Source organism: Schistocerca piceifrons, chromosome 2, assembly GCF_021461385.2.
Source record: "Schistocerca piceifrons isolate TAMUIC-IGC-003096 chromosome 2, iqSchPice1.1, whole genome shotgun sequence".
Taxonomy (NCBI): Eukaryota; Metazoa; Arthropoda; class Insecta; order Orthoptera; family Acrididae; genus Schistocerca; species Schistocerca piceifrons.
Window position 1 is genome coordinate 1,055,876,142 of NC_060139.1, and position 72,089 is coordinate 1,055,948,230.

Below are 72,089 nucleotides of genomic sequence, written 5' to 3' on the forward strand. Positions count from 1 at the left end.
GGCCAAAACATGCAGATCCAGCCTGGTGAAGTGCTAGAAAGGCTCAGTGAAATTGACTTCAGGTAATGTGACATAATCCGGAAGTGATGGGTACGTACAGAAAGCATTTGAGTTGTTGTAAGGGACAGAACTTGCCTGATGGCGGAAGAACTTGTCTGATGACAGAACTGAGAGATAAATGTGTGTCAATATGGAAGACACAAGCGTCCAGTATTGAGTCTGAGTTTCATAGGACTTTGGAGAAATTACTATCAAGAAAGGCAGATGTAACTGATAAACTTCTTTCGGAATTTTTAACATTACTGGGGGAAGTGGCAACAAAGTGACTATTCCGTCTACAATAGTGCAGCAGATTTTCAGAAAAAAATATCGAATACACCAAGGGCAGGTAACTGCAAGAAGTATCGCACTGTCAACTGAACGGCTCAAGAATTCAATTTGCTGGCATGATTAATATACAGATGAAGGGAAAACAAAACTGAAGAACTGTTAGAAGGCGATCGCCATCGCTTTCGGAATGGTAAGGGGACCGGAGAGGCAGATGTGGCGTTGTGACTGGTAATGGAAGCAAGATTTTAGAAAAATCAAGACACAGCCATAGGATTTGCGTACCTATAAAAAGTGATCGACAACGTAAAATGACGCAAGACGTGCGAAATTCTGAAAAAAAATACGAGTAAGCTATTGGCAAAGACGGTCAATCAGCCCACGCACAACAGCGCGGAGAACCAGTATCTTACGAAAAGCTGTCCACGACAATGCAATTTTTCAGGGTATTGTGTCTCGGGTTCTATTCATCACAGACGTAGGGGGTCAATATTTGGATAGCCCTTGGTCTAGCGACCATTTCAGAAACTATCGGAAGAAGGGGTATACTGTAGTTATCCTACAGACAGGTTCAAAACGTAATCATTACACATTTCCTCCAGTCCATGCAAATTGAGAAAATCGGTTGATTATTTGCATTAGGTGTAGGCGATGGTTTACCTCAGGTAGCACATAAAAGCACCATTTGCTCATGGACGGTTCCAGAGAAAAGTATTAAAAACCATGATTTTTCAATATGAATCGTACCAGTTGCCATGATGGGAACTTCTATACCTACTGTTCATGGGAAATCGTCCAAACTCGTATCATATTTTCTTAAAATCATATTCTCGGGGATCTATGAAACTTTTTTCGATATCGTTAGTCCTTGCCGAGTTCCACACGTTCAAACTTACCGTAAATATAAGAAAAACTGCAAAAGCCCGTTGACAGCCGTTGCACTGTGGGCCTCAATTATCAAAATAACTAACCATATCAAATGGCTCAAATTTTAACTGTACTTGGCTCAAATTTTAACTGTCTTTAGGCATTCATCTAGAAACGCTACTTTCCGGTGTGGCCGAGCGGTTCTAGGCGCTTCAGTCTGGAACCGCGCGACCGCTACGGTCGCAGGTTGGAATCCTGCCTCGGGCATGAATGTGTGTGATGTCCTCAGGTTAGTTAGGTTTAAGTAGTTCTAAGTTCTAGGGGACTGATGACCTCAGATGTTAAGTCCCATAGTGCTCAGAGCCATTTGAACCATTTTTGAACCTTTTTCGAAAATCTGCATCCGTTATCAAAATAAACCCGGAAAACCATGATTTTGGAGCACCAAAAGTACCAGTTTCGGGATGACTACTTCTATCATTTCTATTTATGAGAAATCGTCGAAAGTATTACCACAATTTCTTAAAATGACGTTGTCGGGGAACCGCGAAACTTTTTTCGATATCATTATCCGTTGTCAAGTTCCAGGGGTTCGAAGTTACCCCTTTACAAATATCCCCAAAATGATACTGGAGTTACAGAAATTGGGCTAGAATGTATCTTCTGGTAAACCTTGCGGGATGTAAGGTCGTGGTCCATGAAACTCTTCAGCTCGTAACGTTTCGTCCAGAGCTGCGCTGGACACCTTCAGAGGGGTGTTTCTCCTCCGGTGAGTCTTGCCGACTGACGGGTCGGACGTCTGAGAGCGACTTATGTATCGTAGAAAGTGTGTATCTGAAGATGTCCAGCGCAGCTCTGGACGAAACGTTAGGAGCTGAAGAGTTTCATGGACCACGACCTTACATCCCGCAAGGTTTACCAGAAGATATGTCATCCGGTCGTGAAAGCATTCATACTATGGGCTAGAATGGTTCTTAGCGTACCTGAAAAAAACTTAAAATTATTGCCAAAACTAGTGTAAAATTGAAAAGAGCACAAATTTCGAAAAATATTTCCCATAACATTTTTTATTCTTTTAAGGCACAAATCATAAGCCTGGCTTTTTCGAAGAATTGTGATCGATGAGCAAAATATCCAGATAAAATGGGAAGCCAACGATTACGTGTTAAACTTATATTATGCGGACTTATTTGTTGTTTATGTATCTCAAAGTATATAAATGTGTCAAAACTTTCCTCACCTATGGAATCCACGTTATATAAGAAGCATTCCCTGCTATAGCAGGGAGAAGAAGGGAACCAACGGAAAGTGCTCCTGTCCGAGCACGAAAGAGGCTTGTATGTTCCCTTTTGAAAGACTCTGACAAAAAATGGGGAACCAGTTGCCTCGAACCTCATTCCGCCTTCCTCATACATTTTGGAATGCGAAGACACTCGCGATTTACTGGGCTGAAAGAGAGTAGAAAAGAGACAGTGAGGGTCGGAGAGAGAAAGTGCCAGTGATAGGACAGAGAGAGATGGATGAACCCAATAGCACTGGGAGAAAAAGAGAGAGGAGACAGTGGCAATGAAGAATACAAATGATTTGAGACCATATATAGGCTTGGGGTGTCTAGATCCTCCCAGACTGGCGAGCTTTAACGCTTAGTTATAGCGAAGGGCGTCCTTTGGGCCGAAATTTTAAACACGTGGATATAGGGCAAAAAATAAGTTGGACCGCCCAGAATTTTTGAGCTGCTGAGTTACGGCAGAGACGTTGGTAGCGGGAAAGAAAGACAACAGCAGACAGTTAAGAGGGAGATGAGAGAGTGACGGTGTTATACATGGTAACTCGATGTGCGGAAAATTAGAAAGTGGGAGAGAGACATATGTAGTCAAAAGCAGTGAGATGGAGACGCTGAGTAAAAAGGATTTATAACATTGTTGTTAAATAAGCGCGGATTAAGGACTGAGGCAGATTGTTCCCTATTTTTCCGTTAGAGCTTTTTGCGCTCCAACAAGAGCATTTTTATGCTGGTTGTACAAAATGTATAAGAACCAAGAGGGAATGATAAGAATCAAAGAGCAAGGACGAAGTGCTCTGATTAAAAAAGGTGTAAGATAGGGATGTAGACTCTAGCGCCTATTGTTCATCCTACACATCGAAGAAGCAATGACGTACACAAGTGAAAGGTTCAAGAGTGGGGTTACTATTCAAGGTACAAGTATATCAGTGATAAGATCAGCAGTGAAGAGAAATTACAAGACTTGTTGAATTAAATGAACATTCTAATGAGTAAAGAATATGCACTGAGAGGAAACCGAAGCAAGATGAGAGTAATGACTGCATGCCGTCCTTAACAGCACCCAGTGACGCCTAGGGGCTGACGGCGACACGGCAGAACTGAGATTACCGATAAGCTTAAAATCATAATTGCGGATCATGAAGTATAGGTTAATGAATTCTGCTACCTTGGAAGCAAAATAACTCATGACTAACGACGTGAGGACGACATAAAGAGCCGGTTATTACAGAGTACTGGTGGCCAAGAGAAGTTATAAAATGAGTTTTATCTTAATAATATGAATATTTATATATGTGTTTGGAGAGAGAGATTGATTTTTGATTGAGATTTTTACTTTAAGTCGTAACTGGTACCTGAATTTCGGTTGCTGCCTCCTTGAATGATCAGCTTCTGTACCAGTTGGTGACGTATTATAATTTGGAGGAAGTTATTGTTCTTTAAGGTTTAAAATACGATTCTGTTAGTTACTTGGCCGTATTGCGGATAGCTTCGAGCCCAAGTGTTCGTAGCTTTTCATACCTAAGGGACCACTGTTGTAAGTAAATAAGATCAAACAGCAATCTGCTTTTCGTGAGAAAATGAGGTTGCTTAGCACATAAACTTCCTTCAAACTACACGTCCTGCTGCATCAAAATTGGCCAGTGGCGTTCAGCACCATACTATTATGCAAGAATATAATGCTATTACTGCAATTAAGAAATTATTTGAACACTTACAGTTCTGTCGATTGATAGCCGGCGACGGCAATGAAGTTCACTTCCATTTTCCAAAAGCAAGATATTTCTATTCTTGACTTCCAGGAAATTTATATACATAAATGTTTGGCAACTATTACACATACTTTACTCGGTTTTATCAGTGAAACAGCAATTTTCATTAAATGTAACAATACGTTCTGAGCGACACCCTAGCAACACGTCCTCTTTCCACAAGATACAGATTAACAGTCCTCTTTTTTTTAATAAATCAATTGTCTTTTTTTTAGAGTCCGTACTCAAAGATTCACAACTACTGTTTTTGCGGGGATTGCGCGCTAAAGAGTTTGTTGCTGTCCAGCTGCGCTTCACTTCACTTCAAGTACTTTTTGAATAAAATTTACATTTACGGTATTTGCATACATAACTGAGCTTCTCAGAATAAAATCAGGCACAAATTAGGCTCACATATCATTACAAAATCTGCTAGCTCCACCATTGGTCTTGATCTGAGGAAAAAATTTCTGAGAATGTACGTTCGGAGCACAGCATTGTTTGGTAGTGAAGCATGGGCTGTGGGAAAACCGGAAAGGAAGAGAATCAAAGCGTCTGAAATATGGTGCCACAGACTCCGTCCGAACAGGCGTCGAAGACCCAACGGTACCGAGCGACCGCCGTGTCGTCGACGGCCAATAGGTATGACTGGGTGCTGTTAAGGAGGGGCATGTGGTCAGCACACCGCTCTTCCAGCCGTGTGTCAGTTTACGTAACTTGAGCCGCTGCTCTTCAGTCAAATAGCTCCTCAATTATCCTCACGAGCGCTTGCCAGCAGCGTTCGGCAGACCCAGACGTCCCCCATCCCAGTGCTAGCCAAGCTGGACAGCGCTTAAATTCGGTTGTCTGATGGAAACTGGTGTTCGCACTGCGGCAAGGTCGTTGACCTAGTGCTATAGAAGAACAGTGAAAAATAGGTGGACTGATAAGATAAGAAATGAGGAGGTTCTCCGACGAGTCGGCGAGGAGAGAAACAAATCGAAAACACTGACAGGAAGAAGGGACAGGACGACAGGACAAGCGTTTAGACGTCAAGGGATGATGTCCATGGTTCTACGAAGAGCTGTAGAGGGTAAATGAAGACATAGGGTGCAAGTGCTACGCTGAAATGAAAAGGCTCGCACAAAAGAGGAATTCGTTGTGGACATTATCGAACCACTCAAAAGACTGGTGGCCAAAAATAAAAAAAAACCTCACGCGGTCGAATACGGAGGTCGCATTTCGTATCATGCCATCACCCCTGCATTAGAATTTCTGCACCACCTGCTTGAACGTGACCAGTGAAATAAAGCTCTGAATGCTGCTTCTCCTCGTATGCTATTCCCGTGTGCGTTTCTCCATAATTCGTCTAGCATCCCAAACAATCTACTACTATAGACAAACTCTCAGTGAGCGGTAGCATCATTAATGTGGCAGATAGTTACGCTTTCGGCTGCCGCGTCTCCGCAGTTTGCAATACAGATGTCACATGGGGGAGGTAGTTAGCCCTCTACCGGAAATAAATAGCCAGCTTGTGTAAAATCATATACAGAGCTTTAAAATTCATAAAAATGGAATAGCAGTTTTATTCATTGGCAGCCAGGCCCTCTGATTTGGAATTGAGACAAGAATAAAGAAAAAAGTACCGGATCAAGAGTTATTACCTTTTTTAGAAGTATCCGCAAACAAAGCTATCACCTTGGTTTCTGGGCCTGGTCTTTGAATAGGAACTGAATGTGTGCTGCTGCTGAAGAGGGCATTGGTAGGTCACATGCAAAATAACGACACAGTAGGAGAGGGGATAGTGACAGTGCTGGGGCTCTGTTGTTAGCAATCATCGCGCAGTGGGGGAGGTGAGTTACACAGCTGAAGACTAGGCAAGAAAGTATACCTTGCGTTACTTGTAAGCTCTAGCTATCGAGACTGCAAACGACCGTATTGATACGTTAAGTGATTATGAGCAATAATTCGAGGAATATAGACGTTTAAAGTAAACAGTTTCTCACTGCAGTACCGAAAAAGAACTAGTCACATAAACAAAAGAGCAACCTAAGCAAAAAGAATTAGCCATGCACAGCCAGACGAATGTCACATATTTTGCATAGTAAACAAAGTTGCTTAACACAATACTGAAAATGTAAAGTATAGAATAGGGGTCTTGTGGAAATCCCCTGAAAACCTACTAGACAATATTATCTAAAACTAAAATGTTATTCTATCTCTTCTGCGTCTTTATGAAGTAGTAACAATACACCGTTCTTTATTCTCGTCATTGAGACTCTGTTTTCAGGGTTCCATACATCAATCAATAAAAAAGGGAATCCTTATACTATCACTTTGTTGTCTGGCAGGCTGTCTGTATGTCTATCTGTCCGACTGTTAAGACGGATAGATGTATCAAATTGAAATTTATGTCACATACTATAGGCTACAGATCCCTGTCGGTGAAAAAAATTTAAGCTCTAAGTGAACGCAGTCACATATTTTGATACTCGCAAACTCTCTCTTCAGAACTTGTAGGGTACTTCTCATTGTCCTAGAATGGTGAAATTTGGCAAGAAGCAAGGTTTCACAGTACAAGTAAAGGAAAAAATCGGAAAACTGTTTATTTTTTATTAATCACGTAAAAATACTTTTTCCATTACAAACTTCCATTGTATTCATCCTCTGTCCAAAATGTCAGGAACTACTGCAGGGATTTTGATGTGGTTTCAGTAATAGGAGGAAGGTTTGTGCATATGATTTACAAATATTTCTTGCTAACTGGCTGAGGTGCGATGAGCTGAAGTACTGTGCTGATGTGAAAACGGTGCATTTGCTGTCCAGTGCTGGTTGGAATATGCCACCCGACTACGATACCGACAGTCTATGCCTACGACACGTACAGCATCTGTATGGTTTCAAAGCAAATTAGTATTGGTAACTGATGCAGGATTGCACTTCCATTGTTTGGTATGAGGTTCAGATATCCTATAAATAGTCACTGAAATGTTCCACAGAACAGAACACGGCATCTGCATAACAAAATCGTAACAGGAATGAGAGTAAATAAAGTCAACGCATCTGCAATTGCCAGTTAATACAGCGTGTTAATATGAGTCCAGAATTGATAAAACAAATGAAGAATTACAGAGGCAAATGCAAAATTACACAAAAAATTACACTTAAAATTAAAACATTCACAAAGATCTTAGAATTCTTGGGACTGATGTCTTGCCAGTATCGACACTGATAATAGACAAAAATCTTCGAGATTCTTCATTCCCTGGACATATGAAATATCTATGTACATATTTATATTTGTGCAGAAACGGTGCGCGAGTCCTACACAGACTTATCTAGACTTTTTAATGTCTTCGCTTCCTCGTTTCAATCTTTTGGCAACAGTTTGGTGGCACTCCATATAATCACATGTGCCCGTTTATGAAGAACTTAATACAATCACATCTGCCTGATTATGAAGAACTTACCTGGTGTCTGCAGCGCACTGAGACTGCAGTGCTTCCTCTGTAGTAAATGGTTCAAATGGCTCTGAGCAGTACGGGATTTTACTGCTGAGGTCATCAGTCCCTTAGAACGTAGAACTACTTAAACCTAACTAATTTAAGGACATCACACACATCCATGCCCGAGGCAGGATTCGAACTTGCGACCGTAGCGGTCGTGCGGTTCCAGACTGTAGCGCCTGGAACCGCTCGGCCACCCCGGCCGGCTCCCTCTGTAGTAGAGAGGTAGCATCGAGAACACTCGAAATGCGCAGTTCGGCAGGTCACTGTCAACTGAGATGGCCCCCTCAAGATCAAAGGGATGGGCTCTCCCAGCGCTCAGGACGAAAATGCGTTTCTGCGCATGCTCCACTTTATTTTGTGCGATGTATGTTCACATTACTTGCAGTCGTCGAGGTTTCAGCTGTCGACTTACCGTCGATCTTGATTTCCACACACTTCGTGGCTCACCCGCAGTGCCCTGCATAGTTTATGTTATGGTGCTCTACTTTGATTGTCCAGTGATGGTGTCCCGGCGTATAGACAAATGAATTTCTGTTATCTGTGGTGCACCGTCAGCAGAGATGAACGTCTGGGGCGGCGATTCCGGCACCCCACAACGAAGAGGCGGTTCTGGAGCATATGGGCATCCACTGGTTGATAATAGCCTGTATCGTACTGACGAGTGTTTTCTTGCACTGTGGCATGCTTACTCAGTGATTCAGTCCGCGACAGCTGGGTTTTTCCAAATCTATACAGGATACTCGCTGTACGTCTTACAAGTGGACCATCAGACGTGTTAAGTAGCGATTTTGATGAGTCTTGGATATGTTGTAGGGGGACCTGTCCTGACTACGTGGCTAGTTGCTTTCTCCTTTAAGTTGGTGTGCTCGTTAACCAAAGACGACCACCCTTCTCTTGCTGTAACTGCAAGCTGTCAACAGTATTCACAGTGGACAATGGTTATTAAAGTGCATGCTAGTTGTTGCAATTTATTGGTAAACTGGTCTGCGCGTTCGTTGTCTCTTATACCGATTTATCTGCTGAAGACTGACCGATTTACGGTCCTACGATTCCGTAAGATATCCTTATCGCGGGTTGAACCGACTGCAGTTTTCTCCGAAGCTGCTCTTGAAGGGTGAACCCAACACTCAAGGAATCGGTACCGATCAGGACTCCGATAACTTGTAGCTCTGTTGCATATACGAGGGCTATTCGGAAAGTAAGGAACGATCTGTCGCGAAATGAAAATCACATTGAAAATTTTTTTCATTTTCGTTAGCTACACCTTCCAGTTACGCCTCTACGTAGTCGCCGCTCCGAGTTAGATACCTGTTGTAGCGTTGTACCAACTTTCCAATACCCTCGTCATTGAAGGCAGCCTCATGTGCTTTCCGACAATTTTCCACGCTGGACTGCAGCTCGTGTGGGACTCCCTGGAGCGAAGAAGACATTCATTTCGAAAAACGCTTCTGAGAAAGCTCAGAGAACCCGCATTTGAAGCTGACTCCAGAGCGATCCCAATGCCGCCAACATACATTCCGCATAGGGACCACGAAGATACGAGAAATCAGGGCTTATACGGAGGCATATACGAGGGTTGGAACTTAAATTGTGGCAACTATGTATTCACAACCGATACAAAAGAGTTACATGCTTGCGCCTTTTACTGTCCTTCAAAGTAGTCACCAGCGTTGTGTGGAACCCATTGCCAGCTATGTCGAAGGCGTAGTGTACCGTTACCAGAGCCTGTTCTGTTTATGGTGAGAATGGAGCGGTCTACTGTCTGTCGAATCTCTGGAACAGTTCTGAAGCGAATGCCACGAAGTGGTTCCTTCATCTTCGGAATCAAATCAAAGTCACAAGGACTTAAGTCTGGAGAGTATGGTGGATGGTACAGTACTTACCAGTGCCATCGACCGAACAGAGCAGCCACAGCTTGCGCTGTATGTGCCCGCGCATTTGTCGTGCAAAATGATGGGTGGGTTGGGCAGAAAGCGTCGCCGCTTCTTTCGCAAAGCTGGTCGCAGGTGATGCTCCAAAAACGAGCAGTAATACTGTGCAGTGACGGTCTGCTCTGGAGGAACGTAATGCGTTAGGATAACACCATCACAGTCGTACACGGGAACCCCCATAACTTTAGACCGCTCCGTTCGCACCATCAACAGAACAGGCTCTGCTAACGGTATACTACGCCTCCCACATTGCTGGCATCGGGTTCTACACAACGCTGATGACTGCTTTGAAGGACAGTAACAGGTGAAAACATGTAACTCTTTTGTATCAGTTGTGAATAAATAGTTGTCGCTATTTAAGTTCCAAACCTCGTAGATAGTCGTTTTTCCCTCGCTCTGTCTGCGAGTGGAACAGGAAAGGAAACGATTAGCTGTGGTACAGGGTACCCTCGCCACGGATCATACGGTGGCTTGCGGGATATGTATGTAGATGTAGATGTTGTAGGTGCCAAAATTTTTTCTTCTTAGTCAGCGATTCATTTGAGCACAGATTAAAATCAGAGGGAGCAAAGTCCAGGCTGTATAGTACGTGACCAAAACCTTCGTATCGAAAACGCTGCAGAAGTGTCCTCTTTGCTCCTACAGTGTGCGGCCGAGAACTGCCATGAAACATGAAATGCATGACCGTTACGTTATGTATGGTTGCATGAAATCAGGCGAAATCTACCGCAAACACTTATACTTGGTGGGACACACTATTTTCTAGGCACACTTACGCGCCCACTGTTCGCTCTGTTCTGAGAAGAGCGACGTGATACTATCTGCGGGTGCGGTAGCGTTCTCGCTGCCCACGCCCGGGTTCCCGGGTTTGATTCCCGGCGGGGTCAGGGATTTTCTCTGCCTCGTGATGACTGGGTGTTGTGTCATGTCCTTAGGTTAGTTAGGTTTAAGTAGTTCCAAGTTCTAGGGGACTGATGACCATAGATGTTAAGTCCCGTAGTGCTCACAGCCATTTGAACCATTTTGAAGTATCTACGGGTATACTAGAGACATTGCCCAACACATCTGTAAAAAGCTTTATTGTATTTTCAACGTGGTTTCTATTTTTCGACCGATCATTCATTACTTTCCGAATAGCCCTCCTATTACGGCCCGTAAGACAGCAAATAATTCAGTGTTACTATGGGTAAAAATATGGATGCTCCATGCCCGTCTATCTCAGCGTAAAGTTCAGTACCACATCCACTGTCCTTGCACTAGTGAAGGATATAATATTTCCCTAATTCAACCACCCTCAACCCCCCCTGTGGGTAAGTTCTTGGCGATTGAAGTTCCATTCAGCGGTGGTGTAGTAGCGAGGGGAGAGGGTATGGAAGAATATAAACCGGATACCAATAAATTACGATTCGTAGAGTTATAGCAGTTTAATCTTGCAGACTGCTGCACATTTATAATATAGTTTACAATTTCGTGTTAGACTTAATGTTTTTACAGCATTGTGAATATCGGTAACTTGTAGAAATGAGTTTCTTACCCGCACACATACAGCAATCCTGTTAGCATGCTACGCTGACTAGTGTTCTGTTGAAAGCTACCTCTTTTCTGATTACAGAGTAATGGACCGTCCATAAAAGCATAAAATTCCCTACGCGAGTAATTGACATAATGTTGCAGAAGTTGTGCAAATAGTCGCTGTTAATCACGCGGGCAACAACACAAGACTCCCGCTAATGCTAAAGGCTGGAGAGGCAGCCGAAAGAAGCGCCGCTAAACGCCGGTCGCCGGAGCGCTTCCCTGCCAGCAGCAGACAGTATTTTCCGCTTTACTGCGCGCCTTGTTCCCCGGGTGTTTTGCATCGGCCGAGCTTTTTCCCGACCCGAGATCCCCGGCGAGCGCTTCGGAAGGGCAGCTCATCCGCTCATTAAAAGTAGCTGCAGTGTGTCAGGCTGCTCAATTAGCCCGTCCGTAGGTACTGTAAATACTGGCGGGCCGTTAATATTTCATAGCTGCGACTTCGGTTGCAGAAGTAAAAACTCGCCCTAATTTTATTACTGCCCCGCCGCGCAGGTTTCCCGAACGGGTAACAAGCGTCTTTAGAGAAGTCCTGCCCCCCGCACCCCACTCCCGTGCAGTCGCTAATGAACGGATATGGCCCATAAAGCGGCCGCGCGTATTGCATTTGATTATACACGTCAGTTGCCGTAATGGCGGCGACTTCTCGGTACAACACTGTAAAACAGTCGACACGCGCTGCCCGCACAATGCTAATGAGGCGCCGGCCACCGCTCTAAGTTGATTTCAGAGGCCTCGACTCGGGCTGGCAAAGTGCTCGTTTTCGAGGATGTTTTTTTTTTCTTTTTTCTGGCTAAGGTTTCATAAAGCAATGGCTCACACAATTTTTTGTCAGTTGATCTCTTAGGTTTTCGCGGAGTAATAGTTAAAGAGAATAGCGGACGGATCCCTGGGTCACAGCGACGCCTGTCTCCTCAAGCTATCACCATCCGTAACAAAGAAGTTCTGGACCATACAGTCGAACACTTTCAGAAAAGAACAGCCTCACCGAAGAATTACAAGACCTATGATTAGTGTTCCGAAGGAATGGGTACTCAGATCGCCAAACTGAGTGGCCGTTGCACTCGAGATAAAATACGCCAGAGAAAGAGATTGAGACTGAAATACGAGGGTAATCCCAAAAGTAAGGTCTCTCTTTTTTTTTTATAATTACAGACCTCTGTTTCTGTGGCAGTCGGTCACACTGCTATGAAGAGTGCTTCACGCCCTGTGTGTAAACATGCGCACGCCGCTCTGAGGCGCTCAGTCTTGGCTTGGCAGCCGTTGAGAACGGAGCTCCCGTTGGGTGTTACCGCCAAGTGCGAATTGCGCCCTGTTATTCGGTTTTTGAATGCAAAGGGTGTTGCGCCGATTGAAATCCATCGCCAATTGACGGAAGTGTATGGAGAGTCGCGCATGGATGTCAAAAATTTTCGTAAGTTATGTAGAGAGTTTGCAGCTGGTCATGACAACCGTTTTTTGGTATCGGAAAGGGGTATTGTTGCTCGACTTTATGCCCACTGGGACCACAAGTAACGCTGACAGGTACTGTGAGACTCTGAAAAAACTCAAACGGGCAATTCAGAACCGGAGAAGAGGAACGTTGAGCAAGGGCGTACACATTCTCCATGACAACGCTCGCCCATACATCGCTCGGCAAACCTTTGCTCTCCTGCAAGAGTTTCAGTGGAACATAATCACCCACCCACCCTATAGTCCTGACTTGGCGCCCAGTGACTATCACCTGTTCCCTGGGTTAAAAGAACATTTGGCCGGAAAGCGATTCAGTTCCGACGACGAGGTGAAAGAAGAGGTTCATAACTTTCGGAACAGCATGGCGACGAGCTGGTATGACATGGGCATACAAAAACTGCCGCAGCGTCTACAAAACCGCATCGACAGAAGTGGTGATTATGTCGAAAAATAGCTAAATGTTGAAGCTGTAAACTGATGTAAACCACTGTAGAAAAAATAGGTCTATATACTTATAAAAAAATAGGAGACCTTATTTTTGGGATTACCCTCGTATAAAGAGAAGACAACAATCGCTTATCTACCTTATGCTGACCCAGTATCCGGAAAGATTGATAGACTCCCATGGAAATATGGCACCCAATGAATTTCGCTCCCATCAACAAAAATGAATAGTTTTATTTTCGGGTATGTACCGCATCGCATTCCATGCGAATGTGGCATGTTCCCTAATGTGTGTGTGTGGGGGTGGGGGGTGGGGGGGGAAGGAGGGTGGGGGGGTGGAGGGCAAGGCAGACTATTAGAACAGACGAGGACAGATGCAAGGAGCTTCAGCGACCTAGTGTTGCTGAACACTGCCTCATATCCACCAGAAATACGAAACACTGTGGGAATGTGTTATCAGGGAAAATCAGTGTGTGCTCTGAAAAAGCAAGAAGCATTAATATGTGTAGTGGGCGTCAAGAAATATCCACAGCTATAAATAGAAAATATGTAATATCACACATTCTTTCCTGTGCCAATTTCGATTGAAAACATACCAAATTTGTTGTGGGACAGTGTGCAATATTTTCGCTTCAGCCCCTGTAGTTTCATGAAGTTCCGACAGGTGACGCCGCTATACGTACCTTTCAAAATCGCCTCTGTAACGGAGGTGCGTGTCAAGCAAAGTGCTGTCACTGAGTGTCTTATGTCGGAAAACTGGGGCATCCCAGATATTCATAGCCGCTTGCAGAATGTCAACGGGGAGCTAGCAGTGAAGAAAAGCACGGTGCGTCTTCGGGCGAGGTGTCTGCCATCACTGCAACAAGTTCGTGCAAACTTGTCCGATTTCCCGCGTGCCGGCCGGCAGCGCACAACAGTGACTGCTGCAATGTTGGAACGTGCGGACACTCTCGTTCGAGGTGACTGGCGGATCACAAAGACCTCGCTGCTCAATTGGACGTCTCTGTTGGTAGTAGTGATACACTCGTCTACCAGGCGCGGCACTCAAAGTGTGTGCCCTCGGGGTGCCTCTCCGACTAACAGAAGACCATAAAGTGCGACAAAAGACCATCTCTGCGTAGTTGCTTGCACATTACGAAGTTGATTGTGACTATTTTTTTGTCGGATAGCGTCTCCTCAGAAGAAAAAGTTCAAAGCTGCATCTTCAGAGGATAAAGTCAGGGCGACGGATTTCTGGGACCCTGCGGGAGATATTCTGTTTGATGTCCTCCCTCAAGGTGCATCGATCAGTTCTGAAGTGTATTGTGCTATATTCAGGAAATTGAAGAAACGACTTCAGCGAGTTCATTTCTACAAAAATGCAAACGAGCTCCTTCTCCCACACAGGGCAATGCCTCAAACAAGTCTGCGCACCCGAGAGGAGCTCACAAAACTTCATTGGACTCCTCTTCGTAGTCCAGCCTACAGATCTCGCATCTTCCGACTTCCATCTGTTTGGCCCGGTTAAGGATGCACTCCGCTGGAAAACGTACGTGGATGATGGCTGGGTTACTGATGCAGCAAGGCGTTGGCTCCGAATCGACCGGTAGTGTTACCATGGAGGCCCTCCCACTGGGGTGGCATAAGGCCGGCGCATTGAATGGAGATTATGTTGTATAAGAGGCGGGATAATCCGGTGGAATACAGGGTGAGAAAGGCTGTCTGCAACTTATAAGTGGAGTACTGTTTTAAAGAGACTGGATTACTAGAGCAAGTATTGTCCCTAGACTCTGTTTTTCCTTTTTATAAATAAATCCGTCGCAATACTTGCAATAAGATCTTTTGCACTTTCTTATTTACTCTTCTGAGAGCTGCATCAAACCAGTCTCAGGACTGAAGACCACAACAACAACATATTTAGTCTTCTATTCCACGTGGTCTAAAGATTCTGCATCTGAAAAGAAACAGCGAGCAAATAAGAGTGACCTTAGGGTTTCTCTAAATGCTGAAAGTGATGAAATAATTTTATGCCATGTGGTAGACTATTGTTAAATTGTGTCACACTAGTTTAAATTGAATTTTTACAAGCTGATGTCCTTACTTATTCCATATGGAACGTTCCTTTTCGACTTACGACATTTTCACGAATACTGAAGTTACTATTTGTGTGCACTACAGACAGAACAACATGACTAGTTACGGAAGACCGTCTATTTCATAAATGAACTTGTGATTAGCGATACAGATACAGGTGACAGCTGCGACAGCGTGTATCGTTTGCACAAGCCGCATCGTTTCTGGGCGTTTAACAAAACGTTGAACTCAACACGCTCACAGTTCAAGTTCGAATGCACGGTCCGCGTGCCGATGGCTTTTGGTGGCTGAATCTGCCCTTCTGGGTCTGCCAGCCATTCATACCAAACGACTAAACTATTTTAGCCCGCCACCATTGCGGCTCCGCGCCTCTCCATATTGAACGCGGCCATCCGTAGTATATACATCGCAGGGGCACCTGCTACCGACTATGCGCTGCCAACCGACAATCTCGTGTCCGAGTACCGCTGACCGGCAGTCAACTCCTACAGCAACGACTCCTGGACGCACGCGGCCTGGCGTCGCACTCAGGTAGCTTGGCCACCACTGCTGTCTACGTTGCTGCGCTGGCTACACGTTGCTGAACACAGAATGTCAATACTGCAAGGCTTTGTTGATCTGCCGGCGCACGAGACGAGGTAGCTATCGCTGACGCGCACAAGACACAGCGCTGTCCTCTCACGGCATGAGCTGGTTAACGTGGTTTTGCGCTCTCAGCGCTGTACAGCGGCAGTTTTGGCTTTATTTGGCTCGAAAACAACACGAAAATGGACGTGCCTACAATTCCTACGTAGCTATATTAAAAAGCGTAATTCCTTTCTTGACTGCATGCTAGTCATCTTATTCTGTCTGTGGTATACATAAATAAAAACTTTCAACATCCATAAACATGTAATAAGACAAAAATGAAAGATGCATATCAACGCAGTAAAGACATTAGCTTATAAATGTTCACCAAATCGGATAAACTGACTCCTGGCAGAGGGCTCACTTATGTATACATAACATCAAATATTACAGAAATTATTTCTGTTAATTTCATGAGGAAGTACCACAGCCGGCCGGAGTGGCCGTGCGCTTCTAGGTGCTACAGTCGGGAGCCGAGCGACCGCTACGGTCGCAGGTTAGAATCCTGCCTCGGGCATGGATGTGTGTGATGTCCTTAGGTTAGTTAGGTTTAATTAGTTCTAAGTTCTAGGCGACTGATGACCTCAGAAGTTAAGTCGCACAGTGCTCAGAGCCATTTTAACCAGTTTTGAAGTACCACAACCTTTTAGAAAACTCGAAGGTGTAAATAAAAATTTTATGTATACCACGACGCGAACTCTGTACCGATCTACCCTCAGTACCATGTCAGGGCGCCTTAATCGACTACGTTACGCTGTAACTCTTTTTCTGTTATAGTCGTCAAAAGGCTTTAATCGCCGAAACGCTATTAAATGACATTTAACCCTTTGCATGATACCTGAGCCGAAATGGCCGTAGTATTACAGCAAAAACAAAGTTCTGACTCACTTTGAAGCAGCTGAGGCTGCAGCCGCTACACTACCCACTCAACAACTAACTGAAACGTATTTACATTGGGGCTCTGAGCTCTCATGAACTCCAGTGTTGACAAAATAACCCCTTTAACTTCCCAAATGGACCACAAGCCATATGTGTCATGCAGAGGGTTAATGATAACAAATCCTAACAAGAGCGAAACGTTTTCATGAATCTTCAGTGGATCGCTGCCTAAAACTGCTCACTCTAGTGATGCTCGAGTTATAACGCGAAAAAAATTACAGTCCTGGAAATTGAAATAAGAACACCGTGAATTCATTGTCCCAGGAAGGGGAAACTTTATTGACACATTCCTGGGGTCAGATACATCACATGATCACACTGACAGAACCACAGGCACATAGACACAGGCAACAGAGCATGCACAATGTCGGCACTAGTACAGTGTATATCCACCTTTCGCAGCAATGCAGGCTGCTATTCTCCCATGGAGACGATCGTAGAGATGCTGGATGTAATCCTGTGGAACGGCTTGCCGTGCCATTTCCACCTGGCGCCTCAGTTGGACCAGCGTTCGTGCTGGACGTGCAGACCGCGTGAGACGACGCTTCATCCAGTCCCAAACATGCTCAATGGGGGACAGATCCGGAGATCTTGCTAGCCAGGGTAGTTGACGTACACCTTCTAGAGCACGTTGGGTGGCACGGGATACATGCGGACGTGCATTGTCCTGTTGGAACAGCAAGTTCCCTTGCCGGTCTAGGAATGGTAGAACGATGGGTTCGATGACGGTTTGGATGTACCGTGCACTATTCAGTGCCCCCTCGACGATCACCAGTGGTGTACGGCCAGTGTAGGAGATCGCTCCCCACACCATGATGCCGGGTGTTGGCCCTGTGTGCCTCGGTCGTATGCAGTCCTGATTGTGGCGCTCACCTGCACGGCGCCAAACACGCATACGACCATCATTGGCACCAAGGCAGAAGCGACTCTCATCGCTGAAGACGACACGTCTCCATTCGTCCCTCCATTCACGCCTGTCGCGACACCACTGGAGGCGGGCTGCACGATGTTGGGGCGTGAGCGGAAGACGGCCTAACGGTGTGCGGGACCGTAGCCCAGCTTCATGGAGACGGTTGCGAATGGTCCTCGCCGATGCCCCAGGAGCAACAGTGTCCCTAATTTGCTGAGAAGTGGCGGTGTGGTCCCCTACGGCACTGCGTAGGATCCTACGGTCTTGGCGTGCATCCGTGCGTCGCTGCGGTCCGGTCCCAGGTCGACGGGCACGTGCACCTTCCGCCGACCACTGGCGACAACATCGATGTACTGTGGAGACCTCACGCCCCACGTGTTGAGCAATTCGGCGGTACGTCCACCCGGCCTCCCGCATGCCCACTATACGCCCTCGCTCAAAGTCCGTCAACTGCACATACGGTTCACGTCCACGCTGTCGCGGCATGCTACCAGTGTTAAAGACTGCGATGGAGCTCCGTATGCCACGGCAAACTGGCTGACACTGACGGCGGCGGTGCACAAATGCTGCGCAGCTAGCGCCATTCGACGGCCAACACCGCGGTTCCTGGTGTGTCCGCTGTGCCGTGCGTGTGATCATTGCTTGTACAGCGCTCTCGCAGTGTCCGGAGCAAGTATGGTGGGTCTGACACACCGGTGTCAATGTGTTCTTTTTTCCATTTCCAGGAGTGTAGATACTAAATTCTTCGACCACCGTTTCCTGTCATTTTATTACAAAAAATCGAACCAATAATGATTCGTTCTCGAGATATTCAATGTGTTGATTCTTAGAAACAGTTTATATTCACAGGGTGTAACGTATAACATAAAACCCGCCGAAAATGGGCTTTTACTGAACACGACAAATCCATTATATCGTCTTCCTTTCTACTTGTGACATAAGGAGCGTTCTTGGTTCCTATTGCTTCTACTTTACGTGGCACATTGCTGAAATATCGCAGAACCTTTTTCTGCGTTTCGCGTGACAAAATTTCTGAAAAACGTGAAATAGCAGGACGTGACATCACAAAACTAGTAGAGCGCCACCTCAACATTAGATAAGTCGTCCCGTGCTGCGACGAATTTTACGATACGGAAGCAGAGAACGACGGAAGTGCTCCTAGTGGCCTGCCAGTGAACTTAGAGCACCAGAAAATATGCCACGAAAATCCGTATTACTATTTCCCGAAATACGAGTGTTAAATGACGGTGCTATTCATTATGTACTTCATGGCTGTGCCTCATAACGTAGTGGTAATGTCTGTGCCTGGAAACGGATTTGTGAGCTTCCAAAGTAATCTGTTCGAGAAATCCTAATCAGAAATTAAAATAAACTTCTCATAGGTGGGGTTCAGTCATGTAAACTTTTGTAAATGACATCGTGGTCGCTTTTTGAATGTAAAATTATGTATTTGTAGAACCCGATGCTACAACTTCCATCGTATGGTCATTAACAAGGGAAAACAATTGCGCTTCAGAGCATGTCACAACAGAAAAATAATCAAACGTGATCTGTCACAGAAGCTGGTTTCTTCGGATTGTGTTCACGATTACGAATTCCTGTGCGTACTGCACTCTTTGAATTACATTGAAAGGCTGTTTCCCGTATTCTGCCTTATTTTTGCTCGCATCCGTAATATCGTGCAGTGTCAGTGATTCCATAGGTGTTTTTCTTCCACATAAAACAGACGCTGCTTTCACCACATGGTGTTCTGTGAACCTCATGTACTTTTGTTCCTGCCTACAAGTCAGTGTGTAAAATGCTCAATTTAAATGCATTGTAGATATAGTGCCAATATTCTGCTTCATTTTTGTTCGCATCCGTTTATCGTACTTTCTCACATTTAATGGAGGACTCCAAATATTCATTGGAGGGGGAAGATGATTCTAGTAAACTGATTTCTGCTAGATTGTATTGTTTGCAGTACCTGATAATATTGTGTGAACACATTTGACTAACTACTTGTGTATTTTTAGCATTTGCAAAGAAGAATTTTCTAGTCACTAAGACCGCAAAGCTAAGGGGGAAGAAGCAACACCATTCAAAGAAGACTTACATATTCATTCCGTGAAATGGTGTAATGAAGCTGAATACCAATTTTGTCAAAAGATGCTATCATAGAGTTCCTTATTAAATGCGAGAAAACATAGAAAACAGGTGCAAACAAAAATAAAATAGGTTGAGCACTTTACCTAGAATGTATTTAAATGGATCAGTTCACACATTAATTCGTAAGCAGGAACAAATAGACTTGAATCCGCAGAACACCATGCGACGATACCAGCTTCTGTTTTATATTAATCGGAAACAAACATGGTAAATTTACCCCACTCAAATTACGCATGCGAGCAAAACCGGACGCAGTATACGAGCAACATAATTACAACAAATTCAAACAATTGAATACACATCAAAAAGTCGTAACTAGGAAGACAATGTGATGAAACCAGTTTCTGTTTACTACGAAACGAAAACAAATATGGAAGACTTTAAATCACCCAACAAGAAAACTCTATGAAGGATTGATTGAAGCCCTGAGTAAAGAAAGTAGCGACAGCATGTTATGTCTGAATTGTCGACAGTTGAGTGCTGCCATCAATCAGTCGAAAGTCACATGGTAAAGGCACCCATTTTGGACCCAAGTAGTACACGAGAGTAAGTGGGAAACTGATCTAATTAGCAGTTATTGTAGTACATAGACATGTGTGATGCATACTGATTATCTTATATTAAATTAAGAGCCTAATAAAACTTGTCAAATTTTCTGTTGGGAAAAATGTCGCAATGTTGTGCCGAGGGCAGAGGGTGGTAGCAGGTTCTTCCGAATTCCAGAAGGCGAAACGAGTGCGGAAAGATACGAACACTTCCTGTATCGAATTGGAGGGAGAAATACATTTCCATACGATTCTGCTGACTATATAGAACGAATAAAAAATTCTCTCATTCTGGATTAATTAACAATGGACTTATATATCATATTATTTAGTTCTGTCAACGGGGAATTATTTGTAGCTTAATCGGTAAAGAGCTACACTTCAAATGCAATATTTCCAAGATCGGTCCTCCTTCAGTCCTTTTTTCCCTTCCTGATCTTTGCTTGATACTAACGCCTTCGTAAGTTTACGTTATTCGTAATATAGTAATGTAGGAGCCTTATATTCCACATCAAATTACATTTTGATATTTATTTTCATTCATTAGTTTAATTTTACACGTAATCAGTTTGTGTTGAATCGCAAGGACGGTGTTACATTATGTCTGATGTATCTCTTATTCTGAAGAATCTGGAAACCAATTAATAATTTGCAACCACGTTGTTCTTCTGAACAAGTCGTTGAAGCAGTTAAACAACAGATACCTTAGGGTTCTGTTTTGTCAACTGCATACTTTATAGACATCACTTTCGGGTAGTTTAAATCAATGACTTGTAGGAGCAGAAAAAATGCAGTGAGTAAAGCTGTTGAATGCAAACATAATGATGCTCTGCAGATCCACTGAGTGTTATTAAGCTGTTTGAAAGCTGAAAACTGAGAAAAGATGGTTCAAATGGCTCTGAGCACTATGGGGCTTCACATCTGAGGTCATCAGTCCCCTAGAACTTAGAACTACTTAAACCTAACTAACCTAAGGACATCACACACATCCATGCCCGAGGCAGGATTCGAACCTGCGACCGTAGCAGTCGCGTGGTTCCTGACTGAGCGCCTAGAATCGCTCGGCTACCGGGGCCGGCCTGAGAAAAGAGATATCTGGAAAACAGTTCTGTCAACAACCAAAGCAACTAACAATTTGAATTAACTTGTGAATGAAGAAAGGCAGTATTTTACTGTGGGTTGAGATTCACGTGGACGCCATTGAGACCTGTGGTAGTAATCGAAAGCGTATATACAGAATTGACGTCCCATACAAAGGTTTTATTTTACAGTTCATTGTGAACCGGGTTTGGGGTTTAAAAGCCACCCTCTCACAACTTAAAACCAAACAGCCAGGCCAGACAACATTAATAAACGTTTATAGCTGTACAAAGACTGTTTTCCCAAAGATATTTAAACGTTTACGAATAAACAGTATATCTATGAGAAAATCACAAGCGTATTGAAATACGCAAAGAAAATATAAACAAATTAACGTTAGATTACGTTTACGAAAAGATTAAAAGTATAAGGTCGTAAAGGTCAAAGCTGTACACAAGTGAGTAGAGTCACAAACTACTATGGTTTATGGGTAAGATAATTGGTGAATGTGAAAAACAGGTCACAAAAGGGGGGCGGGGCGGAGCGAAGGAAAAGTCAGTAGAATGTACGTGAGGAACAGTTGCACTACTTACAACAAGTATGTTACGGTGCCACTGCCACTTTAGTAAGGGTAAATAATGGAAATGTACTCAATCACTAACAATTAAGTCACTATTCTTTGGGTGATGTTTATTAATGGTCAGAATTTCAAGTAAACTTAGTTTTCTTCATTTATTTGATCCGTGAAAAACATGACATTCATTGTCATAAACAACATTCATTCAGAGCATATTCAGCAAAGATAGAATCTTTATTTTTGAGTCTCCAACTCCTTTCATGTTCAGTCAGTCTAATAGGTACAGTTTTTAATAGCTCTTGCATTGAAAGTCCATGTCTCACTGTCATAAATCAAAACTACTCATACATACTGGTTATGAAATTCCACTTCAGGCACTTCAACAGTTTGGTTCTGAAAATCTTATTTGGTTTACGAAACAGCGCTCCACGCCCATTTTATCGCGCTGTTACATTCATTGGCTCTCCTCCGAGTTAATTCTTCCACTAACTTAAACCTTCAACTAGTTCTATGAGCTTATTGTTAATACATACTGTTTTATCCTCGATATATTCGTTGATATATTTTTGGTCTTATTACAAATGAGTTTCAGGTTCAAGTAAACATATATTTGTGACTAATATTTTCCAATAGTTTAATCATCACGTGAAATTTCTCTGTAAATTGAGTTGATTTATTTGTTATGACATGCAGGAGCTGCTATGTACTACAAACGCGTATTTTTTCCATTTGTTACAGTATGCATATTCCTTTTCTTCTGTATTCACACACGGGCACTCACTAATTTTCCCCTGTCATCTTGGATCAGATCCTAGGCACAGCTGCAACTCTCGATTTCTGTACCGCTGATGTGTAGTAGAGATTTTAATACGTTCGCGAACGTTGTGAGGACTCTACAAGAAGCGTCTGTCACCCTAAAATAAAAGAATCCTTCTCCTGAATAAGTGTTGAAGGCACTGTATGTACACATAGCGTCTATATTTCGTTATACTAGTTCGTTACAGTATATTCGTTCACTTCGTCCAAAGCTTCGTTAAGCATTGTTCGAGTCAAAAAAGAATACAGATACCGTTGCATTTTTGAGCAGAGTTCTCAAAGAGTGTGGTCGCGACAGTAGTAGAAAGGGTGGGATCCAAGGCATGTGGGAGTACGATGTTTAAAAGATTAGTATTGAAAAACGGAACTTCTCTCTAGAGCAATCGTTAATTACTTACTGTGTGTTCATTTACACTGACGAGCCAAAACTTAATGATCATCATAAATAATTTACGGGGTTGTAGCCAGGTAACGTCGTCAGCAACCGCCGAATTTTCTACAGTTGACCAGCCTGTAATTTTCAAGGCAAAACTCAGGAAATAAGTTGTTGTGCAAGTGAATTTAAAACCCTGCTCTGTAGAAGGGGCTGAAGGGGTGAAGTAGCATTTGATTCGACGAGGGAGAGAGCAGGATTCCACGCAGAACTGAAGCGGAAACCTACATCTCTATTTACGTTACTTCCGAATTTAATCTCAACTGCTTGCTTAATGACACACTGCCAATAACTGCAAGTGCATGCCAGAATCATCCATAGGATGAGCGGTGCCAAGACAATGTTCTGCAATAGCCAATTTCCTTAGATGTTGTAAGCGCGTGTGAACGCTTATGCTCAGTACACCGGTTTTCCACCGAGCTGATAGTCTGCCCAATATATGACATGCCACAACTGCAAGGGAGGCGATAGACACCCGCACTATACAAACCAAACTCATCCTTAAGGAAACCCAATAGTGCCCTAATCTTAAGTGGAGGTCGGAAAAGACATTTCACAACATATCTCCGCAAAATACAACCAGTCTTGTTTGAGATGGCCCCTGCATAAGGAAGGTAGGTCGCAAATTCTGAGAGGGTTCCTGCAGCCTCCCTCGTCAAAAAACGAAGGGGCAGTGTTAATCTTACGTCACCCGTTGTTTTGTAATTTTCACTATCGATAACTTCTGGCGCCGGTCATGTTTGGTTGTGTGGTGGTGTTCGAGTTTACAGTGCGGGTGCGCGCCCGTTTGTGTGTGTGTGTGTGTGTGTGTGTGTGTGTGTGTGTGTGTGTGTGTGATCTTTCCGAAATTACTCTACAAACCGAGTTTCTAAATTCAGTCCCTGAGCGGAGAAAGTGTCCGACCCAGCCGGGAATCGAACCCGAGACGCTAGGATTGACATTCTGTTGCGCTGACCATTCAGCTACCGGTGGCGGACGTTATTTTAGGAGATCATTATGTTTCGGTTCATCAGTGTAAATCAAAACATAGCAAGTAATTAACGACTGTTCTAGAGAAAAGTTCCGTCTTTCAGTACGAATCTTTTAGAAAATGCCCGACTCCCTCATCCCCAGGCTTCTCACTTTCAAAAACCGTCGTAACCACACTCTTTGAGAACCTCTCATTTAGTGTAATATATAAATCCAACGGTAGCTATATCTGGCATTGGCTAGAACAGTGCTTAATGAAGCTTCGGACGCAGTAAACTAACGTACTGTAACGGACTGGTACAACGAAATATAGACGCTATATGGGCATACTCTGCTTTGCAGTCTTATTCAGAGGAAGGCTTCTTTTATTTTAGCGTGGGAAATGCTTGTTGTGCAGTTCTCAAGATGTTTGCAAACGTACTAAAATCTCTAGTGCCCCCCAACAGTAACAGAAATCTAGAGTTGCAGCTGTGCCTAGTTTCTGATCCAAGACGACAGGGGAAAATTACAGTGTACCCGTGGGTGGATACAGAAGAAAAGAAATAAGCATATTTTAAGAAATGGAAAAAATACGCGTTTGTAGTTCATAACAAATCAAATCAATTTTCAGCTAAATTTCACGTCATGCTTAAATTATTGAAAAAAAATTTGTCATAAATATATATTTACTTGAACCTGAACAAAACATATATCAACGACTACATTGAGAAGAAAACAGTTCGTATTAACAATAAGATTTAAGTTAGTGGAAGAATTAACTCGGAGGAGAGCCAATGAATTTAACAGTACGATAAATTGGGCGTGGAACGCTGTTTCGTAACCAAATAAGATTTTCAGAACTAAACCGTTTAAGTGTCTGAAGTGGAACTTTCATAACCAGTATGTATGAGCAGTTTTGATTTATGACAGTGAGACATGGATTTTCAATGCAAGAGCTATTAAAAAGCGCACCTATTAGATTGAATGAACATGAAAGGAGTTGGAGACTCAAAAATAAAGATTCTATCTTTGCTGAACACGCTCTGAATGAATGTTGTTTATGATAACGAATGTCATGTTTTTCATGGATCAAATAAAGAAAGAGAACTAAGCTTACTTGAAATTCTGGCCATTAATAAACACCATCCAAAGAATTGTGACTTAATTCTTAGTGGCTGAGTGCAGTTTCATTATTTACCCTTACTAAAGTGGCAACAGCCAGTATTTTTTTTTTCACCATAACATACTTGTTGTAAATAGTTCAACTGTTCCTCACGCACATTCTACTGACTTTTACTTCCCTCCGCCCCGCCCCCTTTTGTGACCTGTTTCACATTCACCAAATATCTTGCCCGTATACCATAGTAGTTTGTGTCAGTACTCATTTGTGTACAGTTTTGTCCTTTCCATACTTATACTTTTAATCTTTTCGTTTAACCTAATCTAAGGTTAATTTGTTCATACCTTCTTTACGTATTTCAATACGCTTGTGGTTTTCGCGTATATTCGTAAACGTTTAAATATCTATGGGAAAACAGTCTTTGCACAGCTACAAACGCTTACTAATGTCGCTTGGACTGTTTGTTTGGTTTTAAGCTGTGTGAGGGTGCATTATAAACCCCAAAGCCGGTTCACAACGAATTATAAAATAAAACCTTTGTGTGGGACGTCAATTTATGTATTTCAGAGTTGCTGTCAGCTGACACCAATCTCTTAGTAGCAAGAATGTTCCAAAAATTGCAGCTCTGAAAGATTTCGAAAAAGTGTTTTCTGAAGTAAAAGTATTTCGCAGTATTTGTAGTGCGTCGTGAAATATTGTCACGTACTAGATTCGTGTGAGTAATGAAAACAACACATTACTCAGCATTGCAGCTGCCAGAAACACCTAAAATGATAACAGTCTGTCATATCTCAGCAATACACTGCAACCCGCAAAACAAAAATAAAAAACTCGAATTTGTGAAACTTAATTCAAGAGTTTTTATACTTTATTTTGTCAACTCGTTTTCCTGCAATGAGATACACAATTTGCGTGTAATTCGTGAATCACAGTAGAGTGATAACAAAATTATAATAATTCTTGTTTGTTTATCTTAAGGTGTAAGTACAAATAGAGTATTTTCGGTGCCGTGATTTTTAGTGATGTTTTTCGCTCTTGTGTAATGATGTTCCATTGAGCTTCTGCTTGCTGCACTGCTAATGTTCTCTTTCAGAGCCAGTTACACTTATGAAATGATTATTAGGTAAGACTCGTAAGTTATTTCCGAATACAACAAACTTTCATTCCTCTTGTCCTGCACAAGATCTTCCAGAAACGACTGAAAAGTGCTCAGCTACACTTTCTGGCGGAAACGTCATGGAAGTTTTTCCACGTTCCTCCCAACCGATAACGGCTGGCAGAGATCTAAACCACCTGCTGTGCGTCGACGGATATTCACTCACTCGGTGCAGTTTTTTGTGGAGCAGTAAGTTCCAATTTACAGTATTTACTGCGGAACACACTATCATTAAGATGAAACTAGCGTTGTCTGTCAACACGAGCAAATTTCGATTTTCTTTCTACGTGTCAGTGACGATAAATTTCAAATTAATGATGCACTTTTTGGTTTCTATAATACTGTATCTATCACAGCTGAAGTACCGTTGGCAGTTTTAATGGATGTTCTCACTCGTGTGTCTCTAGACATCAAGTCATACAGAAATGGCTCTGAGCACTATGCGACTTAACATCTGAGGTCATCAATCCCCTAGACTTAGCACTATTTAAACCTAACTAATCTAAGGACATGGCACACATCCATGCCCGAGGCAGGATTCGAACCTGCGACCGTAGCAGTCGCGCGGTTCCAGACTGTAGCGCCTAGAACCGCTCGGCCAGCCCGGTCGGCTCAAGTCATGCAAAGCTATTGCTACTGACGGAGCGGCACACATGATCGGCGCTTTTTCTTGGTTGCAAGCAAAAATCAGAGAAACTGAGCTGTGTGTTCTGTATGTTCACGGTTTGGCCCATTTTGTGTACATTGTGACACAAGACGCAACGCAAGATGAGACCGTGGTGAGAGACTGTCTTTCAAATGTGAAAGAAATGACCAGTTTTGTACGCAGGTCCCCCAAGCTCTAGAAGCTGTCCAAGATTCTGGCTCTTCGGCCTTTCTGCCTTGTCAGGATGTGTTGTAGAATAAGTTCGTTGAGATCTAAATTCCAGGATTAGGTACAATTAATTTTGTTATTCGAGGAATTGCAACTTCAAAAATCCGATGCCAGTGCTACAACAAAGGTTTCTTAAATTTTCTGTGTTCTTTTGAATTTATCTTTGTCACTACACTAATTATTAAAATTTTAGAATTTGAAATTTTGAATACTTTACTGCGAAATTCCTCCTTACAGCTCCAAAGAGCCATGGACAATATTAGTAGTGTCCGAGATGTTGTGAAGTTGTCTCAAGCTGATGAAAGTTTCGATGAAGTATGGAACTCTTGCTTGGAACTGACCAACTAATTTGATGTTGAAGACCCGAAACTTCTAAACGTTAGAAAGATTTCTCGAAAAACTGATGAAACCGTTCCACCCCATGCTTTTACTAGCCCCCGTGATTATTACTGGAGATTTTATTTTATGATTTTAGATACTGTGATTTAGTGTTCCGAAGATCGATTTTTTAAAGCTTCTGTGACTCTTCTCAAAGAAAATGAAATATTTATTCCTTCGAAAATGTTGGACCTGGGGCTGTGATCTATATTTCACACGCTGGAACACGAATGGCGACTTGCAAATAACCATAAAAATGTTCCACTTCTGACCCTGTGGCTGGATGCTGGGGTCCGGAGCGAAGTCGGCTTCTTAATACACCCCAAAAGTATTCGGTTGGGTTTAGGTCCAAACTCTGTGCAGGCCAGCCCGGAGTCATTAACCTGTCTTGAACGCTCCATTTTGTTGTTACTGTTCCTCTTCTGACATCACAATACTCCCCACTTCCTCTTAGTTACACATTCTATAGATAATCTGAACGATTCTTTTGCCGAAATGATGCGGAACAAGTCAGTTTAGATTATACGTATTTGCCATTAGTGTTAACATTAACGAACACTTTATTTTTTAGCCCTACTCACGCTACTACACTTTAAAGGAAGTCTTTTTTACTAGCTATCAGTTTTTAAAAGAAATTCGTCCATGGAATAAAAGGAGTTGCCCAGGAGAAATGATTTTAAGTTAGATTTAAAACTTGCTTTGCTGCCTGTCAGACATTTTGTGTTACTGGGCAAATGATCAAAATTTTTTGTTGTTGCGTACTGTATTGCTTTCTGAGTCACTGGTAGCTCTAATAATTAGGAGTTTATACTAGAGGATCAGCGTCTCGTGACACCCAATGGTCAACGCCGTATTATATAGGGGCGTACGCACACTTTTAATCAGATGGTGTTGATGTCGAACTGCTGGTGTCTGAAGCGATCAGTAGAATATGTTGATTGTTGACTGCAGATAGTGAAGGGATATTGCGCAGTGTTAATGTCAAATCTCGAAGGTGCAAACATGGCATGGTCACCATTTGTTATTTGGCCCTAGGACTGACTTTGTTCTAGCGGAAAGAAAAAGAAGTGTACTGGATGAAGGAGTGGTATAAGAAGACATGAAGACTGATACACGAAAATTCATTAAGCGACCTCAGAATAAGCCAGAAATAATTAAGAGAAACTGATTTGCGGCACGCTATTCCTGTGAATCATCGTCTGTCAGTTACGCTACTTCATTTGGCAACTGGAAATTCATTTCAAGACACAAAATACATAACTGCAGTGCCACCACAGTTGAATCCTAATCGTGATGGAAAAGTTCGCAACCGTTACAGAAAGCTTGTAACATTACATATAGGCTAGAAAAGGCGTTTATATGTTTTTAACTCTGAAATAGTGATTGTAGTTGAATTAGAATAGATTTCTTAGCTGAGTTTTAGGGTCATGACATTGAGAGCACTGAATTGTTGGGTTCATGAGCTTCTCAGTTGTTGCCCCGTTTTTCATTTCACTGTCCATAATTCGTCTGCAACGAATTTAACTTCTTTAGTAATCCCTATACTTTGACAATAACTGATCCGATTGCGTGGTTTTCTTCTGACACTTGCTACACTCTTTACATTTTAGACAAAATAGGTCAGAAAACCTCGATACACTTCCAATATTTCTAAAATGAACTTTTGGTTCGCAGATTTCGAAGCCACAATTCGGTCTACAAAACACAACAAATTGCGCAAAATAAATAGTTTTGGTTTTGTATCTGAGCTGACAAAGATGTGCAATATTAACCAGAGACTATAAAGTGCAACTAGTTTACATAATATATAGTACAATATATTGCACAACTTTAGATCCTATTCACGGAAATTCACAAATTTTGGACAGTTTAAAATACTGCACACTATTACTGAAAGTCTACGGGTTCTGACAAAAGACCCTCCAACTTCGTTTCTTGCCGAACGACGTCATGGCAGCCAAAAGTGTCACTTGAACCTACAAGAAAATACTTTTCCAATACGCACCCATATGAGCCTATCACATCGAATGTTCCAAATATTTGGAGAATAATGGAATGAACTGGTTCAAAACTATACAAAACACCGTGGTACTTCCGCTGTTACCATTTCAAGTGTCCAGTGCGATACGGTCACTGCGATGCTGTTATCACTTATCCTATATTTTACACATGCTTCACACATTCATTGTAGTGAAAAACAACGGCATGAGACACAATAGAAGTCGAAAGGAAGTAAAGAGGATAAATGTTTAACGTCCCGTCCACAACGAGTTCATTAAAGACGGAGTACAAGCTCACATTGTGTCGTTAAGGTTCCTTTTCAAAGGAAGCATCCAGGTATCTGCCTCAAGCGATTTGGAGGAATCACTAAAAACCTAAATATGGGTGGTCGGATAGGGATTTGAACCAGCGTTCTCGAGAATGGGAATGTAGTGTGCTAGCCAATGCGCCACCTCACTCGGTAATATCAGTTGATAAACTGGGTACTATAAGAACCAGAGATTTAAGCACCAGTAATTTTTAACATCAAGTGTTTGAAGCAATGCATACACATCCGGAAAAAAATTCCATGGTCCGCTCAGACATGTCACCACTAATGATAAAAATTTTTCATGAACTAAACAAGTGCTTGCACATAAGTATGAACTGGTATTAAAATATGGTAGTGAACTACTTCTCAAACTAAAGCCAAATACATTTTTATACACTCTGTATCTGTCATGTTGCAAAGTCGACAACAGATTTATCTCAACAGAAAATTAAATAGCGAGTCTTCAGGAAGATTATCTACACATCTGGGCACTTCATGTGGTCTTTTTTGACAGCAGATGTGGGTGTACAAGGTGACACTTAATGTATTCATGGAATATTAAGGTAACGCATATGTATGTATTTCCATCAGTTTATACACAGTAAACGTACAATGCACACGAACTATTTGTGGAAAACTAAATTTTCTGTTACTCATTAGGAGCAACAACGTAATAGAAATTATAAAATTCATTGTTTATGTGACGGCAACATTTATTCTGGTAGTGTGGGATCTTCTAATGAAGTAAGAGAAGGTCTGGATGTCTCTGTCTGCTTGTTGTATCGGACAAGAGCTGTTTCTAAACTCTAACACTAGTGGCAGCACCTGTCGCGCCACTGCAGTGTGAACTCTGAAGGAACAATACCGCTCACGCGATTTTGAATCAAAAGAGCAGTGCGTTTTGGAGTGGCAACAAATTACCTGTTCCTAGCGAGTTTTTCGATGCACTAACATAAGTTCGCAGTGTTGTGTATGAAAGCGAGTAACGATGAATCTTATTGTAATCTTAGAAACAGCGGTTATTATTCAGTATGTTGTAGGCAGTGACAACTTTTAGCCTCAGCAATAACGATGTGTTTGTTGAACAACCGCAGCAATACTTTTGGGTTTGTATCGGACAAAATACATAGCATAAAACAATTTTGTACGGCATTTCCTATAGTAGGCGAAGATGTGAGTGAGAAATATTCAGTTCCACGCAGGCATTAAACGACAGACTTAAATGGGATAACAACGCTGCTGGAGGTTGAGGAATTCTGACTCCACATTTCCTGAACATATACTGAGTGAGGGTCACAACTACAAGCCTGTGTCCCATGTCCTCCACTTAGCAAATGAAGGCCAAAAACACAATCTGCTGGAAGCCCTGTAAATTAACAAACATCTAGCTCACAGTCCATATTTAATCTTAAATGACCAGACACAGCTCAATATTTCCCCTCACCTAAACTTCACATAATCCTCTCATCTTTTCATTGCTTCCCACACCGCCCCCGGTATCTGGCTGGTCAGCGCGACGGAATGTCAATACTAGGGGCCTGGGTTCGATTCCCGACTGGGTCGGAGATTTCCTCCGCTCAGGGACTGGGTGTTGTGTCGTACTAATCATCTTCATTTCATACCCATATCGACGCTTAAATCGCTGAAGTGGCGTCAAATCGAAAGACTTGCACCTGGCAAACGGTCTAACCGACGGGAGGCCCTAGTCACACCACATTTATTTATTACTTCCCACACTGTCTGTTCCTTGATATTACACCATTTTCCTATATTCATTGACTTCTTTTATATCACTGAGATAGTTCCATCTAGTCTCCAGTTCCAATTGTTAAATCTTTCTTTTAATTGGTACTTGTATTACGAGGGTGATTTGAAAAGTTCTCGGAACGGAATATAAAAAAAGTACTTACATCACTAAAACTTTTTTTTTTCCATGTAGCCTCCTTGTACATTAATGCACTTGATCCAATGATGTTCCAGTGCCTTGATCCCATCTCGAAAATAGTTGCCAACTCCAGCTATCGATTCTTTGTTTGAACTGATTCTTCGTCCGCTAAGAAAAAATTTCAGTTTTTGGAAAGATGGAAGTCTGACTGAGCGATATCGGGTGAATAAGGTAGGCGTGGCAACCTTAGTTCGTGTAATTTTGCCTTGGTGACGACACATGTTTTTGATCCAGTGTGAAGGGTAGCGCCACCCATGTTGCAGATAATTTTTTTTTTTAATTTCTAATTCTTGAGTTAAAATTTGATATACTCTTTCAGATGACATCTGGAAAGCTTGAGCAATGTCACGCTCTTTCAAATGGCGATCCTCCATGACGAATTTGTGCACTTTTGAAATGATTTCTGGAGTAGTGACACATCTTGGCCGACCACTGCTCGGATCATCATCTAAGCTCTCCCGCCAAAATTTAAATTCATTTGTCCACTTGGCAAAAGTGCAATATGAAGGAGCAGCGTCCCCCAGTGTATTCCGGAAATCAGCGTAAATGTCCTTTGCTTTCATATCTTTCTTTGCGAAGTACTTAATGATTGCTCGAATCTCGATTTTTTCCATCTCTGCAAATCACAGGCGGGAACAACAACAGAGCCACGTCACCGCCACAGCTCTCTTCCAAGAGCACTGACGTGGCACGTGTTTACAGGCAACAGTCCAATGAATATGAAGTGAACAACTCGTTGCGCTAGCGCTGACCTCTCGTGGTGATTCCGAGAACTTTTGAAACCACACTCGTAATTTCCACGTTTAATATCTGCTGAAGTTGTCCCACCAAGTACTGTTTTGATTTTACTTGGCTCATTTATTTAATGCAAACAGTTATATAAGTACAGTTTTTTAATATAGTGTCAGTGTTTTTCCTGTTTGCGTACTTTATAGTTGTATGTTGTTAAACTTTTTACTTTTTAGAATGCAGTACCACCACACGCTCAAAGATGGCATTTACTGTATGTTCCCTCACCTTCTTTCATTTTCCTGCATTTACTCATTTCTGTTTATCTTATTGATATCGCTTACGTTCTTCATATAATCAGTAGTTACAACAAATAATCCTTTCTATTAATTGGTTTGTGTATCACTCTCTGTGATTTATACCTCTCGAGGTAGCCTTTTCAAGTGCTAATTTTATTTTATTTTATTGGTTTTCCGTCATTAATATAAACTTTTATGCAGGCATTTTGTGTTAAAGTTTTTTATTTTTACTCCATTTATGTTTATTTATTGCTCAACTTTTTACTTTTTACATTTCATTACTATCACACTATCAAAGATGTCATTTACTGTGCGTTTGTACTTCAATCTAGATCTGTAACTTCTTTCCCAATGTCGTTTGCAAACATAACTTCTTTGGTGACAGCACTCAGTAAATGTCTGACGGTAACCTAGTAATCCGAGCACCGGTTAACACAATAAATTTATACTGTAGAACAAAAGCAGACTAGCACTTTTCATTTGTTTTAATGTTGTTCTACAAAGAACCGACGGAAGGTTCAGTTAACATGTAAAACAAAGAGGTGACCATGAAACCTGTTTTACGCAAGTTTTTTTCCGAGAATATTCAGTGATGAACAAGGAGCAGTATTGTACGGACTTGTAAAAATTTAAATATCTGCTTATGCCGCCGAGCAAAACTGTGTTCTTAAGTCTAGTACACAAATAGATCTTCAATTCAGTAAGATAAAAATGAAAGCGGATAAGGATTTTTACCATGATTTTATGAAAATACATGAAAACTTAAGGCTGCCGACGGGTGAATCCATGAGTTTGCGTTTAAAAAAGGAGTAAGTTGAGAGATTCTTTGAGAGAATGGGTGAGCTGATGGACAAGTTCAAGTTTACAACCATTTACGATCCATTTAAAACTTTTTTGCAACATTATTTTCTTATCTAACAAAATTCTACAAAACTAAATGAAAAGATTAAGGATCAGTCTGCAAAGAGTGAAAAGAACATTAAAAAATCGAGGAGCATATACTCTTATAACATCGAGTTTTATAATTCTATTACGTACGGTATCATAGTATTGTTTAGTACGAAAAGTATTCCAATTACACCATCAGAAAATATAATAATTTTCAGAAAGCTTATGTTGTCAGTATTACTCGATCTACTGCAGTCTTGTGCTGATTTTTTAGTCCCTGCTTCAGAGAGCCACAATCTATTACATTGGGTGTATAACTACAAGCACGTAAATAATCCTTCATCACGTGCCGACTGCTTGAAACTTTTTGTCCAGCAACAATAAGGAAGCCGATAGAGGCGATGGAAATTCGTTAAGTTGAAGTTCCGTGCTTAGAGACCAGGCAACGTAGAGAGGAGTGGTGAGGCGGAGAATACGTGACGAGAGGAGGCCGGCTCCACACATTCCTGCAGTGCTGGTAGAAATGACACGTAGAAGTAACGAACACTCAAATGTTTTGAGAAACTTCCTTACCTTCACATTCATTTTCATGCATGGTACTAATTGCTAGGCTTTCCATATGAGATTTCAAAAGTAGCATTCGATGCCGTTGTTGAGTGTTTTCAGCCGGCCGGGGTGGCCGAGCGGTTCAAGGTGCTACGGTCGCAGGTTCGAATCCTGCCTCGGGCATGGATGTATGTGATGCCCTTAGGTTAGTTAAGTTTAAGTAGTTCTAAGTTCTTGGGTACTGATGACCTCAGAAGTTAAGTCCCATAGTGCTCAGAGCCATTTGAACCATTTTTGAGTGTTTTCCTCGTTTCACTCCGAATTTAAGAAACACATCTCCCTGGAACCACATGTAGCTCCTGTGATGGGTCCAACGTTGCTTCATTGCATGTCCTGACCCGAAAAATCACAGTATGATATCACTGATCACTGTAGTGGCCATTTACTACGTCACACAGTTTTCAGGGTTCTAAACCACAGTTGGTAAAAACGGAACCCTTAGACGATCACTTTGTTGTCCGTCTGTTTGTCCGACTTTTTAAAACCCTTTTTCTCAGGAACGGGTAGACGCTTAAAGTTGAAATTTGTAGCACATATTGAGATCTACGGTCCATTGGAGATGTAAAAAGAGTGAAACTTCTAAGTCAATACAATGAAAAGATACGGCCATTGATGCGACATATTTTTATACCCGCGAACTCCCTCATCAAAACCTACAGGGGTACTTCTCGTTGACCTAGAGTCACGGAATTTTCCAAGAAGCAAGATTTCACGCTACAACCAAAGGAAAAAAATGCAAAAATTGTTAATCTGTAAATACATCAAACGAGAAAAAGTCATTTGTAATCAGACTGTCTGGGTGTCCGTCTATGTGTTAAAACCCCTTTCTCGCGATAGCTTAGACATGTCAAGTTGAAAATTTTGTCACATACTACGGTGTATGCTACCTTGGCGGGATAAAATAATTAGCTTGTAGGTCCATGCAAGAAAGCGGTACAGTCATTTATGTCACATACTATGATACAAACTCAATCATCAAAACCTACATGGTACTTCCTGTTAGTCTAGAATAATTAAATTTGTCAAGAAGCAGAGCTTCACAATACAACAAAAGGAAAAAATCCGAAAACTGTTAATTTTTAATTATATCACACAAAAAACTTTTTTTGCCGTTTGTTATCAGACGGTCTCTCTGTCCGTCCGCCTTTTATGACGCCTTCTTCTCAGGAACGGGTACGCGCATCAAGATTAAATTTATGTCACATATTGAGGCCCACAGACCTCTGGCGCTCTAAAAAACTGAAGCTTCTCAGTATTCTCCGATCGGGTACCAAATAGAAACCACGGTGAAAATCCGACGAAGCTTTGCACAATTGTGTTGGGCAGTGTCACTTGTATGCCCGTCGATCGCTTCACGTCTCTCTTTCCAGTTCTGAGCGCACAGTGAGCACGTAAGTTGCATTGAAAATAGGTCGCACGCCAAGTGTTGGTACCTGTGAGAAATTTCACCTGATTCCAAGCAACTCACCGTAACTGTCATGCATTTCCTTGTTCATGACTTTTCTGGGCAGCACAATGCAAGGGCAACGAAGACGCTCCTGCACCGTTTCCGACATGGAGTCTTTGATCGCCCACCATACAGCCCTGACCGTGGCTCCACGTGATGTTCATCTCTGCTCACATGGACCGCCGGCTATGACGACATTTTGGAACAGACAATGTGTTGCAGACCAGCATAGAGACCTGGCGGAAGGTTCTATGACGAGGGCATTGGAAAGTTGGTACACAGCTACAATAAATGTCTACGTCGGAGAAGAGAAGTAGCTAGAAAGTGTAGCTAAATGTTTAAAATAAAACATCTTTTCCATTTCGTGACGGATTGGACCTTACTTTACGAATAACGCTAGCAGATACGAATGTAAATTCAAAAACTCCAGTGAAAAAGAAAACTCCTTCGTCTATGTAGACTCGTATGTTGTAGATATATTTAAAAAAAGAGAACATATTCTATTAGCTCATTCCTCATAAATAACGGAGAAGAAACTTTCGCTACAGAAAAGTAAAAGCCTTTTATTTTAGTAGCAGTGACAGTCCACAATATAGCTATTTTAGTAATAATTTTTCATCATTGCTAGTCCAATATTTGTATGCATTTCTGTGGACACCTAATGCCACTACTAACAATTGTAGTCGATACCGTGGTGACAACGTTAACTGGAATACTCTCTTTCAAATTCTGAAGTTGACAGGGGTAAAATACGGGGAGCGAAAGGCTATTTACAATTTGTACAGAAACCAGATGGCAGTTGTAAGAGTCGAGGGGCATGAAAGGGAAGCAGTGGTTGGGAAAGGAGTGAGACAGAGTTGTAGTCTCTCCCCGATGTTATTCAATCTGTATATTGAGCAAGCAGTAATGGAAACAAAAGAAAAATTCGGAGTAGGTATTAAAATTCATGGAGAAGAAGTAAAAACTTTGAGGTTCGCCGATGACATTGTAATTCTGTCAGAGACAGCAAAGGACTTGGAAGAGCAGTTGAACGGAATGGACAGTGTCTTGAAAGGAGGATATAAGATGAACATCAACAAAAGCAAAACGAGGATAATGGAATGTAGTCGAATTAAGTCGGGTGATGCTGAGGGAATTAGATTAGGAAATGAGACACTTAAAGTAGTAGATGAGTTTTGCTATTTAGGGAGTAAAATAACTGATGATGGTCGAAGTAGAGAGGATATAAAATGTAGACTGGCAATGGCAAGGAAATCGTTTCTGAAGAAGAGAAATTTGTTAACATCGAGTATAGATTTAAGTGTCAGGAAGGCGTTTCTGAAAGTGTTTGTATGGAGTGTAGCCATGTATGGAAGTGAAACATGGACGATAACCAGTTTGGACAAGAAGAGAATAGAAGCTTTCGAAATGTGGTGCTGCAGAAGAATGCTGAAGATTAGATGGGTAGATCATGTAACTAATGAGGAGGTATTGAATAGGATTGGGGAGAAGAGAAGTTTGTGGCACAACTTGACTAGAAGAAGGGATCGGTTGGTAGGACATGTTTTGAGGCATCAAGGGATCACAAATTTAACATTGGAGGGCTGCGTGGAGGGTAAAAATCGTAGAGGGAGACCAAGAGATGAATACACTAAGCAGATTCAGACGGATGTAGGTTGCGGTAGGTACTGGGAGATGAAGAAGCTTGCACAGGATAGAGTAGCATGGAGAGCTGAATCAAACCAGTCTCAGGACTGAAGACCACAACAACAACAACAACCGTGGTGATCTCAGTTTCATAATCATTAGGACGTGGCACAAGGCATATTTTCGTGCCCAACGTTTCACCCTCTAAGGCTAAAGACATCAGAGGATACAACGATTCAGAATGTATTTCTGAACTTAGACAAGCTCAGTAAACTAAACTTTTTTCGCATGCACGCAACCGCTCGTCTCCGGCCTTGGCGTCATCAGACCGCCTCGTAAGAATTATTGATATATGTCTTCTTTCTTCTTTTTCACTCAGTGGTTAGAGTGGGTCTGTTGGTGTTTTCTGTGTGTTTTACTTGCCATTGGTCAAGTGAATTGTACGGGATCAGAGAAGTAAATGTTTGCGTGCAGGAGTAAATCTTTTCCTTCTCCACATTTTCATTGTGTTTCTTTTTGTTAATATTTCGATGTCTTTATCATCTTGAATGATCTGCAATTTCTACATTTCAAAGGAGAGCTTATTGACCCATTTCTGAGTCTACTTGCTTAATATACGCCTGCTGGATGTAGTAACTGTTAGTGTTCTCAATTACTACTCTTTAGTTTCGTCTTACGACGATTTTTTACTGTGAGTGTCTTCACTTGGAAAATAAACATATCTGTAACAGATAACTTTCTAAGTTTATTCTCTAATCTCGATCTAATATTACACATATACCGAAAATCATTTTAAAAATAAACACCCTGTGTTATCTATGAAACTCATGCGCAAATAAAAATTTGATTGTATTTTCATAGCTGTAAGGTTGTATATCTACAGGTCTCTGACAACTGGAATTTTGAGTTTGAAGTGTCGATGCCTAAATCATTAGCAACTGGGTTTTTTGTGTTCAAAGCAGCACATACTCCCATAGCCCTCGACTATTTGTTGGATATATTCCAATCTATGCCTTCTCCAACAGTGTTTACCCTCTACGGCTCCCTCTGGCACCATGGAAGTTATTCCCTGATGTCCTAACTCATGTTCTCTCATGCTGTCCCTTCTTCTTGTCTGTGTTTCCTCTGTATCGCCTTTCCTCGCCGATCCTGCGGAGAACCTTCTCATTTCTTATCTTGTCAGTCCACTAGATTTTTAGCACCCTTCTATAGCGCCCCATCTCAAACGCCTCGATTCTATTCTTTTCCGTTTTTCCTCCAGTCCCTGATTCTTGTCCAGGAATGTTCTCTATTGCTATGATAATTTTCTTTTTATGTTCCCTTTCTTTGTCCACCAAACTTTATTTCACCTCCATGGTTTAAACTTCATGTTCCCCAATTTCTATGTTATGCTTACCACTATCGGAGTAGTAGCTCGAACTAGAATATCAATGCGTCTAAATTGCGGGAGGTCATCAGGGAAATGAACATTTTCCGAGTTCAGCATCATATTCACTGTAGGACGTTATTTATACAGGGTGTTAACTAATTTGTGGGAAACTCCTCGGGAGTGGATGCACAGACACTTTTTTGTTGTTACGCACTTGCTTCGTTCTGTCTTTGTGTTTACTTATACTCTTTTCTTTTCATGCGTAGTCTTTTGATGGACATATGAAGTGTTCAAAACGTCTGTCATCAACTCTGACATAAGCTTCTAAACGCCGCATAGTGGATTGCTTACTCGCTCCCGTATTCCAGGCGTCTGCTGGATCTGATAGAATTCTTGTACTTTAAAAGCCCATAAAATAAAATTCCAACAGGAGATCAGGAGAGTGACGAGGTCAAGACATTGCTGCTCCACGACTTAACCATTTATTTGAGAAACGCTGATTTAAAATTGTTCTTCCTTGCAAAGCAAAGTGATATGGTGCCCCATCGTGCATTGATCACAGGTTCTGAAGTAAGTGTAGTGGAACATCTTCCAACAAAACATTTAAGTGTTGCATTAAAAGTTCACTGTATGATTTAGTCAGTGTTCCATGGAAAACGAAAGGTTCAGTTAATCGGTCTTCAACTATGGCAACCCATACATAAATGCTAAATTACTGTTGATGTCTTCTTTCCAAAACTGAAAAATAGTTCTCATCCGCCCATACATTAGGGTTGTGAAAATTCTGCACTCCATTCCCGGTAAACTGTGCTTCATCAGTGAATAGTATGGTGGACAGAAAGTGTTGGTCCTGAGGATCAATTCTCAATAACCAAACACGAAAGTCTTTTGTCGATTAAAAATCTATTTCAATGAGATCTTGCACTCTCTGGAGATGGTATGGATATGGACTTTCCACACTTTCACGTGACTCACATTTTCAGTTTCCACTATTTCCATAGCACTGCTGCCGTTATTGTCCTCAATGCAGTGATGTACTCCATCTCCTAAATCAGGTGTTCTAACACTGTCTGGTCGTGCACAACGATATGATCTTTTCGCAAAATATCCGATCTCCACAAGTCGTTCATATATTCTTTGAAAGATATAATTATTCGGTATATGTCTAGAGGGAAAGCTTACAGCATACAAACGTTTGGCTTCAGACCCACTGCAATTTGCAAAGCCATAGATTGGGTGCATGTCGCCATTTCGGATCAGAATACATTTTATCCAGAAATGTACAGTACACACTACGGCCGAGCAAGCGTTACGCCCGTGACTGAAAATCAGACAACCCATCGCTCTCCAGCTGAGGTCGCTAAAGCACACTTCTTCGATGGCGCTCTTCTCGCAAGTAGTCGATTTGATTCCTGGTGGGGGACAATGTTCAGTACACACTAAACACTAGTCCAATAATAATTGTAGAGTAACCTTCACTAATGAATGTTTCTTTATTAATAAAGGGTCTGACTATTTACTAGTATCATGGCAGTTAAGAGAAACAGAACAAGGCTTAGACTCAACACTTCCCAAAACAAACACCATTTGAGAAGAAAAAATATCTGCAACACCAAGCTGTAAATTTGAAAATAAAAAGTCAAAACAAAGCAAACATGTAACAACAAAAAAGTTTCTGTAGCTAAGAAAATTTTAAAAAACGACCATATACGTCACGTTTTGCTACTTCTTACCTTCTTATACATTCCTCAGATGTTTCCCATATATTTGTTAACACCCCTTATACTATAACTATACTCCACAAATCGTTTGCCGGCAGCAGTGGCCGAGCGGTTCTAGGCGCTTCAGCCTGAAACCGCGCGACCGCCTCGGGCATGGATGTGCGTGATGTCCTTCGTTAGGTTTAAGTAGTTCTAAGTTCTAGGGGACTGATGACCTCAGATGTTAAGTCCCATAATGCTCTGAGCCATTTGAACTATTTGAACCACAAATCGTTATACAGTGCGTGGCAGAAGGTATTTGATACTAATATTAATGATTTCTGTCATATTTCACTTCCGTATGGGGCAAGATCGTTGTCGATATGCCTCCCTAAGCACCGTAATACGTATTACCTTATTCTCATGACACCCGTGTCAGATACACGCCGTAGACAGCAGAAGTGTCATAGAATTTTCCTTCAGTACGGGTTCTCCAAATTTACCCCTTAGTTTTTCTCGAGCACAACGCAATCCTAATGGAGGACCTAGATGTAGTGGAAAAAGAGCTTTCACAAATTCAACCTCCAACAGCATGCCACCGGAACGGAGATTTCCTGCTCTCATCTAAATAATAAAGTTGCGAAAGAGAACTCGCCGTTCAGTTTGAAAACACTACACTCTCTCATAATAAAGCATCAAAGTATCTGGTTGTAACCACTGAAGGGAACTCAGTTTTTCATAGAGCATCTAACAACAACAGCCGAAAAAAAAGACAAAATACACCATTCAAAAGAAATGTGGTTCAATCTGGGGTGTATCCGCATGTTCTTGTGCTCTTGCGCTCTGCATCTTGCCTTCTGAAACGCTCCAGTTTGGCTGAAAAGCCCGTATGCACAAAAGGTAACATCCAGCTAACGCCATGAGATTATTGCTGGCGTCATTAAATCAACACCTACGCATGGCTGCCAGCTCCGAGCCACATTCCATCCCCTCAACTACGTCGCATATATAACCTCACAAATGAGTACAAAATTATTATGGATTATAAAAGTCTACCGATCCATCAAGATGTCAGTGATTCAAAACATAACCGACTCCACTCTAGTCGACCACCAACAAAAACAGTGAGGGCCGCTGTGGAAGATGAGTTCAACATTACTATCGGATGGACTCAAGAATGGACTGGACGAGAAAATAATAACATGAAATGTATCGCCCGAAAAGCAAAGGGATTCGACTCGCCCCGCAAAACATGTTCAATGCTAAACATAATTAGGACCCAACACCGCACATGTGCATATTTCTTACACAAGTGGTTTAAGCAACCACCCTCGCTTTGTGATTGCGAGCAACTACGGACCATCGGATACATCACAGAAGAATGCCCCGCGAAATCATACGATTATAGACCAGAAAACTTTCTGCTAGCGACTCCAAACTCAAAAGGTTGCATAAGTGATCTACATGTTTGTTTATAAGATTTTATGTTGTGAATATTATTCTCTACACTTCACGTACTTATTTTTCAAAGTGTCAAAATGCCATACGATGAATAAATGTACTGAGCCGTTAACGATTTCGGCAACGCGAGTCTCAGCGGCTTCGTTTTCTGTTATCTTGTCGAAATGATAAAGACCCCAAACTCCAGAGATATAAGTATTCCTGTAATTTGTAGGACTAGTGTCTTGTAAGCATCGTAAGTAAATTTCTCTACGGATACGCTACACTTCGCCATTACCCCGTCAACAAATCTAAGTCTTAAAAAAGCCGCCTTCGTTACAACTGAATTTTCTCGTTCGTGCCGTGTCACATAACTCCTTAGCATTATCCCTAAATACTTAAAGAGTATGATGACCTCAATAGGTTCAAACCATTCTGGTACCATTGGATTCTTTCTCTGTGTTATGGGGATTACGTTGCATTCAACCATATTCAGAGAGAACTATATTTCATTACAAGTGGAAACACTGTCTTAAGTCGTTAGTGGCTCCTATAGAGGACGGTATTGTGGCAGAGAATGTTACTTACCGCATTTTTTGAATCGTTTATGAACGGTATTATTATGCTTCATTTGGACACACACGATGCTATTTTCGTACTGGAATATTTAACGTCCATTGTAACGCAGTGAGTTCTGTTACTTATAACGTCTTGTGGCCAATCACGCACGTGAGGTGGTAGCCGTATGATCGTGTCCTGCTTATCAGTCGACACTGTGATGCACTGTCGAATTCTCTGAGACCCTGAATTAATGAATCTACCTGCACACAATCCTATTAAATTTATAAGATCATTATATTGTGGTCTTCAGTCCGAAGATTGGTTTGATGCTACTTAAACTGCGCAGGCTCTTCATCTCCGAATATTCTTGAATCTGCTCACTGTATTCGTCTCTTGGTCTCCATCTGCAATTTTTACCCCTCCCCTCCCCCCTCCCCTTCCCCATTTGCTTCCAGTATTAAATATCCTATGCGAATAAAGCGGGCTGTGTTACATGCAACTGTTTTTCCTGAACCTATGTCGATTGATCGAAAGAAGCTTATTCGAGCTTCGAATACGCCTAAGGATCGTACGACAGACGTACTTTAGAAATACTGGTCCATAAAATTGTGTGCATCCGTTCCTTTCACCCATCTGTGAAGAGCGAAGACCTGCGCTACAGTTCCGTACGCGAGATATGCTCGATAGCTATCAGTTAGGAAAAGGGCTGATTCTGCAAATGTATTCATTCTAAATTCTCACAAGACGTTCGTCAGGTCTGGGCCTTAATCGAATAGTCTTCATGGTTTTTAAGTACCGTTAGTGCCTCATTCAGTCCCTGCGATTTGTGATTATATGCAGCAATCAAACGTTGGTGTACTAGTATCTTTAAAAGCGAAGGTATTTTTAGGTGGAATTTAAAAATTTAAGATTTCTCTCTGTTGGCTTCAGTCTTGGCACCAGATTGATTCGCTTCATGCGAAGGAAAGTTTTCAGTCCATCCATTGTCTTTACAAAGGACTAGACCAACTTGAAATTTAATGACAGATATTATTATTGGATGATTCGGGCGTAGCCCTTACGGATGCGCAAATTGTCATTAAACCCCTCCAGTTTTGTGGCGAGAGTGTATCAGTTATTGTTTCAGTAATTTTTTCGGATGGTTCCATTAAACCAAGCTGAGTATCTAGGGTGCAGTCCAACATATATTTAACCTTTCCCAGAAACTCTTTTCCGTTTGCTGGTTTGGCTGATCATGTTCTCAGACCGTCTTTTAATACTTCTTGATATATATGTAAAGACAGCAGTGAGTACACTGCTACTATTTCTTTCGTGAGATCAAAAAATAAGTTACAGTGAGTCATGCAAAAATAACACAAATACTTCATTTAACAACAATTTACTTAGCTATACAACAGTTTTTGAATTACACTGAACAGTTTTTGATAGCTCAGCAACAATACACACGGAACAGGAAATGAAGCTAGAATAGTTTACAATAATGTTCCGTTAATGTAACACAGAAGTGAAAGTGGTAAGCATTTCAGTTCTCATACAGAAATATTACATTTAATCATAAAAACTATAAGCATTCATAATGAGTAAAAGTGCAAAGAAAAACTGGAAAGGGAATTATTTTTGTGTTGAACTTGACTTGTGGAGAAACTAAATTATGTTACATTCATGGGGTGTCATGTAATTAACAGAAGATTTTAAGTTATCTTCATGCAAATGAAATGTCTCCTTTACCCCTTCATGGGGACGGTCAGATTAATCAAGAAATTCAAATACAGCTCTCTGGGACACAGTTTCTTGATGAACATAATAAAATTCTTCTTCCTGCAGATTAAAAGGAAATCATACAGTAAAAAATATATATTATGTTGTTCTTCTTCGACACGTTATGAGCAAAGTGATTTTGGTATCCCGTATTTCACTTTTGACTTAAATGCTGTTAGTATCGCGTATATCATTTGTGGCTTAAACACCCTTTGTGTGGTGTCTTTCACTTGTACTGAAATTAGAAAAGTGCAACTAACGCCCTCTAATGGCAAGATACAATAAAAACTGAAAGTAACATAGATACCAACACGTAGGGGGAGATTTTTAGCTATATTTACTTGATCTCTGAATGGCAACTGAAAAAAACATTAAAAAAGCGTAAGTAGAAAATATAGTACAATTTAAATTATCTGTACTTAATTAAATTGTACTAATTGATCATTATTTAATGAAATATCTATGGGTATTTGTTTAATTGTAATGTGGGACGAGAATCTTCGAATGTTACTGTAGAGAACTAATTAGCGGGTAGTCTTTCAATATTGCAGTACATGGAAAGATGAGTTATATATTGGGATTACTAAACAAGTCGTAAGTGAACAATCTGGTGATGTACATTTCTTGTTATGAACAGTGACAAATTTCGTTCTTTCGAGTGAATGTAGTATGACGAATTACAAGTAAAAAGTACATGTAACGTACCCAGATGTGGTTTCGTACATGGGACAATATTGGTTGCCTTGTGTGGACTGGAACGAATGCAAAGTTACTCAGTTGACTCGGCTTTTCTTTGTGTCTGTAGGAGACGGTGCGCAGAGTATAGAAACAAAAGGGCAAAATTCGCCCAAATATATTTCGGTAATTAAAAGTGACAATCAGCTCTAAATAACATGTCTATGATAAACAACATATTCACTTCAAAAATAAATGTGCAACAACTAACGACAACGTTCATTTTTTAGAAAAAAAATAATATAGACAGTTCTTTTGACCAGAAGTAAACTGGTGCTATGTAAGAAGAGTGACGAAGACTTCGATGCATAGTGGCAGTAGTAAAGCAACTGTAAGTAGGCTGTTTAGGTTTTTATATTGGTAACGCCACGTAGCGCTCTATATGAAAATTACTGACTGCTGTGTGCAGTCTGAGGCTGGTCGGCATTGTTGCAATAGTCGCCATTGTAGTGCTGGGCAGTTGGCTGTTAACAGCGCGTAGCGTTGCGCAGTTGGAGGTGAGCCGCCAGCAGTGGTGGATGTGGGGAAGTGAGATGGCGGATTTTTTAGAGCGGATGATCTGGACGTGTGTCCATCAGAAACAGTACATTTGTAAGAATGGATGTCATGAACTGCTATATATATATTATGACTTTTGAACACTATTAAGGTAATACATTGTTTGTTCTCTATCAAAATCTTTCATTTGCTAACTATGCCTATCAGTAGTCAGTGCCTTCAGTAGATTGAATCTTTTATTTAGCTGGCAGTAGTGGCGCTCGCTGTATTGCAGTAGTTCGAGTAACGAAGATTTTTGTGAGGTAAATGATTTGTGAAAGGTATAGGTTAATGTTAGTCAGGGCCATTCTTTTGTAGGGATTATTGAAAGTCAGATTGCGTTGCGCTAAAAATATTGTGTGTCAGTTTAGTGTTGATCAGAATAGGTAAAGAGCGAAATGTCTGAGTACGTTCAGTTCTGCTCAGCTGTTTGAAAATCAAATAATGTAAGAGGTTTATCAGCACAGTAATTCATAAATTTTTCTAAGGGGACGTTTCATATCTCGACCCTTAGCCGAGGATACCTCCTCAGGAATCCGAAATGACAGGACACAATCTCGCAAATACTGTAGATTCAGGTTTTGGGTCCTCACCGTTTTCTCAAATAAGTCAAGACACATTTTCTGCTTGTCAAAATGTGAATGTTGCCGGTGCAAATTCACTGCCGAAAAGCACTGAGGAACCTGTTTCAGACACCAGTGCATTGTTATTACAATTAATACAACAAATGTGAGAAACACAGAAAAAGCTTCAAAAGTTAGACACAATGGAACAAAATCTTCGAAAGTTAGACACAATGGAACAAAATCTTCAAAAGTTAGACACAATGGAACAAAATCTTCAAAGGTTAGACACCACACTTGAACAAACACGTGAAGATTTAACTACTGAGTTACTCAAAATCGAATCGGAATGTCAAAAAGTCTGTAATGACGTAAAAACACAAATTTGTGAGCTTTTCCAACCTACTTTTTCGCGGCATGAAAATACATTACAGAATCCCGAAGCTGCCATAAAAAAACTGAAAAATATTGTTCATGAAAATCATGAGACCTTGCAAGCTATGATTGACTCAGTTGCATCTACCGATTCGCTTACGCAACTTGCAAAAACTCAGGAAAACTTAAAGGACACAGTAGATACGATTTCAACACAAATTGACACTCTGAAACTTGGTTCAGAAAAACACACTGAGGAAACAAGTTCACTATCGTAGAAAGTAGTCGAACTTTCGGATCAGTCCACTAACTTATCTACAAGGGTGGATGATGATCTGAATGACACAGGACCTGTAGCTGTCACTGACACAGAAGAGCACGAACAAATTAGGAAATTCAAACAAAATCAGAATCAAATTAATACGCAACACCAAAGAGAAATCCGGGAAGTACAAGATCAGTTGACACAGGTAAGACAAGAATTACATATTTCAGAGGACACGGGAAGAGGGACATAGAAATACGTAACAGCCACAAAATAATAACACAGGGCACTTCGGAAATTATGAAAGAAATTGGCAAGGTACACGGAATTTTGAGATGGAATTGCCGAAACGACGTAACAATGACCCACTTGCGACTCGTCGTCATGATGATTTTGACTATAAGCTGTTTATTACTACACGTAAATTTAAGACATTTAAGAATTCCGGCAACGACATTCATCCACAAGCGTGGCTTCATCAATTCTCTCATTGTTTTCCTCCCAACTGGTCATTTGAGCACAGGTTAGAATTTATGTGTGGCTACTTGGAGAATGAACCAGCTGTAAGAATGCGATCGGTCATTCACGATTGCCACAATGAAGGAGATTTTTATCATGCTTTCCTCTCAGCATATTGGTCTCAAGCTACACAAGACCGAGTAAAACATAGCATCATAATGATGAAACATTTCGAACAATCTGAATTTTCCAGTCTTGCGAAATCTTTTGAAGACATGTTGCACAAGAATCAGTACCTGTCAAACCCATACAGCCCCTCAGAACTCATCCGCATTTGCTTAATGAAACTGCCTGAACATTTAAGAAATATTATTTTGGCAGGGCGTTGCAAAGACGACATTGAAGCTTTTCAGGGACGTTTACAAGAATTAGAAATTGACACAGACAGTCGCGGAGCGCGAAAACAGGAGCACAACAATTACAGGTCACATCTGTCACAATTCCGCGATGAAAGAAATAATAACTGGACACAACAAGGCTGTTGTTACAATGCAAATCGTGGCCAAAACAGACACCACCTGTATGTCAACCGTTGGCAGAATAATAATTACAGAGAAAGATCGCATTTCCATAGTAATGAATGTGACAGAGACAACCATAGAAACAGACAATATGGGAACCAAAACAATTATTATCAAGGGAGACAGAATAACTTCAGACGCAACGGTCCAGCACGCAGTAACGATTCAGGGAGAAATTTTCCACCATGTGACCGACAAGAAAAAAACTATGGAATCTACCGACATGACGACAGACGATATGATCGTAACGACAGACCGGAATTGCATCAGAACTGGCGGTATTCAAACAGGGCAGGGCCCTCTCAATACGGTGAATTTGTAGAAGTTGGGTCTCCAAATCCCAATAACGACGCGTGACAATAAAGAGACAATAGGCAATGACTCATACCGCTGGCAGCCAGAAAACGTACTTCTGAAACTGACGACGCAGCTGCCGCAGCTAGTAATTACGTAAAAATTACTCCAGGAACACGACGTAAAACATAACAACATTGCATATCCTGTGATTCACATTACTGTAAATGACGTAAAATTTACGGCAGTACTTGACTCTGGCAGTCCCATTTGAGTAATTAGTGAAACAGCCTTTAGCAAATGCAACAAATCGAACGATTGCTCCACACTTCCGTTACTTAAGATTAAATTACAAGGTGCAATCGTTGGAAAAAGTGTAAATGTACGCCAAAAAACCAACTTAGGATTCTTTTGTCAAAGCCACAGCTTCTCTATGAACTTTCTTATTGTTCCATTATTGTCGACGGAAATTATATTGGGAGTAGACTTTTTGAATGAATACAAAGCAATCTTAAACTTTCACGATGCTGAAATAAGTTTAGAGAAGGAAGGTAAGTCAATAGCTTTGAAATTTGAAGACTGGCTCTCAAACCATGACGAGGAAATTAATCGGCTTAACCTCCTGTTAGACAACCGTTCGGAATTTTCGACGGAACTTGACACTAGCAATCACTCTGTAAGTACTGACAGGGGTGATATCGAAGGCGTATTTGATACTAATGAGTTAATTCAGAATAAATTTCAAACAATTGAGAATTGTTATGATACTGTTGGGCAGGACCTTTTTGAGATTTTACAAGCACATTCCACAGTTTTTACTCACATAACAGGAACAATCAAGGAATTTCAATACCAATTTCGTGTTCGTGAGCATACTAAATTTTGTGTTAAACCATACATAATTCCGGCACATTATAGGGACCGTGTTAGAACAGAAATACAATCTATGCTTGACGAGGGCATTATTGAGCCTGCAGTAAGCTCATACAACAATCCATTACATGTTGTTGAGAAGAAAAATGGATCGATCAGGCTTGTCTTAGATTGGAGACAAATTAATACTATCATCTTTCCTGAAACAGACAGGCCGCAAACGTTGGAAGAACTTCTTCAAAATTTTAATGGTGTAAAAGTGTTGTCTTCTATTGATCTCAGATCCAGCTTTTATCAGATTGAACTTCATCCAGAATGTAGAAAATACACAACTTTTCTTTGTTTCGGCGTTTGTTATCAGTTTCGGAAACGTCCTTTTGGTTTGAACATTTCTTCGGCAGCATTCATTCGCGGGCTAAATTCCATATTACCTGAGTTCTTTAAACGTCACATCACCTTATATGTGGTCGATATTCTGATAGCAGAAGCCTCATGGGAACAGCATAATCGCATCCTCAACAGCGTATTACATATTTTTGCAGAATCTGGAATTACAGTTAACTTGGAAAAGTCTGAATTCGGTTGGTAAAATGTGAGGTTTTTGGGACATATTATTTCTTCTGAAGGCATTCAGCCGGATCCTGAAAAGTTAGAAGCAATCAGAGCCATTCCAGTTCCATCCACAAAAAAAAGTCCGCAGTTTTCTAGGTCTAGTAAATTTTTACCGTCGTTTTCTGAATATGCAAATTCTAGTTACACCAGAACTTTGTTCTCTCACTGGAAAATAAACTATTTGGAACTGGGATGAACAAGCACAGTTGGAATTCAATTCTTTGAAAGAATCGCTACCTAACGCGCCAATACTAGCTCATCCAAATCTGTCACAAGATTTCTGCCTTTGCACGGATTCTGGTAAAGTCGGTCTCGGTGCCCATTTATTTCAAGAAGCCACAGAAAATGACACTACTGTTCCCAAAACCATTGCTTTTGCTACCCGAGTACTAACAAAATCTGAAAAAAATTATTCCGTTACTGAATTAGAAGCTTTAGCTATCGTTTGAGCATTTAACAAATTCCGTTTCTTTCTTTCTGGTAAGCACGTAAAAGTATACAGTGATCATCGTGCATTACAATTTCTTATGTCTTCAAATTTAAATCATGACAGGTTAAAACGTTGGGCATTGTTTTTGCAAGAATTCCACTTCACAATAGTCTACATTCCCGGAAAGAGAACATTGTTGCGGACGCACTGTCACGCGCACCGGCTGGGCTTAAGAAAAGTGACACAGAAGGCAACCTCGAGAAAAATTTCAGTATTCTTTACGTTCAGAAAGTCGCCTCTGAAAACTTCATCTCCACATCTTTAAAGGACATTGCTCATGAACAAGATAAAGATCCGATTTGGAAAGACATCAAAAGTAAATGGCATGAAAAGACACACACTCAGATTCGGCATTATTACCTGGTTAGAAACAACATACTCTTCAAATGCTGCATTGTTGATGACAAGCTATGGGTACATTGCATTCCAGACGATTTTGTTAATAAGCTCATTTGGTACATTCATTTCAGCTACGCACATTTTGGTCCACGAAAATGTTATCATATTCTTCGAACGACTTGTTATTTTAACAATATGGAAAAGAGAATTCGAAGAGTCTTGTCTATTTGTAAACTTTGTCAAAAGGCGAAACCATCTACTATCTCACATCGTGCTCCGTTGTTTCCTATCATTCCTTCTAAATTAAAAGAATTTGCTGCTGTTGATCTCTTGGGACCCTTTGTCAGAACATCAAATGGATTTTCGTACGTTCTAGTCGCTGTTGAACATACTTAAAAATTTGTTTCTTTCACTCCATTACATAAAGCCACTGAACGATCTGTATCCAACGCCTTTGTTAAAAATTTCTTACGTGAAGTTGGACACGTTAGTAAAATCATTTCAGATAACGGACCACAATTCAGGTCTGCTGTTTGGTCACGCATGCTTTGGAACCATAAAATAAACCTGTTTTTATTTCATTGTACTCACCACATTGTAACCCGTCTGAACGGATTATGAAAGAAATCAATAAGCTTTGCAGACTTTATTGTCACAGAAAGCATCAGCATTGGGACAGATATTTACACTTATTTCAAAGTGTGCTGAATGAAATGCCTCATGATTCCACTGCTTTACCACCTACTCTTGTACTGAAGAATGAAGAACCACCGAACAGAATCAAAGAGCTTGTACCTTTCCCGTATACACGTAAACTTCGACACAAAGACATAATTGATTTGGCTCTTAAAAATATAAAATCTGCAGCAGACAAAAGGAGAAAACTACACGGTAAAGCAAATGCAAAGAAATTATATATTGGTCCGAAAGTTCTCATTAAAGCTCATTCATTGTCACATAAGAAGAAACACTTGAGTCACAAATTCTTTCTGATTTACCATGGACCTTACAGAATCCAACATATACCACATGATAATTGCATTGAAGTTGAAACTCTGCGTACTAGGAAGAGTAAAGGATTGCACCACATTTCACATGTAAAACCGTTTATTGAGAGATAATCAGTTTTCTTTTAACTTAGTCTTTGCTATAAAATTTTTCACTTTACATTACTAGTATGCTTTGTCAGACTTAGAATCTGTTAACATGCAACAATGTTTGAAGTTAAATATCCGGTCAAGAACCAATAGAACTTATTTAAACAGAAATTACGAATGCATTGTTATAGTGAACAGAGGACATGGAGTTATTGTGTGTGTACATTCTTGCTTGTTAATTGCATGATTACGTAACCACTATAAGGCTTACATAGAACATATACCGGTACTGCTAATGAGTTTTTAATGCAACATTTTGGTTTAGTTGAAAAGACATTTTTTATTTGAAGTACTTTCTGTGAGATTAAAGATGACTTAGTATTTGGTTTCTTTGACAGCTGCACGATTATATCACGACGCTACTAATGAGTGACACAATTTACATTGTTGCTTTTGCGGTGTATCTGTTTTATATCTGCACAGTTTTTATGTATTATTCTGGAAAGTAAAACATGTTTTAGTTGTAACTTTTGTGGCCTAGCTACAATGATACAGCCTTTTCTGTAGCACAACAATACGTTACAGTACAGTACTTTCTTCATCATGGCAATATGCTTAATAACTACGATATCTATACGCAAAGCATTTCACTTTTGTTTATGATGAGGTGAGTACATGGACTTTAGCAGAACTTTGCTTACAGAGGACGATAACTGCGACACTTCCACAGAATTATCTTACAGCAAGACGCACATTTAGCGCTACGGGACACGCATTTGAGTGATTAATTTTGTACTTAAAACATTTATTTTTAAAGATTTTTGAATAACAAAGAAAGTTTTTCGTGATACATTTCATTTCATTGCTGTAATCTGTAACACCTGAGGGTATAATTACATTAATCCTCAGGGGGTACAGGCCTACATTGTGTACCATGTGTCTGGCAAGCACAAGGAGCCCTAGCTAATATGGTATTTGCTTATACAACTTTACACATCGGTACCATATTTCTCTAACACATAAATTACACAGCTATCTGACCATTTAACTGAGAGACAAACATTTTTTTTACTACATCAGTGACACATGTTTACACAATTACACAGTTGGATAACTTCACACTTATGAAACTGTATTTAGTCTGTACTTTGTGAACTGTTCATATTTTTTCGGAACCATTGTGATACTATGAGAGCTTTGAATGATGTGTTTGGTATGGGATCATGATTTTAAAGTACGTTTGAGGTAGATGACACTTGAAATGAGCAGAGAATTTTTTTTAGGTTTTGAAATTATTGCAGAAAGCTATGGCGTTTTTGAGATTTGGCTGAGTTTTTATGATGTTATTATTATGATGACAATGTGTATTATGCTGTTGAGGTATGTTTATGATCAATAAGCTGATGCTATATGAGGAATTTGATTATGCTATGTATTTATTATGATGAAATATTGAAGAAGTGTCAACGAATATGTATATGTGTAATAAGGTAAGGAATAATGAGTAGTGGTTAGGGACTCTGACTTGTGAAGAAGGATGTTGGAAACCAAGAATTGTACTTTAAGAGTTATGAAATGTGTGTAAATGCGTGAATGTATCACAATGCCGTTGAAAATTTTTTGGACACTGCTATATTTATAGGATTTTGTTTCTACACATTTGCAACGCAATTTATATGAGACTGTCACTGTAGTGCAAACTGCTGTCATAAATATTTCGCTAAGAAAGCCAAGTGACCTTGACGTAATGCATTGTGAGCGGCCAGCTGTGCCAGCCGCCTGGAGAAACAGCCATTAGGTGGAGAAAAAAAAGGCCATTAACCTCGCTATTGACATTCCTTTGTAGAAAGCATCGCAGATACGACACACTCATTACTTGGAAACATATGATTACTCGTACTTTGTGCTACTTACTGAAATGCTTATGAATTGATGGGAAATATTCATACATCTGCACACCTGATTAGGACAAGTGTCTTTCTACGAGAATTGAGAGAATTTCTACTAACTTATGAAATGCCTCATGACTACTGAATATTTTTATGCTTTACTTTGTACATAGTTGCTTATTTTATTTGATATCTGTTTTCCAGGTGTGCTGCATCATTGGTTTTATAAGATAAAATTAAATGCATTTGCTAATGTGAACACTTTCTGACAACAGATCTGTAGATAATAATTTTATGATCGACATTCTTCAAAAAAAAAAAAGGAGCACTTGGAAAGGAAAGAACAATAAGAAGGGACTGGTAACAGTAACTGCATGCATAATTTTCTTTTCAAGTACTTGGTAATTTTTATGGCAGAGTAAGTTGTGGTGCACCACTTTAATTGCATAGACATTAAAATGTGAATAGACATTTTCCTTATCTGCATTGTTGTCTTTAGTGTACTACTTTTTCTGCTTGTGGGTTTATCATGTTTAGGTATAAGTTATAGCATTTGCTGCTGCTGTTTGCTAGACATAATGTTACTGAATTTGACTTTGTATTACTCTGTTAAGCCAGTTTTAGAACGGATTTATTTTTCTTGTTTGCTGCATATTGCCTTATATTAGTTGTAATATTGCAATTGCTTTGCTAATTTATATATACTGCTGCTTGCTTTGCCAATTTGCATTTTTTGTCATTGCTGTTTGTATTAATTGTTTTGTACTGCTGCATTGCCTCGCCCCTTAGTTTATGTATCTGAGCTCAGTAGATTTAAGTTAGCTTCAGAGGGGGTAGGCTATATAAGAGAATGAGTTGCGATGAATTGGAAGAAATGCATTGAGAAGTTATACGAAAAAAGTACAGAAAGCAGGTATAGATAGCACTTTTTTGGAATAATGATGAATGAAGGGAGATCTCCAAGAAGTAAAGAAAGTTTTGTTTGGAAAATACTGCAATAAAACAAACCCTGTCCTTTCCTTTCTTGTTATTACTCTGTTTGTGTACCCTTGTGTATTTGTGTTCTTCCTGTCTTTATGTGTTTATCTGATGAGAGTTATGTTGTAGAATTTTTCTAATACTATGTTATTTACTTTGTAAAGACGTTTAGACATTATTTATTCTGTTTTGCTTTAATTTTCAAGTGTGAAGTTGATGTTTCGAAAGTTATTCTGACCTTTTATGTATGTACTTATGTCATAATTCCTGAAACACTGATGTTTATGTCTATTTCTATTCTTTTGTAAAGCCTGTATTACTACAAATGTTATCGGTACTATTATGCTCTTTAATGATGTATTTTGTACTTTTGTAATTGTATTCTTATGTTCTAAATTTATAATTGTATAGACACCAGTTCTTCAAATTAAGTTACATTTCACTGCACACGTTTCTGTTGGTCGTAGTAATGTACAATATGTGAGAAATTGGGACTGTTAGTGTTTGCACGTGTGTTAATAATTCAGCAAGGGACTGGATAACAGCATTGCTGGTTCTAAGGACATTTCAAAAAAATTTTTTGTGAGTGCACAAGTGGTGGTTCATGGACTTGCTATATTGTCCACAAGACTCTTCGATGGTGATTGTGAACCTGCACAGTCGCAACGGATGGCTGCTAGCCATCGCTACAAGGACCACAGTGGGTCTACACCTCTGATGACTCACCAATACCATTATTTCTACAAGGACTGCAGTGGGTCTGCACCTCTGGTGGCCCACAAATACCGTAATCGCTACCAGGATTGCAGTGGGTCTGCTCTTTGATGACCTACCTACCAACATTCTTCAAAACTTCGACTGACTCTGCAGTGGGTTTGCTCTGTTGTGGCCCATTACCTGTCTGCATGTCAAGAGTCAGCACTGTCTTTCCGTCGGAAAGACAACACTACTTCTTCAAGACTGCATGGAAATCCACTACTTCTGTGTGCATTTTCTTTTACTCCACAGACTCTGAAAAAAAACACTGGAATTTTACTGTGATGAATGATTAGGACTGTCTTTATGGACTGTTAGAAAATTTTAGCTTTTGACCAACATTGTATCAATAAGTGTGTGCATTTGATATCTTTGTTATTGTAATTATGAAAAATTTTATCAAATCATTATTGGCCAATGCCCAAAACAATTTGTAAAATTTTTTGTGGGGAGCATGGGGGCTATGTAAGTAGGCTGTTTAAGCTTTTATATTGGTAACGTCACGTAGCGCTCTATATGAAAATCACTGACTGTGCTGTGTGCAGTCTGAGGCTGGTCGGCATTGTTGCAATAGTCGCCATTGTGGTGTTGGGTAGGTGGCTGTTAACAGCGTGTAGCGTTGTGCAGTTGGAGGTGAGCTGCCAGCAGTGGTGGTGGATGTGGGGAAGTGAGATGGCGGATTTTTGAGAGTGAATGATCTGGACGCGTGTCCATCAGAAACAGTACATTTGTAAGAATGGATGTCATGAACTGCTATATATATATTATGACTTTTGAACACTATTAAGGTAAATACATTGTTTGTTCTCTATCAAAATCTTTCGTTTGCTAACTATGCCTATCAGTAGTCAGTGCCTTCAGTAGTTTGAATCTTTTATTTAGCTGGCAGTAGTGGCGTTCGCTGTATTGCAGTAGTTCGAGTAACGAAGATTTTTGTGAGGTAAGTGATTTGTGAAAGGTATAGGATAATGTTAGTCAGGGCCATTCTTTTGTAGGGATTATTGAAAGTCAGATTGCGTTGCGCTAAAAATATTGTGTGTCAGTTTAGTGTTGATCAGAATAGGTAAAGAGCGAAATGCCTGAGTACGTTCAGTTCTGCTCAGCTGTTTGAAAATCAAATAATGTAAGAGGTTTATCAGCACAGTAATTCAATAATTTTCCTAAGGGGACATTTCACAACTACAGCAGAAGTGATCTGTTTCAAAAGCCAGCACCCATCAGTACTGACTCTCTCCTTTTTTTCCTATGGCACACGAATATGTTTTTAATTGTGTGAGGGTTAGTTGAATCTTTGATGGATGGACAACAATTGTTTTCGTAACAAAAGGAAGTACTGTACTGGAGGAAATTTTAGACTGTTAAAAATAACTGCAGATTACTTACTAGTATCGACACAGTTTTGGAATTAAGCAAAATACTTTCATTTGAATAAATCCCAACATATTTTTGATTTGAATTGCAATGCACATGGAAATGAAGGATATAACAGTATTTTATCGAGATTTTTATTTTGTTCAGTTTTAGATGTAGGTATTTTGCAGTGTTTACTCGTTAATTTTAGTGGGAACATATTTTGGTATGTGGAATGTCGCGTAGTTGTCAGTGACACTCGCTGCCTGTAATGGGCGACTCAGTGTATGTACAAGTTATTTCGCAGTTTGTTACATGTCTTAAACTATGTGTGCGTTGTATGACTACAGAGACAGTATTTTTATTCTTTGACATAACGGCCGACCATCGGTTGATGTGTGACACCTTTGCAGACGGACTGCGATGTCGAATATCGGGTCACAAGCAGCAACGGTTCGCACAGAGCAACGATCACATATTTTCCTTGTTTTCACTGTGACACTTTCATGTAAGTGTTTCTGACTTCACATAATTGTGAATTATTTTGAATTGAGTCGGGTATCTTTTCAGATTATTGTACAAAGCTTATAACATCAATAATTATGTATTGGAGGCTGAAAATAAGAGAAATATTTGCTCTGCACTTGAATACAATAAATTTTATGAGGCAAACGGAATTAATTTTTTCCGAAGAAGGAATTATAATTTTTATTACAGGCTGAAACCAGGAGAGATGTTTTTGAATCGTATGAGAAAATATTAGTGTAGTATCTGTGAGTTTCATGACAATTTTAAGAGAGAAGAGTTTTATTTATTATATCTGAAACACATGTAGCAGTTCTGTGCCACCCATTGGCAATCTGATGACTGCTTAGACTAGATTCGAAGTTTATCACAGTTGTCGTCCCTGCTCTGGGCATCCTACTATGTTTTCTTTATCACACTGTAGGAAACGGAACATGCAAGTATAAAAATTGGAATTAATTTTATCAAACAATGAAAAATTGAGATGCACAGCAGAGAACATAGAAGTTGAATAGAGATTGTTTGTTATCGTAACTGAGGGGTTCGATGGAAGACTGTGCCAACTCACAATGTAGAAAAAATTAGTCTGATAACGCTGTCTGACATGGTCAGCTGCACTTGTTCCATTTGAACTCTTAGAAAGCAGTTGTCAGCTGTATACACTGTTTTGCCTTACCATACGTGTATTCTTGTTTTTGGACGAAAATAGTAACGTACCACAGCCTCAACATGTAGTGACGACTAAATTTGCAATCTAGTAAAGGGATGAGTGTCAACACTGATACATTTGTTGATGATAGTGTTGCAGACCTCGATTACACACCAGGAAATTCATCAGATATTGAACGTACTGTAAATGTGCATAGCATTATATTGTCACCAGTTCAACCTGAAAGATTTAGACATGGCATTTCTTAAAATTTTGGAAAATTCTTTAATGTTAGCTTGTTGTAGTCACTGGTATGGTTTACATTGTAACAGCAGAAAAACCTACCATAATTGTGTTTGAGGATTAGCGTTGTTTTGGCCCTGACTTTCAACTTTGTGGGTTAACACAATTTTTATCCTATTTTATTTCTCTACAAACGTTTGCGTGTATTTATTTTTAGGAAGGTGCACAATCTAGATCCAGTGAAACAGAAGCGGGAAACTGGTGACAAGGTCGACGAAGATCGAAGATACAGTGAGTGGAGATTTTTTTGAATGTTTCATTAGAAAAACAGGTAGAAAGGCACTCGTATCATCTTAAAATTCGCAACAAAAAAAATATAAATGCCACTTCCTATAACTCAAAGAAAATGTAGTTACTTGCTACATAACTCCCAAAAATCATTACTATTTTAAAAGCATTCACGTAAATAACAAAGAAAGCGAAAACTTAAAATTACTTTATTTGCGTTGTGACTACACTTAACAAAAACTCACATCGTTTCTTTCTGAGTATTTTACACATATTGAACTGCAGTTTATGTGAGGAGATTTGATTGTAGTAATCTGTTTGCTAATGCAAAACAAAACGAACGCGAAAGTTTCGAAACACCTGGTGTATTGATACAGGCACTGCAAATAACATTGTTACTTCTTGAATATTTCTGTATTGGAATTTTTTTGTTTTTAACGTCTCTAGTGTACTAGTCTCTGGTGTGAAACAGTAAATGTTACATATTCGATCTCAAACCGTATCTAAGTCTACTCGACAAAGAGAGTACCAACCGTCAATAGTAGAGACAACGTTATAAATAAACGATTTTGTGGGACAGCAAGATATTTTATCCGTGTGGCATATCATATAGCTAAAAATGGTTATTATTCGTTGCTAAAGTTATAAATATGTCCACTGCAATTTAAAAATTACAGATATAGCCAAATATATGACACGAAACAACTCAAAACTCTGTTCTCAAAGGTTAACCCTCTCTTCCGCTGACCGCTTCAGTTGTGTCTGGTGTTCGGCAAACTCAGCGGAGATCAAATATAAGTAAAAACTACGCCCATGACGAAGTAATACTGCAAGAAGTGGGTATGATACAGGATGGGAATTTCGGATGATTCTGTAAGGGTTTGTCCAAGAAAAAATCAAGTTAGCGCAGAGTTGATAAGCAAAATACACTGAGGCAACGAAAATCACGGGATAACTCCTAATATCGTGTCAGACCTCCTTTTTCTCGGCGTAGTGAGCAACTCGACGTGACATGGACTCAACAAGTCGTATACAGAAATATTGAGCCATGCTGCCTCTACAACCGTCTATAACTACGAAAGTGTTGCCTGTTCAAGATTTCGTGCACGAGCTGACCTCTCGCTTATGTCCCATAAATGTTCGATGGGATTCATGTCGGGCAATCTGGGCGGCCATATCGTTCGCTCGAACTGTCCAGTGTGGTCTTCAAGCCAGTCGCGAAAAATGTGGTCTGGTGACAATTCAACGGTTGTATGGAAATATGATGTCCATAAATGGCTGCAAAACGTCTCCAAGTTGCCGAACATAACCATTACGAGTTAATAATCGGTTCAGTTGCAGCAGAGGACCCAGTCCATTCCTATTATGGAGCCCACCAGGTTGCACACTGCCTTGTTGACAACCTGGGTCCATGGCTTCGTGGGGTCTGCGCCACACTCGATCCCTACCATTAGCTCTTACCAACTGGGATCGGAGTTCATCTGACCAGGTCAAGCTTTCTAGTCGTATAGGTTCCAACCCAGATGGTCAGGTGCCCAGGAGAGGCACTGCAGGCGACCTCGTGCTGTTAGCAAAGACACTGCCGTTGGTCGTCTGCTGCCATTGTCCATTAACGCCAAATTTCGCCCATCTGTCCTAACGGTTACGTTTGTCGTTCATCCCACATTGATTTCTGTGGTTCTGTTGGTTGTCTGTTAGGACTGACACCTCTACGCAAACGCCGCCGCTCTCGCTCGTTAAGAGAGGGCCATCGGCCACTGCGTTGTCCGTGATGAGACGTAATGCCTATAATTTGGTATTCTCGACGCACTCTTGACGCTGCGGATCTCTGTTTACTGGACTCCCTAATGATTTCCGAAATGGAATGTCCCATGCGTCTAGCTCCAACTACCATTCCCCGTTCAAAGTTTGTTAATTACCGTCGTGGGGAAACAATTAAGTCGGAAACCTTTTCGCAATTTTGTCATATGATGACATGATGGAGACCTTGGCTGTTGTTTGAAGACAAATGTTGATGGTGTTAGGACAGCAACCAGCCACAAATTTACTTTGAGTTCCTTTATTCAAAGGAAACCGTTACCGGTTTCGAATCGTTGTGACTCATCATCAGACGGTTTACACGCTTTCTTTATGACATCTGATGTGTTTTTATAGATTAATTGTCCTAAAATATAAATAAAACATAATTATAAATACGCCACACACAGATGGTTGCGTTCAGATTTCCGTTGCATGTGACTTACGTGAAACGTCGGTTTACAGTGTTCGTTTTACGGATGTTATGAAAACGAACACTCGAAACCGACGTTTCACGAAAAAAGTCACATGCAATGAAAATCTGAACGCAACCATCTGTGTGTGGCGTGTTTATAATTATGTTTTATTTACATTTTAGGACAATTAATCTATAAAAACACACCAGATGTCATAAAGAAAGCGTGTAAACCGTCTGATGATGAGTCACAACGATTCGAAACCGGTAACGGTTTCCTTTGAATAAAGAAACTCAAAGGAAACCTTTTCACATGAATCACCTCAGTACAAATGATAGTTTCACCAACGCACCGCGGTCTTGTGTACGCGATGCTGCTCCAATCTGTGTGTGTGCAGATCTCTGTCCAATATCTTTCGTCAACCCTTTGTAGGACCTCTCCCTTTTTGTCAATTGACGAAGGACAGCGCCACAATGTCTTGATTTGCACGACGGCGGTGGACTGTTTTTGTAACTTTAAAGAGTATATAGAATTACACCATCCAATGCTGATCTAGGCTGTTATAAGTTACACTGGATTCTTACTTACTGAGTAGACTTGGCCACTGTTTCTATGTTTCGATACAGTGTATCGATACGTGGAACTGTTTCAGTGTTTCGGAACGGCTGTGGTTCACTGTTTCGAAACAGTGGTGTTTCATTCCGCTCTGTGTCGGACGAGATTCGGGCTCGGCACAGGTGCTGAAACACAACATGCCACTTCATGAAACACTTTCAAGAGTGTCGAAATATTTTTGACAAGCAATAGCATGAAGCTTAAGATATCCGAAAATAAAGCTTCGTTTCTAGCTGACTGTCCTATTTTGAAATGGCGTAACATCTGCTTTATAAACAATAAAACAACGCATACTATTCACATTCAAAATAACAAATATGTGAAAATCATTCAGTTAAATTACACTTTTTTATAACATACGCTTCTCTGTTCATGTACAGTAATCATATTAAGAAACGCAAGTAAGCCTACAACAATTTGAATAAAAAAAGGCGTAGAGTGACAGTTATTAGACATATACATAAATTTGATGTAGGTATAATTGCAAGCAATCTGTTTGACATATCACTGATAGTGTAATGGTGAACGGGAAGGGCTGGGAAGCATGGTGAATTTATAGTAACGGTTCGAAACACCTTGAAAGACAAAATTTTTTCTGTTATATTTTGTTATTTATTCGAATTATTTGGCGTTATTTGTGAGTCTATAGTCACTGTGCCTATTATCTACAATGATTCCCTTTGTGCGTATGGATATTAGCATACTAACGGAATGTGTCCGCAGCTCGTGGTCGTTCGGTAGCGTTCTCGCTTCCCACGCCCGGGTTCGATTCCCGGCGGGGTCAGGGATTTTCTCTGCCTCGTGATGACTGGGTGTTGTGTGATGTCCTTAGGTTAGTTAGGTTTAAGTAGTTCTAAGTTCTAGGGGACTTATGACCGTAGCTGTTAAGTCCCATAGTGCTCAGAGCCATTTGAACCATTTGAACCATTTGAACTAACGGAATGTGAGAATCCCAGTAGCATATCCGTTGTTTCTGCAGTTTGCTCCCACCTCCAGTTCCGTTCTTGGTGGTTCTTCTGTCTTCAGCTATGGCTGTCCTCAGCCAATTGGAAAGTATGAAAGTCACACGACACGAAAGCAGCGCATTTGCTGCAGGAAATACGAAACTGCCAAGACGCCTAAGTGATAGTTTCATACTTTCTGGGATATGATTATTGCTCTCGCACCTCATTTTTGGGCCGGCCTAAGTGGCCGTGCGGTTAAAGGCGCTGCAGTCTGGAACCGCAAGACCGCTACGGTTGCAGGTTAGAATCCTGCCTCGGGCATGGATGTTTGTGATGTCCTTGGGTTAGTTAGGTTTAACTAGTTCTAAGTTCTAGGGGACTAATGACCTCAGCAGTTGAGTCCCATAGTGCTCAGAGCCATTTGAACCATTTGAACCTCATTTTTGTTTGTATGGACATACTTATACAGTAGACATTCAAGATGATAAAATGTGTAGGTTTATTAGATTACAAAACACAAACTGTTTCACTGTTTCGAAACAGCGTATCGAAGCACTTCATTGTACTGTTTCATTTGTTTCGAAACAGTTACGTGTTTCAGTTTGCCCATCTCTATTACTGAGGGACACAATCTGCGCTCATTGTTGCCTTCATTGTTACCGGTAGTTAACAGCTGAATAATGCGTTCGAGTGTGTTTTAAAAGGCTTAACGGCGGTGGCAGCGCAGGATGCCGGAGGGCCGCTAGTGCTATCCCGAGAGCACTTTAGGCGCGTCCCACAGCCTCGCATTTACTGTGAGGGGGTGGGGGGGGGGAGTGGGGGTAGGTAGTTAAACAGGCGGGGGCAGGCGCGCGCCAGAGCAGGCCGGTTGGGGTGGGCTGATGGCTGCCGAGATACAGCGGCGCGGCTCTGCCCGGGCTTTGGAGCTGGCTGCTTCCAGCTATTTGTCAGGGAGCGCCACTGATCGGTGAGCACCTAATGTGACGTCACGCCCATAAATCACCCGCGGACCATTAAAGCGGCGCCACAAATGAGCTTCCGTGGACTGAACCTCGCGACTCGCCAAGTCCCGATTACGACGCATTTCTCCAGATACCACGGGCGGTATTACTTTCACGCCGGACAAAGAATTAGTCACGCTGTGAAGGTTTCAAGGGCCGCGTAACACCGTCTCTTGTCTTGATAAAGGCCTCACTTCGGCGAGGAAGAGACTGCACATATTTATTAAGGCATGCCGTGAGAGAATTGCGTTGAAACTCTTTCATTAATATTAACTGCGACTTCCGCCGTAGCAGTCTGGCTTTGTGTGTTTCTTATTTCTGTATTTCAAATAGATTTCTTTGTGAATCACGTCTTCGTCATTGTAGTCTTCGTTCAAGCACATGGTCCTTTCTCTGTCCTCCACTGCTCTGGTTCCATAACAAAATGATTGCCTTTATTATAATAAGTACAATGACATGCAATTTGCGTGTGGAATTTTCGTAGCTTCCTCTCTGAACTGTATCTTTGCCACAGTACCGTCGAGCCAAGCTTTAGTCTGCCTCTTGCAACGGTAGAACCGTAATAAAATGCTGGCGTACCGCTAATGTCACGGTAAGTACGGTGACATACAACTGGGGCATCAAACCTCGTATTTTTAAGTGCTTTTTGTTGTGTTGGCAGAGGAGCCAACACCGTGTCACTAGTGGAGGTCGATATGCACACGTTTTAGCTCACGCAGGCTGGCGTGAGGAGGGAAGAATTATACTGACGTGAAGTTTCGAACATGACAAGGAATTAGAATTCAGAAAGCGGACGTAATTAGTTTGGTACTTAACTGCAATCTATTAACGATGAACGCCGCTCTTGACGGTACATGATTCACAATATTATCTGTTCAGATTATAGTTACTGAATATGGCGCCTTGCTAGGTCGTAGCAAATGACGTAGCTGAAGGCTATGCTAAACTGTTGTCTCTGCAAATGAAAACGTATTTAGACAGTGAACCATCGCTAGCAAAGTCGGCTGTAAAACTGGGGCGAGAGCTAGGGAGTCTCTCTAGACTAGACCTGCCTTGTGGCGGCGCTCGGTCCGACATATACTAACGGACCGCGGCCGATTTAAAGGCTACCACCTAGCAAGTGTGGTGTCTGGCGGTGACACCACACTTTTCTTCGTCAACAATACTTCAGCTTTGGGCCATGAACCAACCACGTGGTGGCTACTTTATAGTCAGTTTTTTTTGGAGCTTGAGTAAAGTGTTAGTATTTTACTTCAGCAGTACGTTAACGGAAATTCCCCTTCATCTGGGTATGACGTACGTGAAGAAACTTGTGTACTCTGTCGGTTAGGATTTTTTTTACACCAGCGTTCTTACACAGAGTTACACGGCCATGGATGTTACACTTACAAAAAACTAATTATCGATAATCTTTCGTATTTTAAAAACAACTCGCTAATGATGTTGACAGTGAAGGGGAGGTGGGGTACGAGCTAATATCTGATTTCACTCCGCGTACTGCTCTCAGAAGGCTTGGGAACCACTACTCTACCGGACCTAATCATCAATGAGTGTCTTCAGCTGCACGTGGTACACCTGAAGAAATTTGTGGGCTCTCTGTAATTTGGGCTTTTTTTTTACAGTCACTGTTCTCACACCGAGCTACGTGGCAGCGAAAGTACACCATTCCTTGTAGACATGTTGGACAATACGCTTTGATACTCCAAGAAATTGGTCAAGCTTCACTTACGGTATGATCATGGGTGCATCTAAGCACGGTATATCCTCTCTGTCATTTTGTCACGTCTCTACGTCGATCCATCCCACTGCGTTGATTCCGTACTACCGACTCTCACATACACACCAGTTCACCACCATGACTGGCGCCAGTTCTCTAACATCTACAGCACTACAAAGAGCGTAATGTGCTTTTACGGTGGCGACTAGTATTTTGTCCGGTGCACTTATATTCTCACTGGCTAAATGAAATATTTAGCTACTATAACCCAGTCACTCTCCTTGTAGAAGGGAGGGCTGATTACTTGGTTGTTCTTGTGTATCATTCTATTATCTGGGAGTAACAGGATCTAACTTCTGGCCACTCTTATGTTTACCGACATATCTTTCACCACAGATCTGGAATATTCAGAGCCTGTTTATTTATCTCCTATGAAAATACAAATGGTAGAAATTCTTTACGATTGCAAGAAGTAATCACAAGGTAAGTACTACTGCTCACATTCTGTCTTGTCGAGATCCATGTACGAGACACTTATTAGACCGCTGATGACATACTCAGATCCAGTCTGGGGTTACGCAGCTGTGGCACATCTGCGCGACGCCTGTAAGTCATAAAGAACAAGGTATTACAAATAATAAGCAATGCTCCAAGATTAGGATGCACTGGGGACTTTCTGTGCATAATGAATTCAAAACTCTCGTCGAGGTGTACAAAAAACTCGCCACTAGACAGTACAAGAACTCGAGACAGTGGAGCAATCCATTGATCCTGAATCTACCGAATTACGATCGCAACCACGGGTGAAAGCACAACCGCCCACAAGCGATTTTTCTTAGGAAAAATTAACCACCTATGTTAGGTTTAAACTAAACACAAACAATGCAATACCGGCAAACCCCTCTAATACAGCAAACCTGACTAGCATCGCCAGCTGCACTCATACAGCCTACGAACCGGTCAGATCAGGAAGGCCGAACACACGAAACACAAACGAATCCCAAGCGACTCTACTCAACGAACGGCCGATTCTGTAATCAAAACGACGTCTCATATGACGACTTCGCCATGTTACAGCTACGCTGGCGCAGCAGATACACTATGTGATCAAAAGTATCCGGACACCTGGCTGAAAATTAGTTAAAAGTTCGTGGCGCCCTCCTTTGATTATGCTCGAATTCAGTATGGTGTTGGCCCACCCTTAGCCTTGGTGACAGCTTCCACTCTCGCAGGCAAACGTTCAATCAGGAGTTGGAAGGCTTCTTGCGGAATGTCAGACCATTCTTCACGGAGCGCTGCACTGAGGAGAGCTATCGATGTCGGCCGGTGAGACCTGGCACGAAGTCAGCGTTCCAAAACATACCAAAGGTGTTCTATAGGATTCGGGTCAGGACTCTGTGCAGGCAGTCCATTACAGGGACGTAATTATCGTTTAACCACACCGCCACAGGCCTTGAATTATGAACTGGTGCTCGATCGTGTTGATAGATGCAATCGCCATCCCCAAATTGCTCTTCAACAGTGGGAAGCAAGAAGGTGGTTAAAACATCAGTGGGGCCGGCCGCGGTGGCCGTGTGGTTCTGGCGCTGCAGTCCGGAACCGCGGGACTGCTACGGTCGCAGGTTCGAATCCTGCCTCGGGCATGGTTGTGTGTGATGTCCTTAGGTTAGTTAGGTTTAAGTAGTTCTAAGTTCTAGGGGACTTACGACCTAAGATGTTGAGCCCCATAGTGCTCAGAGCCATTTGAACCATTTGAAAACATCAATGTAGGTCTGTGCTGTGTTAGTGCCACGCAAAACAGCAAGGGGTGCAAGCCCTCTCCATGAAAAACACGACCACGCCACAATTTTACTGTTGGCACTACACACGCTGGCAGATGACGTTCACATTGTGTACCGTCATTCCTCACTCAATACAAAGTTTTTCCACTGTTTAATCGGCCAATGTTTACGCTCCTTACACCAAGCGAGGCGTCGTTTGGCATTTACCGGCGTGATGTGTGGCTTATGAACAGCCGCTCGAGCGTGAAATCCAAGTTTTCTCACCTCCGCCTAACTCTTGCAGTGGATCCTGATGCACTATGGAATTTCTGTGTGATAGTCTGGGTAGATGTCTGCCTATTACACATTAAGACCTTCTTCAACTGTCGGCCGTCTCTGTCAGTCAACAGCCGAGGTCGGCCTGTACGCTTTTGTGCTGTACGTATCCCTTCATGATTCAACTTCACTATCACATCGGAAACAGTGGATCTAGGGATGTTTAGGAGTGTGAAAATCTCGCTTACAGACATATGACACAAGTGACACCCCATCATCGACCACGTTCGAAGTCCGTGAGTTCCTCGGAGCTCCCCATTCTACTTTCTCATGATGTCTAATGACTACTGAGGTCGCTGATATGGAGTACCTGGCAGTAGGTGGCAGAACAGTGCACCTAATATGAAAAACTTATGTTTTTGGGGTGCCCGGCTACTTTTGATCACATAGTGTATTTTCGGCGTGTAGCTACAACGGTAACACCTATTCACTAACATCTCCTGACACTCAAGCATGAACTGTCGCTACTGGCAGAAAATGCGCCAGCAGTTCTACTACCCGTCCAGAATAGCGCAGGTTTTTTTCGGTGCTTTTTATAGCACTTTCTTCCCTCCGCCCTTAAAACCGCTACCCTTCAATTGCTTGGGATCCTATTAGTGGGTGGTCACATCCAGGCGAACGGACATCACAGTCCCGCATCGTGCGACTCCTAGATTAGCATACTAACACTTTTCGCAGACATGAGAGTAGAACTTTTTGTGTCGGTCACCATGCTTGTGCGGATGTGAGGGGGCTTTCCGTATAATTTAAAATAAAACACTCTGTCCATGTCTATTACGTTTCTTGCCCCCTCCCGGTAAAAGTGTTTTCGATATCATAATTTCAGTTGAATGTCAAACAGAATTATTGTGGTGTCACCGCCAGACACCACACTTGCTAGGTGGTAGCTTTAAATCGGCCGCGGTCCATTAGTACATGTCGGACCCGCGTGTCGCCACTGTCAGTGATAGCAGACCGAGCGCCACCACACGGCAGGTCTCGAGAGACTTACTAGCACACGCCCAGTTGTACGGACGACTTAGCTTGCGATGCAACACTGACGAAGCCTCGCTTATTTGCAGAGAAGATAGTTAGAATAGCCTTCAGCTAAGTTAATGGCTACTACCTAGCAAGGCGCCATTACAGTTTATATTATTTATACCGTACCGTCAGGAACGATGTATACAAATGATGGATTAAAGTTAAGTATTCCAGCAGCTACGTACTTTTCTTTATAGCATTCATTCCGTATCCTGTTTCAGACCTCACGCCAGCCTGCGTGAGTTTAACGCGTGCATTTCGGCCTCCTCTCTCAATTTTTGTGCGTAGTGTTGGCTAACTGCCAACACTACAATTATTATCTGAGTATATTTGTCTTGGAGATGGCCTGGAGTTTTTTAAATCAACGGCAGAAAGTTATAGATAGTCTCTGAAGAAATATTGCAGCCAACCACTTACATATAGCCTTCTTTGTACCAAGATGTGTTTAGGGATTTTCACTCATTTCCAATTGCTGTTATAATTTTTTGTAGTCCTCAGTACTATTGCTTTTCGACTGTATTTTTGAACGGTGCAACTGCCCTCGACAAAATAACAGTTCGTGTAGACACCGCATTTGTCGAGCTGTATATTTACGCTAAATTAATAAGTAGGTGCTCTTTTCCTTTCTGTAGCATGTAGTTCTTTTTTTAGCATTCATATGCATAACGTACCCACTTTTAACTTCATCGATGTACTGGTTCAGAGCTGTTCTCACCATGTGTCCGACTTATGAGTTTGTTTGTATCGGAAATAGTCTTAAAGTCACGATACATTTTACCTGTACTTTCACAAACTACTTTTAAAATCAGTCGTGTTTATAGAATTCCCACTACTGTCTTTAAAACTTGATACACTCGCGTCTATGACTGATACAATGAATGCCTATCTTGCTTTAATGAATAAAATGAGCAGAGTTGTTTGAGAGATAGACGTTTATCCACATGTATGATATAAAAGCTACTACAGGCTTATTAGCATTTAACACAAAATGTTACGTGACTTATGGAATAGTGACTGGCTACCCATAGCGAGGCATGTGACAAGTTTTAGGACAGCCAATATTAAGTCTGTAAACACAACTGACTTCACAAGTAGTGTATGAATGTATACGAAAACTGTAATTAGACTCTAAGTGTATTTCCGATATAAATAGACACACAAGTAGGCCACATGGGAAAAGATACGCTCCCCGGGGTATCGATGAAGCTAAAAGTGGCTGTGTTACGAATGTAAATACTAAATTAAAGAGGTACATTATAAACTTATGTTCACCTAAATATTAATCTTCTTCTCTCTCAAGCATTAGACTAGTTCGTCCGTTGCGACTTCTTGATACAACTATCTTCTCTTCGGTCCACCAATGTTCTTTCTTCCACTAGAGGTATATTGCAGCGGTTTTTTGGAATGCTTTCATTGCCTATTTCTTCTGTATGTTCTGCCCTTTTTTCTGCATTCATTCATCTTTTCATTTAAGTTCTAAGTTCTTACGTTGTTCCCGATGGTCTCATTTTTAATCTGTCTCGAATGTTCTCAGAAATATCGTCTGGTTGGTGTCTAGTATGCTTTCCAGAGCTCATAGTCCAATTTTCACTTCCATACTGCCCACAGAGCACTGCCAACGTTATAAAATTTTGACATTGTGTCTTTCGTACTTTACTTTTTATGATGCCACGTGTCATATTAAGTATTCCAGTCGTTTTTTGTATTTCAACTTCGCCGAGAAATGATAAGTCACAGGGCAAGTATCTGAAGATGCTAGCTTGTTCAGTAGTTTTGTGTAATATGCTTGTCTCAAAAGTTACGAACTTTGAAATCCCATGGACGTGGTTTAATATGTCGAATTGCTTACATTGTGTTCTTTTGCTATTTTATACAGTTCATAAAGCGCTATCTATGAGTTACCTTCGTCATCCGCAATTAGGATCTAATCGTCATCAAACGTAAGACTTCTGATTAAATTTTTTCCTTTGAAGTTGTCCTGTATATTGAATTTTATAATTCGTTGTTTCCATTCGCTCACAACGTCTTCCATATATAAATAAAAAGGTATCAATGAAATACAACTTCCTTTTCTGACCCCTTATTAATCTTCCCTTGGGCGATATTTGGGGATTTTAGCTTTAATTTATTTGTGTTCCTGTACATATATTTTGAATACTCCGACCAGATGTATCGGTATTCCTCTTTTTTCCGTAATATTTCTTAATTTTCCTCTAATATCATTATCAAAAGCTTTACTATAGTCTATAAGACTATTTAGATCTTTAAATTGCATTCGCTTCTCTTTCCTGTTACTTTTTTAGTGACAAAATGTTATCTGAGCCTGACCTTCCTTATGAAACACTTGTTTGTTCTTCGAGTAATATACTGTCCACAATGTTTGTCCTTCTTTTTACTATTATATCGCACTTATTTTGTACACCATACCTAAGAGACTCATACTTCAATAATTTCCATAGTCCTAAATGTTAATTAAACATAAAGATACAACTCGACAAATGCGGTATCTAAAGGAAATGTTATTTTGTCCAAGGTAGTTGGAGCGTTTAAAATACAGTCGACGAAAAAGTGATATTGATGAACAATCAAATGTTTACGGCAATTGAAGATAGGTGAAAGCCCGAAATGCACCTTGGCAAAAATAAAACTGTATAAAAGGTGGCTGGTTGCTGTGTTTCTCAAGTAATTTAATCTACAGTCACGGAACTGAACCTACACATCAAGGTTAACTGAATTTCAACAATTGATATTTTTAGAGAAAACAAATAAACGTCTGTAGATGACGCCACAACAATGCTGAAATATGTTTGAATAATTACAAATACATAACTGTTTTTCACCAGAAGCTGGATCCTGTCAATGACTGTTTATGGAAGCGCCGACAAAGAGCTTAAAAATACGAGACAATTTTCATCCATGATATGTGTAAGTGATAAACGAATTGAGTTGCAGCGAAGAGTGCTGAGATTATCATTTACTACTGTTGAGTTATTAATCATTTAGTATTTTCCCAAAAACATTTAGCAATTTAGATGCCTCAATTTTACTATTTTCTTATTTGCATTAAGCTTCAGCATGTGCGATATGCAATCAGTGTCAAATGAGCAGCAAAAGGATCTTTTTGTTATACAATAAACTAACAATATTTTAGATTTCTCAGGGATGAATTGTGGGAAGTTGCTCGTACGTCTTTGTGGGAAGCGTTACTTTCCGGCTGCATACGTAAGGAAATGAAAAATCTTAGCACTTTTCGCGCTGGTTGGTTTTCTGAATTTTCTAAATGTCGTCTCCCGAGAAATACGACATTTTGGTCCGAGCGTCTCTGTTGAGACTGTTCAGAACTTCCGTCAGAAATTTTTCGCCAACGCTTCTTTTCTATGCGCTTACTATTTTATGTTAGTCCAGCCCAATACGAAACCCACAAACCTAAGAAATTTTCCAGAAGAACCGCAAAAGTGTTTTCTCAAGCGCTTTCGTAGAAGTCCAACAGTAAATTTTCTTTGTCTACAAATGGACTTACAAGGTTGTTACTATACATTTTTAAAGTTGTCCGTTACATTTGCGTATTTTCTAACCTCCATAGATTAAATTTATTACTTGTCGATTATTTGTGAGCAATGTTTGCTGTTATCTTTAAACCAAAGGTTCGTCTTTAGCTGAAGCGCCTGCTACGACAGTTTCTGAATTGAAGTTTTTCAGACTTATCGGCAACGTCAGTAGGAGTGATAGCGCTCTGACGTTAAGGCATGCTTTCAAAGATTCGAAGAAGAACAAAAACTGGTATGTGCGAGCAATGTTTGCTGTTATCTTTAAACCAAATGTTCGTCTTTAGCTGCCGCGCCTGCTACGACAGTTTCTGAATTGAAGTTTTTCAGGCTTAACGGCAAAGTCAGTAGGAGTGATAGCACGCTGACGTTAAGGCATGCTTTAAAAGTTTCGAAGAAGAACAAAAACTGGACTACGGAGCAAAGGAAAAAAGTCATTTGGTCTAATGAGTCTAGTTTCACACTGCTTGCGATATCTGGCACAGTTTAAGTCTCAAGCGTGATGATGTGTGTGCGTGTGCGAATTCCTAAGAGACCAAACTGCTGAGGACATAGGTCCCACGACACACACGCTACTTAAACTAACTTATGCTAAGAACAACACACACACCATGCCCGAGGGA